The 65,352-nt window shown below is 34.8% G+C and overlaps 15 protein-coding genes across 17 annotated transcripts; 6 read left to right on the top strand and 9 right to left on the bottom strand.

The window, feature by feature from the left end:
• The first annotated feature begins 2,189 nt into the window (after positions 1 to 2,189).
• Positions 2,190 to 3,517, top strand: LOC9302585 (putative F-box protein At3g17560). The gene has a single exon (XM_021015893.1). The coding sequence runs from the start codon at positions 2,318 to 2,320 to the stop codon at positions 3,452 to 3,454; it is 1,137 nt and encodes a 378-aa protein (XP_020871552.1). The 5' UTR covers positions 2,190 to 2,317; the 3' UTR covers positions 3,455 to 3,517.
• A 2,363-nt stretch (positions 3,518 to 5,880) lies between these two features.
• Positions 5,881 to 7,946, top strand: LOC9300897 (ras-related protein Rab-7a). Its single transcript, XM_002866466.2, has 8 exons — positions 5,881 to 6,189; positions 6,283 to 6,406; positions 6,564 to 6,701; positions 6,800 to 6,871; positions 6,952 to 7,141; positions 7,232 to 7,434; positions 7,511 to 7,623; positions 7,722 to 7,946. The coding sequence occupies exons 1-8, from the start codon at positions 6,155 to 6,157 to the stop codon at positions 7,780 to 7,782; spliced, it is 936 nt and encodes a 311-aa protein (XP_002866512.2). The 5' UTR covers positions 5,881 to 6,154; the 3' UTR covers positions 7,783 to 7,946.
• A 4,981-nt stretch (positions 7,947 to 12,927) lies between these two features.
• Positions 12,928 to 14,282, top strand: LOC9300896 (CASP-like protein 4A2). Its single transcript, XM_002866465.2, has 3 exons — positions 12,928 to 13,640; positions 13,736 to 13,871; positions 13,950 to 14,282. Exons 1-3 carry the CDS (start codon positions 13,078 to 13,080, stop codon positions 14,142 to 14,144), a joined length of 894 nt encoding a protein of 297 aa, XP_002866511.1. The 5' UTR covers positions 12,928 to 13,077; the 3' UTR covers positions 14,145 to 14,282.
• On the bottom strand, positions 14,201 to 17,956 carry LOC9300895 (peroxisomal membrane protein PEX14). The gene is made up of 12 exons (XM_021032311.1): positions 17,681 to 17,956; positions 17,163 to 17,404; positions 17,037 to 17,076; positions 16,765 to 16,943; positions 16,214 to 16,403; positions 15,999 to 16,088; positions 15,745 to 15,818; positions 15,412 to 15,457; positions 15,248 to 15,318; positions 15,084 to 15,128; positions 14,917 to 14,985; positions 14,201 to 14,789 (listed from the first exon to the last, which is right to left on the bottom strand). Exons 1-12 carry the CDS (start codon positions 17,751 to 17,753, stop codon positions 14,361 to 14,363), a joined length of 1,548 nt encoding a protein of 515 aa, XP_020887970.1. The 5' UTR covers positions 17,754 to 17,956; the 3' UTR covers positions 14,201 to 14,360.
• Positions 17,957 to 20,144: 2,188 nt separating this feature from the next.
• On the bottom strand, positions 20,145 to 21,331 carry LOC9302583 (E3 ubiquitin-protein ligase SINA-like 11). Its single transcript, XM_002864773.2, has 2 exons — positions 21,066 to 21,331; positions 20,145 to 20,974 (listed from the first exon to the last, which is right to left on the bottom strand). The coding sequence occupies exons 1-2, from the start codon at positions 21,234 to 21,236 to the stop codon at positions 20,294 to 20,296; spliced, it is 852 nt and encodes a 283-aa protein (XP_002864819.1). The 5' UTR covers positions 21,237 to 21,331; the 3' UTR covers positions 20,145 to 20,293.
• A 1,013-nt stretch (positions 21,332 to 22,344) lies between these two features.
• On the top strand, positions 22,345 to 25,782 carry LOC9300894 (1-deoxy-D-xylulose 5-phosphate reductoisomerase, chloroplastic). Its single transcript, XM_002866464.2, has 12 exons — positions 22,345 to 22,609; positions 22,798 to 22,988; positions 23,208 to 23,294; positions 23,528 to 23,653; positions 23,740 to 23,802; positions 23,893 to 24,042; positions 24,170 to 24,237; positions 24,325 to 24,436; positions 24,523 to 24,627; positions 24,710 to 24,831; positions 25,157 to 25,303; positions 25,388 to 25,782. The coding sequence occupies exons 1-12, from the start codon at positions 22,519 to 22,521 to the stop codon at positions 25,554 to 25,556; spliced, it is 1,431 nt and encodes a 476-aa protein (XP_002866510.1). The 5' UTR covers positions 22,345 to 22,518; the 3' UTR covers positions 25,557 to 25,782.
• Positions 25,485 to 27,148, bottom strand: LOC110224297 (J protein JJJ2). The gene has a single exon (XM_021010336.1). The coding sequence runs from the start codon at positions 26,979 to 26,981 to the stop codon at positions 25,779 to 25,781; it is 1,203 nt and encodes a 400-aa protein (XP_020865995.1). The 5' UTR covers positions 26,982 to 27,148; the 3' UTR covers positions 25,485 to 25,778.
• Positions 27,149 to 30,447: 3,299 nt separating this feature from the next.
• LOC9302582 lies at positions 30,448 to 31,620 on the bottom strand. The gene has a single exon (XM_021015935.1). The coding sequence runs from the start codon at positions 31,517 to 31,519 to the stop codon at positions 30,719 to 30,721; it is 801 nt and encodes a 266-aa protein (XP_020871594.1). The 5' UTR covers positions 31,520 to 31,620; the 3' UTR covers positions 30,448 to 30,718.
• A 1,985-nt stretch (positions 31,621 to 33,605) lies between these two features.
• LOC9302581 (YLP motif-containing protein 1) lies at positions 33,606 to 38,516 on the top strand. 2 transcript variants are annotated; one of them, XM_021030828.1, is made up of 12 exons: positions 33,613 to 34,484; positions 34,566 to 34,686; positions 34,870 to 34,982; positions 35,079 to 35,177; positions 35,280 to 35,349; positions 35,759 to 35,814; positions 37,052 to 37,102; positions 37,263 to 37,367; positions 37,551 to 37,595; positions 37,731 to 37,818; positions 37,915 to 38,108; positions 38,224 to 38,516. In XM_021030828.1, the coding sequence occupies exons 1-12, from the start codon at positions 33,753 to 33,755 to the stop codon at positions 38,449 to 38,451; spliced, it is 1,902 nt and encodes a 633-aa protein (XP_020886487.1). In that variant the 5' UTR covers positions 33,613 to 33,752; the 3' UTR covers positions 38,452 to 38,516. The 2 variants fall into 2 exon arrangements, 1 of the variants encoding a protein (XP_020886487.1); XR_002333199.1 differs by lacking the exon at positions 35,759 to 35,814 and having other exon boundaries at positions 33,606 to 34,484.
• A 441-nt stretch (positions 38,517 to 38,957) lies between these two features.
• Positions 38,958 to 39,803, top strand: LOC9300893 (protein PXR1). The gene has a single exon (XM_002866462.2). It carries the CDS (start codon positions 39,225 to 39,227, stop codon positions 39,600 to 39,602), a length of 378 nt encoding a protein of 125 aa, XP_002866508.1. The 5' UTR covers positions 38,958 to 39,224; the 3' UTR covers positions 39,603 to 39,803.
• Positions 39,804 to 40,792: 989 nt separating this feature from the next.
• Positions 40,793 to 42,638, bottom strand: LOC9300892 (hypersensitive-induced response protein 1). 2 transcript variants are annotated; one of them, XM_021030837.1, is made up of 6 exons: positions 42,531 to 42,638; positions 42,037 to 42,244; positions 41,826 to 41,946; positions 41,643 to 41,734; positions 41,462 to 41,558; positions 40,793 to 41,369 (listed from the first exon to the last, which is right to left on the bottom strand). In XM_021030837.1, the coding sequence occupies exons 2-6, from the start codon at positions 42,223 to 42,225 to the stop codon at positions 41,005 to 41,007; spliced, it is 864 nt and encodes a 287-aa protein (XP_020886496.1). In that variant the 5' UTR covers positions 42,226 to 42,244; positions 42,531 to 42,638; the 3' UTR covers positions 40,793 to 41,004. The 2 variants fall into 2 exon arrangements, with proteins under 2 accessions (XP_020886496.1, XP_020886501.1); XM_021030842.1 differs by lacking the exon at positions 42,531 to 42,638 and adding an exon at positions 42,358 to 42,499.
• A 1,453-nt stretch (positions 42,639 to 44,091) lies between these two features.
• Positions 44,092 to 46,874, bottom strand: LOC9300891 (protein NRT1/ PTR FAMILY 4.7). Its single transcript, XM_002864770.2, has 4 exons — positions 46,752 to 46,874; positions 46,526 to 46,631; positions 46,070 to 46,287; positions 44,092 to 45,721 (listed from the first exon to the last, which is right to left on the bottom strand). Exons 1-4 carry the CDS (start codon positions 46,773 to 46,775, stop codon positions 44,372 to 44,374), a joined length of 1,698 nt encoding a protein of 565 aa, XP_002864816.1. The 5' UTR covers positions 46,776 to 46,874; the 3' UTR covers positions 44,092 to 44,371.
• Positions 46,875 to 49,660: 2,786 nt separating this feature from the next.
• LOC9300890 lies at positions 49,661 to 52,592 on the bottom strand. Its single transcript, XM_021016146.1, has 5 exons — positions 51,894 to 52,592; positions 50,772 to 50,905; positions 50,173 to 50,320; positions 49,966 to 50,072; positions 49,661 to 49,852 (listed from the first exon to the last, which is right to left on the bottom strand). Exons 1-5 carry the CDS (start codon positions 52,192 to 52,194, stop codon positions 49,811 to 49,813), a joined length of 732 nt encoding a protein of 243 aa, XP_020871805.1. The 5' UTR covers positions 52,195 to 52,592; the 3' UTR covers positions 49,661 to 49,810.
• Positions 52,593 to 53,613: 1,021 nt separating this feature from the next.
• LOC9300889 (LRR receptor-like serine/threonine-protein kinase FEI 1) lies at positions 53,614 to 57,025 on the bottom strand. The gene is made up of 13 exons (XM_002864768.2): positions 56,750 to 57,025; positions 56,502 to 56,637; positions 56,342 to 56,413; positions 56,187 to 56,258; positions 56,004 to 56,075; positions 55,832 to 55,903; positions 55,670 to 55,741; positions 55,443 to 55,549; positions 55,172 to 55,348; positions 54,746 to 55,078; positions 54,407 to 54,661; positions 54,157 to 54,290; positions 53,614 to 54,066 (listed from the first exon to the last, which is right to left on the bottom strand). Exons 1-13 carry the CDS (start codon positions 56,829 to 56,831, stop codon positions 53,836 to 53,838), a joined length of 1,815 nt encoding a protein of 604 aa, XP_002864814.1. The 5' UTR covers positions 56,832 to 57,025; the 3' UTR covers positions 53,614 to 53,835.
• Positions 57,026 to 57,995: 970 nt separating this feature from the next.
• Positions 57,996 to 60,365, bottom strand: LOC9302580 (tubulin beta-2 chain). Its single transcript, XM_021016145.1, has 3 exons — positions 59,761 to 60,365; positions 59,401 to 59,670; positions 57,996 to 58,881 (listed from the first exon to the last, which is right to left on the bottom strand). Exons 1-3 carry the CDS (start codon positions 60,152 to 60,154, stop codon positions 58,193 to 58,195), a joined length of 1,353 nt encoding a protein of 450 aa, XP_020871804.1. The 5' UTR covers positions 60,155 to 60,365; the 3' UTR covers positions 57,996 to 58,192.
• Positions 60,366 to 65,352: the final 4,987 nt, after the last annotated feature.

The raw sequence follows: 65,352 nt of genomic DNA, 5'->3' as shown, positions 1-65,352 counted from the left end.
TAATTAGTTGAGAAAATATATATTTTTTAGATTTTATTGATTAATTTTGTTTTTAATTTTGTCAAAAATAAGGAAAGATCTTATTGAAGATTTCCGGGTCAAAATTAAATAAAATTTGACCCGATTAGGAATCCCAAAAAGTGTTGCAAAAATGTATCTATATATACATTTTTGGATGACTTTTAGCAAATAAATCCTGGAGTTGGAATGTATTTACGGATGAATGCCATTGGCATTAATTATTTAAATTTGAAAAATATTAATTAAAGATATTACCAACACGATTTCGAGAATCATAAATTCATATCTTCCTTAATTTTCTGAGTCATTAATGTGATAATCTTTAGGAAATATTTCTCTGTAAAAAAAAAAATCCACATTAATGAAGGCATTAAAATCGACACTAACAATTAAATTATTTAGATATTCAATTATTTTAAGATTCTTATATCTTATTTGATATTTTTTTTTATATCTCATTCTTTAATTACTGCGTTTAGAATTTATTGGTTGTTACCTATTTTTTGGTGAAATTTATTGGTTGTTACTTAATAAGTAATTATGGTGCGTTTATTTTAGTTAATATCTAATTTAAAGGATTTGTTTTCTTTTATTATTAATAAACGAATAACATGTATAGAAATAAAAGATTTTTCTTGCGACTCCATAATAAAAATATTAAACTCTTATTTTCTACATTTCTTACACATAATATCCTCTTATTCAATAACAAAAAATATATATTGCAATTTTTAAAAATATTTATAATATTTAAATTATATAAAAAGTTTGTAATATTAATATTATTTCAACTCTATACAAATTTAATTTATATGTATATATATCTTATGGGAACCATTTAAAAGAAATTTTTAAATTGACTTGAATTATATAGCTTTTAAATAAAAGTATTATTAAAAAGAAAAATAACTAAATGATGTTTAATTTCACAGGACGGGTAATATGATGGGACGGGTTTGGGTTGATATTTATAAAAGATAGTATACCACGGGTGAAATCCTAAAATTAACAATCAAAATAATCTATCAAACAAATTACATTTTGATTTTTTTAAGAAAATATAGCCCCGCGGTGTACCGCGGGTTAAAATCTAGTAGTAGATTAATACCAGTAATTAATGAATTAAAAAAAAAGTTAAATATGATTTTAAAAGTATATCTTCTCCAAATAGAAATACAAAAATCAAATCGTTAAAGTTTTAAGTCGATCAGATATTTAGAAGATAAATATAAAATTTTGGAAAATATATAATAAAATAAGACAAGTCAAATTTAGGTGGCATGAAAAAAGGAATCTCGGAATATATATATTAATTTTAGAAAAGGAAATTAAAATATTATTTACCAAAAAGATCTTTTTAGTAGTTATCCGAAAACTATTAAATACTTGCCTTAAAAATAGGGTTATTTTGAAAACCACCCTGTTTTTAAGTTATACTTTGAAAAATACATTTTTTTATTTTTGATGAAAACTACAATCTTTTTATATATAAAATGACAATTTGGTATTAATTTAAATTTAAAGCTATATTTTTAATAAATAAACTAAATTCGAAATTTAGGGAAAGAAAAAAAAAACTAAATTCAAGATAATTTTAATTAAAGTTATATATATGTTTTAACACTAATATGTTTTATCAATTTTATATATTAAAATTTAACAAGATAATATCTAAAAATATTATAAAATCTATCACTTAATATTTGTCATGTTATATAAAGTAAAATAATCTCCAAGACTCCAACACTCCAAACACATTTTCAACTCAACATTTCACAAAACTTTGCTTCAATTCAATGATTCTCTTTAAAAAAATTTGTTATTCTTTATTGTTAAAAAAAATAATACATGACTTAACAAAAATCATGACTTAATATCAGTAGAATGTTGTTATGCATTATTTTTTAAGAAATAGTTATGATAGTAAATTTCTGAATTGTTAGTTATACAAAACTTTGTAAAAATTAAATATTTAATTCTTATCAATAAATTTATTTTCTAGTTAAAATATAGATATTTTGATTAATTTTTATTAAGTTTAAGTAAATTTTAGTAATTTTACATATTTAATTTAGTTTTTAAACGAAAATTAAAAAAAGGTAATTTTCAAAAGTGTAAGCAAAAAGAGGGTATTTTTCCAAATTTACTCTTAAAAATATGTCTCATATATTATAATAGCGTTAACTTATTTCTTATTGGAATGTACGTACTTACATGCATAATATAATAGCTTTAACTTATTTTTTCATATAAGAGCTTTAATTTATTACAGTTTAATTAGTTAAAACCCTAACTGATGATGAGAGAAACAAGGATGATGTCCGATCTGCCACAGGATTTGATAGAAGAGATACTATATAGGGTTCCGGTGGCATCTCTGAGAAGATTACGAGCTACTTGCAAACGATGGTACCATCAAGCTTTATTCAAAGATCCGAGATTCATCAAACAATACTATGATAAAACAGCAAGACAGTATCATGCTCTCATGCTGGTTGAATTTAGAGTATGTCCAATGAGCACCGTTCTCGATAGACTTAGGAGAAACATAATCGTGTCTTTAGATGGGCATCGCCTAATATCTCCCCATTGCAATGAAGCAGTCGATTTATCTAAAGCCTTTCACTGCGATGGCATATTGGTATGCCCTTTTAAGAAGAACATGATTGTGGTTTGGAATCCGTTTTCTGGGCAAACCAGATGGATACAACTGCAAAATAAACACTACATCGGAGCCTATGCTCTCGGATACGACAAGAATAAATTGTGTCGTAGCTACAAAATCTTGAGGTTTGAGTGTATATACGAAAAGTTGGCTCCGGACAGCGTGGAAATTTATGAGTTTACCTCTAATTCATGGAGGAATCTTGATGCGATCATTCCCGATCAGGCCTACTTAAAAAGTGATGGCCATGCGTGTGCGTCTTTAAGTGGAAATACTTATTGGGTGTCGTGGATTAAAAAAGGAGACAACGACGACTACTCACTACTCAGTTTTGATTTTTCAACAGAAAGGTTTCAACGTTTGTGTGCTCCCTTTCATCATCAACCATGCCGTGTTGATACTATGGCTCTCTCGGTTGTTAGAGAAGAACATCTTTCCTTGTTTTATCAGAGTAGACAGACACTAAAAGTGGAAATATGGATGACCGATGAGATTCATACAACATTTGTGTCGTGGAGCAAGTTCTTAACATTAGATTTAGTTTCTCCTTCTTTTTCGAATTCCATGAGCTTCTATATTGTTGACGAGGAGAAGAAAGTTGTTGTGTGTTGTGTGGAAGACGGATTTTTCGACTCCAAATTGGTATGGATTGTTAGAGAAGGAGAAGAATATATACCAGACTTGCCAGTTTATTATGGCAGACAATCAGTAGGTTTTAGATCTATTTGTCATATGCCAAAATTGTTTGGTTATGTTCCAAAAAATTAGCATTGTGGGTTTCTTTTGCTTGCTTTGTCAAGTCCTTGGATTGGATGAATGAAACGATATCAGTTTTTTTTTTTTTTAATATCTTTAGTACTAGTGGCTTTATATAAGGATATATACTTTCTTAGAGTTTTGGAATAATTATATGCTCTTTTCATTTAAAACAAAGGCCCCGAATGTTTCTTTGCATTTGCCTAACTTTGAATTCTTATGACATGGAAACATAAACGAAAACGTTGATTCAGCGCCAGAGATGGCTTATACAAACAACACGGGTTTATCCGACCCAAAAAAAAAAAAACAACACGGGTTTACTTACGTCCCTGGTTCAGATTGCCCAGTTTCGATCGTCTAACTAGTGAAACGGTTTGAAAAAGGAATTCATAACAAAAAGAAAAACCTTATGAAATGAATCTGAATATCTTTTTTATTTTTATTCATTTGTGTTTTAACTTTTAAGTAAGTCGCATATATATTCCATACTATTATTTTGGAAGTACATTAAGGAAACTAACATCATATTTTTATAAAATATTACGTAGAAATGCTATTGAAAAAAAAAAAATTAAAGACCAAATTAAATTAGTTCATTAAAGATAAACAACACTTTCTAATATTATATATATAGACTGACAAAAAAAAAATTCAGTTACTAGCTACTATAATATATCAACACTTTCTTCTAAAATCTATACTAGTATAATTGCAGCACTTTTTGTGACGGGTGAGTAAAAAAGCTTTCGGGTATATCGAATATCCGACCCATTTTAAAAATTCCTTCACAAAAAATTTGTTGGGTCGGTTATATTTAACTCAACTCATACACCGGATATTCCATATTTAATAATTTAGATTTTTAGAAGATTTGATTAAGATTTATAATTATGATTCTCCTATCATCTTTGTTTGATTTGTTTTTAACTGTTTTGAATCATCATATAATACATAAAGTAAAAAAAAAATCAATTTTTTTTCTGCATATACTGTGATTCGAAATTTTAAAAACGGACATATATTATCCAATTGACGAAAATATGTGTTCAACGTTCTACATCGATTAAAATATTTAGACAATGATTCAGAATCATATCATAAATAAGAACATTAATAAAATAAATGAGTTTTTTGGCGGGATGGGTTTGGCGGGACGGGTTTTTGAATCAACAATAATAAAAAGATTAAAATATCATTAATCCACCGCTTCAATACGGATTTAATCCTTATTTTTTTTTAATACAAATCACAGGACGGGTTAAGAAATTACGGAACGGGTTATATTTCGGAAATGATTTATATGGCGGACGAATTTGAATCAATATTTATATACCGCTTTAATACGGGTTAAATCCTCAGTTTATTAATAATTATCTTGTGGACTCGTGGTATACCGTTTCTTAATAACAATTGTAAACTATAATATAAATAAATATGTTATAAGGAGATACAATTTACAAAATATTTTTATACTAACTTTAAAATTAAATCATCCCGCGGTGTACCGCGGGTTAAAATCTAGTATATAATATATAAAATTTTGTAGTAACTAAAATTTAACCCGTGTTATATAGCATGGATTATGATCTAGTATGAGATATAAATTGTCACATGGCACCGGTTAATTTGTTTTCACTAGTCTTTTTACATGTATGTTTCGTAATTAAGTTAGATCATTCGGTTGTATGGTCCTTTAATTTTTTTGATACTGGTAAAGATTGTTCAAGCCTTTGAGTTTACCCAGAGCCGTAGCAACGATTATGAGGGCCGCCCGCAACAAAAAAAAAGGATCGCTCTAGAAAAGTGTATACTTATAAAAAAATTTAACTATAAAAAAAAACAAAAAACAAAAAAAAACCTTCTCTCACGCTTCGTGTGATTTGAACTCATGACCTAAGATATGTGGTGTATGACATAATACCACTAGGCTACCAAAACACATTGGTATTTGAGGGCCTAAAATATTAATAACTTCTCGGAGGGCCGCAGTTCCTGCTTCTCTTGCTTCTATCCAGCTACTGCTCTGAGTTTACCCCAACTTCATTTTTTTTTTTTTGCTAAAAATTTGTTTGGCGTCCATCAAACATATTAGTAGGCAGGGGTGTTTATATTTTTTAAAATGAAACGTGTTACTAAGGCTTAGCACCCGAAAACCAGATTTCGACCTAAGTACTCGAATGCCCATGCTTACAAAATAAGTTTCTTTCACCAACCAACATTTATACCGGAACACAAAAAAAATAAAAAAGAGAGAAAAAAGGCCAAAAAATGCAAACACATATTTAAATATATAGGAAACAAGTGGTTTTACAAAATAAGTTTTTTTCACCAACCAACATTTATTTTTGCCCAAAACTCCACAGCTCATTTATTGTGCTGTTCCTTTAAAGAATTAATCACAGTGTGTGATCGTACGCATTAAAGACAAGTGTGGGTACTAAGAACTGTGTCAAATGAAAAATTCACTAAGAAAAAAAAGTGTTAACACCACACCAATAATAAAAGGAAAAGAAGGAAGCTCTAGGCACGCACGGTTCCCCATTCACCTTCTTTCATCTTCTTTTAGATCTAGAGATTTGTTTCTTTCTAGTTTGTTTGTAAGATCTTTCTAGTTTCTAGTTTTTTCGTAAGATCTTTCGAGTCCTTAAACAGCTTCTCAAGATAAATCCTCATCGTCTCAGCCTAGTTCAAACGCCGGAATCCACTACAATGAATCTACTGGCTTTCGTCATCGGTGATAAAGGGTAATTTATCCCCTCTTTCTATTATTTTTTCTTTGACATTGTAGTTTTTTCATACATTTCGTCTTATTTGAATTGTTTGTTTGATTTGGTTAGGGTTGGTAAATCATCATTGGTAACGAAGTTTGCCGATGATAATAGCCCAAGGGCTACGTATGACAGGATTTCTTTGGAGCATAAGATAGAAATTGACATTGATGGTCGAAAATGGATGTTGAAGGTAACGAAGTTGTATATGTTTTTGACTCTCAAATTTCTTTCAAGCTTTGATGACTTTTTATGTTATTTTGTTTTTGGAATGTGTTTTTTTTTTACTATTATGCTTGTTTCACCAAATATGTATTAAAATAAGAATAAAATAGTTTCTTTTCATGTAGATAATAAGAGGTAACAAGACTTGGAACTGTAATAATAAATATTATTATCAAGTGGCTTGTTGTGTTCTCGTCTATGATGTCTACAACAGGACATCGTTTGACAATCTCACAAAGCATATTGACGACTTCGTTGCCTTGGTATGAAGCCTCTCATACCATAACATTCTATAATTTTTTAATATTGGTTATCAAAGTGATCTTTTTACTATATATATATATATATTTGCCATTCTTAGGCTCATCCAAAAGCGTATAAATTTAAGTTTGTTGTCTTGGGGAACAAGATTGACATGAGACGTGAACGAGCAGTAAGTTGTCTATCTTCTTTCTTTTGAAATAACTAGATTAATTTAAAGTTTGCCTAACGTAAAGTTTTTGTTCATATAAGGTTCATAAAGAAGAAGCATTGCAATGGTGTTATCATAACAGAGATGCTCTTTACTTCGAAACATCTGCCATAGAAGGAGATAACGTGGCCGCCGCCTTTGATCAAATAGCAAGGTGTGCCACCGATTACATCCCTCATTTAGTAGGCGGACAACTCTACAATTTGCAGGACATTGTTGATCAACATAACGGTAAGTTAATTTAGTTGTGATTGCTTTTGTTGAGTGGTTAACAAGTGTTTTGGCTAGTATTACATTCATTTTTGTTGGTGATTTTTACAGATTTGATTGGATTGTTCTATGAATCCCGAGGACGATGGTTAGAGGCATCTGATGTTTATTTGATTGAAGATCACATAAATATTTTATTACAATATCTGACAGAACTCCCTTACTCACCGACGCCGGGGCTTTTCCTTACGAGGACAGGTTACACTGACGTTTCTAGAACCGTGTGGATGGACTCAGTGTTTACTCAATTGCATGTAAGTTGTTGTATAGTATCAAATTTCTTATATATTAGTTATTTGTTATTAATGTTTTATATCTTCTTGAAAGCAGCCTGTAGATTCTGATGATGAAAGAGCTCCTGTGAAAATAAGCTATGCATGTTGTCGCATGGATGGAAAGACGATGTGTCGGTACATATACTTTCTCCCACTACTTAAAGACCTGTAAGTTTTTTATCACAACTTATGGTAAATATATATATCATGTGGTTTTAGACTTTTAGTGATAATATATTCACCTATTTATATAATTGTTGTGATAGGTGTCTCGTCCACTACATGTTCCGTCAAGTCGTCAATGACAATGACAATGACAATGAATGAAGAAAGAAGTGCATGGTGGAATCCTGCATGGTGATATTTGGGTTTGGAGAGAGAATTTAAGTTAATTGGTCAAGATATTTGAGGTTGTTCGGTTGATACTTTAATTTTATTTTAAAAAAAGATTGATGATTTGATGAGATATTATTATTATTATTATTAAAGTATTATTATGTGTGATATTTTGAAATCTGTTCGTTCTCAATTAAAGTATTATAGATTACCTCACAATGAAATCAAAAGAGTTACTTCACGACAAAAATAAACAAAACTTGTCAACATTTCAAGGACCAAAACATTTGTGAAATGGTCGATTGCCTAGAAAAAGAGCCTTATTTAAGCAGGGTGGTTCATTGATGGAGAATAACTATATAAAAAATTAAAAAATAACATGCGACTCAAATCATCCAAAATACTAATTAAGTCCCCGAATGTTTTTGACATAGTAACATAGAAATAATGAACGAAAAATCATCCAAAATACTAAGTCCACTACATCTTCTATGTTACTTTATATTATTTCTTCCTTGTTTGCCAACTAAACAAATTAACATTTTGAATTTTTAGGAGACCAAAATAATAAAGCTTTTTTCACCGCAGCAAAGTTGAGAGAAATAAGAAATAACATCAAGGAGATCCATTGTGAAGATGGTCGCGTCGTTGACACTCTGGAACACATTAAGCTTGAAGCCGAGAGGTACTTCAAAAATTTTCTCTCGTTAAAGCCTGCAGATTATGTTGAATGGACACAAGAGGAGTTGGAATCCATCTTGTCTTTTAAATGCGATGAGAATGATAAGAAGCTACTGGTAGATGAAGTTTCAAAGGAGGAAATTAAACGGGTTTTATTTGCAATGCCAGCAAACAAATCGCCGGGTCCGGATGGTTTTAATAGTGAGTTCTTTAAGGAGTCGTGGTTGACAGTGGGTGATGATTTTGTGGTAGCAATCCAATCTTTTTTCAAGACAGGTTTCTTACCTAAAGGAATCAACTCCACCATATTAGCCTTAATCCCAAAAAAGAAAGAGGCCAAGGTGATGAAGGACTATAGACCTATATCTTGTTGCAATGTTCTTTATAAGGTCATTTCAAAGATTCTTGCTAATCGGCTAAAGCTCATCCTCCCGAAATTCATCTCGCAAAATCAATCCGCCTTCGTCAAAGACAGGTTGCTTATGGAAAATCTCCTTCTCGCTACCGAAATTATCAAAGATTATCACAAAGACTATGTCTCTCCCCGGTGTGCAATGAAAATAGATATCTCGAAAGCGTTCGATTCGGTGCAGTGGAGTTTTCTACTTAACACTTTACGAGCTCATGATTTCCCGGAGAAATATATTCAATGGATACAGACATGTATCTCTACTGCGTCCTTCTCGGTGCAAGTCAATGGCGAGCTTGCAGGTTATTTTGGCAGTGAACGAGGACTCCGCCAAGGCTGTTCGCTAAGCCCTTATCTGTTCGTCATTTGTATGAATGTCCTGTCCCAAAAGTTAAACAAGGCAGCTAGTGATAAACAACTTGGTTTCCACCCGAATTGTAAGCATCTGAACCTCACGCATCTATGCTTTGCAAACGACTTGATGGTATTTGTTGATGGAGAAAAGAAGTCTATTCAAGGAGCTCTCAAAGTTTTTGATGATTTCGCTACTCACTCAGGTTTGAAAATCAGTCTCGAAAAATCAACAATATACATGGCAGGTGTTCCTTTAGAAAAAAGAGAGGAAATTCTGCAACAATTCCCCTTTGAGTATGGATCGCTACCGGTTAGATATCTGGGGCTGCCACTGCTAACAAGACGAATGACATCTGCGGACTATCTCCCGCTTATAGAAAAGATTCGCTCACACATAAGCTCTTGGACGGCCAGAACGCTTTCCTTCGCAGGGAGGCTACAGTTGCTCAGGTCAGTGATATTCAGCCTTACAAATTTCTGGATGGCAGCTTTTAGGCTACCAAAAGCTTGTATCCGAGAGATCGATAGGCTGTGTTCTGCGTTTTTGAGGTCTGAACCATCTTTGAACACTAAAAAAGCAAAAGTAGCATGGTCAGATGTTTGCGTCCCCAAGAGTGAGGGTGGTTTAGGTCTGCGATCGCTTGATGAAGCAAATAAAGTGTGTGTCTTAAAGTTGATTTGGAGAATTCTATCGGCTAAGGGTTCGTTGTGGGTGGATTGGGTTCACCGATATCTCATCCGTAGTGGCTCCTTCTGGTCAGAGAAACAAAGCTCCACATATGGTTCATGGATTTGGAAAAAGATCCTCAAATATCGGGAGACAGCAAAACACTTTCATCGGGTAGAGGTAAAAAGTGGTGATTCTACTTCTTCTTGGTTTGATCGGTGGAGTTCTTTGGGTCGTCTCCATGAAACACTAGGGGAGAGAGGTTGTGTGGACTTGGGAATTCCGATTCATAGTACAGTGGGAGAAGTGTTGAGCAGGACCAGAAGACGAAAGCATCGTCAACCTCTTCTAAATCTGGTTGAAGAGGAAGTGAGGAAACAAAGACAGAACCGAAAACAGGGAGAACACGATGTAGTGTTATGGAAAGGGAAGAATGACATCTATAAGAAAAAGTTCACAACAAAGGAGACGTGGTCGCAGATACGGAGTGCTAAACCATTGATGAATGGTTATAAGAAAATCTGGTTCTCAAAGGCAACCCCTAAGTATGCGTTTCAAACGTGGCTGGTAGTGAAAAATAGAATTGCAACAGGTGATAGAATGCTGCAATGGAATCAGAACGTCGACCCGAGCTGCATACACTGCAAACACCCCATAGAGACATGTGATCATTTATTTTTCGTATGCCCTTATTCTGCTGCAGTGTGGGAAAAACTAGTGAAAGGAATTCTAGTCGACAAATTCTCGCAAAACTGGAGGGATGTGATGACACTACTAGCCAATAGAGACTTGGACAAGGTGCAAAGGTTTCTTGTTGGTTATACTTTTCAGAACACGATACACTCTCTCTGGGGAGAGAGGAACAATAGAAGACACGGGGAACAACCTTCCACGACGGAGAAGCTAGTTAAATTGATCAACAAGAATCTTCGTAATCGGATGAGCACGATTACAAGAGGAGGAGATTTTTCACTCGCTAGTGGTATCCAAACATGGTTTGCAACAAGACAATGACAACGGATAGACTCTCACTAGTAGTTATAAAAGTTTTGCATTAACAATGTAGAAACGTTTATTTTTCTTTGAATATAATTTAACATTAAATTCAAAAAAAAAAAAAAAAAAAACATTTTGAATTTTTTTTCAATGCATCTTTTCTTACAGAGACAGACAAAGGAAACCAAAAACATTTCGATATAATTCCATCAGCGAGTTTTTCATTTTCCAAAGAAAACCTATATTGAAAGGGCTCATATTACTTTCTTTTACCAAGAACTACAATAATAAAGGTTACAACACTTACGGTTGTGTGTAGGTAGGTGGATTCTTGTTCTATTATACAATCACAACTAACGTAAATCCTACAAGTCTCATCAATGTTGGAATCTGAAACTCTTGTCAGGAAAAAAATTATTTCAAGGGATTTTTTTCCTAAATTTTTAAAAAAGTTGGAACATCTCCGAAGCCCCGCAGGATTAAGTTTGAGAACATCGGTTCCTTTGATGAGCAATTCAGCCTTCTCTTCCATGAATTTTTCAAGATTCTCTAAATATCGATTTCACGTCACGATCACCATGACAAGCCAATGAAATTAAGGGTTCGACTCCTCAGAACAGAAGACAGAATTACACGGAGTTAGTAGTACCCCTTTTATGTGTCTTGATTGGTTTTGTAACATTTGCAATGGCTCGCTTTTAGAAACGTCTTTGAATTTTGATGTATAAACTAAAAAAGGAACCATAAGATATCTGAACATTGATATATAAAAGATGGACCATAAGAGTCTGTACACTTTTTAGTAGAATTAAACAATTAACATACACTTTTCTTAGTTGGTAGTCTTCCGAATTTCGAATAAACCCAAACTAATTATAATCAAATAATTCTCTTAACAACCGTAATTTAGTGCTACGCATCCACAAATCTCAGACGCGCAAACAACCACAATTTCTCTCTTCTAAAACTCTTATCTTTTAAGTACTCACAAAGTTATTTTTTGTTGATGTTCATCGTGGTTATTCTTTCGTGAGATTTTCTGTATAATTTATTTATTGACATTGTATCATTCATTTAATTACTCAAAAACCTATATCCCCGATAAAACAAAATGATCGAGAACGGGTTTCGTAATTAATCAAAACGAAAAGTAAATTTATATAAGAAGAAAACAAAGAAAGTGTAGTGACGATGGATTAATTTGAAAAATAGGAGTGGGTGGGTTGCTTTGTGCTTTAAACAAAGAACAAAAGGCAAAAAAATGCTTTTGATATTTTTACTTTTTTCTTTTTATTTAACTATTTTTAATCTGAAGATAGAAGACATTTGATTCAAAAAGGAATGCTCAAAAAACTACAAAAGATTTGACAAGATTGAATTCAAATACATAATTGATAGAGATCAATGCTGCTTTACTTTAGCTTCGTCTTGGTGTATATTCCCGTATTCTTTATGTGTTTTTCTTAGACTACCTTTTACTTTTGTGCTTATGTTTTTCGTTTGTAAAATATGGAAAATACAAGTTAACATAAAAAAACAAAAATTGAAAAAATATATGTAGATTATAATGATAAATCGGAATACCTAAACAAAATTTGTGATTAATGAAAATCTACGGCATCACCTTATAGTTTATCACTTCGATAATCATTTCTCAGAACAAAATGTATCCTATGCGTTTATTTTAGTAAGCTGATATACATCTTTAGTAATATGGAATCTTTATGAATGGTAAAAAGAGCAAATAAAATCAACTAACACATGCACAAAAATAAATAAATCATAAAACATCTTATGATTGCGTCATAAATTAACGCGGTGCAAAATCATTGGTTGATAACATATTGGTGCACAAGAACATGCGTCACACTGAATCATCTGATTGCGTTTTAAACTAACGTGCTGCAACATCATTGGTTAAAAACATATAGGTGCAGGTACACAGAGACATGCGTCACACTGGATCATTTTGGGGTTTTAATTCTCCACGAAGAAATGTTAAAGTGGGGTCTCTTCTATTGCCGGGAAAAACAAATGAGAGAAGAAGAAATTAAAGTTTCTTTTTCTCCTTCACTTTCTCACACTACCCATAACAAACAAACACACACACACACACACAAAAGCTCTGCAAAAAATTCAAATTCCGGGAAGCAGACGCCGGAGAAATCGAATCAAATAGATGAAGATGAAGCGGACTGTGTCATCCAACTCAGAAGCATATAGTTACAACGAATCACCACACTCTCCTCTTCGATTTCATTCTCCGTTATCAGATGCCGGAGATTTACCGGAGAGTCGTTACGTTTCTCCTGAAGGATCTCCGTTTAAAATCGAGAATCCTAAGTCGATCGTAGCTGGTAATAAGCTCACGCAGTTTTCGCCTCTTCCCTCCCCGATTCCGCCTCCTCCTCCTCAGATTCCGCCGCCGCGACGTCAGAGGAACGCGAGAGTTCCGATGAATTCATCTTTGGATAAGTCTCCGTCGTCTATGGTGGTGCAGAATAGCTGGGTGAGAGAAGACGGTCAACAAAATACGACGAGGAAAGCTGGAGCTCCGATGAACGGAGAAGAATCGGCGACGACGGCGGTGAACAGAGCGAGAAGAGACGATTTAGTGAGTGTGACAGCGCTAGGGTTTAGAATTACCGAAGTAATTTTGTGTGTGATTTCGTTTTCAATCATGGCGGCTGATAAAACTCAAGGATGGAGCGGCGACTCCTATGATCGCTACAAAGAGTACAGGTCTCTCTTCTTCAGTCTTCACCACAACTTTTTGGTTTTAGAATTGAAATCTTAATCAGACCATTCAAATCATCACCAACACAAATCTCTTGCAGGTATTGTTTGGCTGTGAACGTTATAGCATTCGTTTACTCTGCATTTGAAGCTTGTGACGCTGCTTGCTACATGGCCAAAGAGAGTTATATGATGAACTGTGGATTTCATGACTTATTCGTTTTCTCCATGGATCAAGTGAGTGTTCCTTTAAAACGTTTAGCGATTTGTGTAATCAAACATATTGATGAATTCTGATGAGCTTTTTTTTTGTAGCTTCTTGCGTATCTTCTAATGTCGGCTTCTTCATGTGCTGCGACTCGAGTCGATGATTGGGTATCTAATTGGGGTAAAGATGAGTTTACTCAAATGGCAACAGCTTCCATCGCGGTTTCCTTTTTAGCGTTTGGAGCGTTTGCGGTCAGCGCATTGATTTCTTCTTACAGGCTCTTCACTCATGCTTCCTCCTAGTTGTGTTGACTCTATATCTATGTACAGTCTCTCTTATAGCTTAGAATGGTAATGTGTGATTCAAGTTTCGATATATTAAAATAAGACAAGCAATCAAATGACTGAATTTACTTGTGTAGCAAGATATATATTATTTAATGAAGGTAGGTTGTGATATATCCCAAGACCTAAATGCATGTTTTCTTACAAGCAAACCTCATAAAGTATCAAGAAACACTAATTATTGTTTGTAGTCCCTTCTTGGCTGATATGTTGCTGTTCTGTTTCTTCTTGTATCTCTGTGATCTGAATTCCTCCTGATCCATCACCACCAGATTCAGAGAACTTAGTGATCTTCTGTAACTCATCGCTCACACCTGACTGGTCATCACTAGCAGCTGCTTCTTGGTCTACCTTAGCTCGTGGCTTAGGACGGCGAATGGCCTCTGCTGCTTCTGCCATGGCAACTGGAGGTGGTTGTGGAGGTACCCATGACCGTTGCCTCTGGAAAGCTGCTGGTTCCACTGTACTTGTTTCATTTTGGTTACCAGTGAAACGCGCCGCTGTTGTTGTCTCATAGCCGAAATCCGTGGATCTAGGGTTTTTCTGTTGCCACCATTGACCATTAGAACTCTCGTCTTGTCGCGCTTGACCATAGTCCCATGGCTGATAATAAGAGAGAACACGAGTTTAATGCAGTCTTAATAATAAGTTCAGTTCCACATATTTGACCAAGAAACCTTACAAATAATGTACTTTTAGATTAACATTCAGGGACAGTTACAGTTTGTACCTTAGATTTGGGAGCAATGCGTGGATCTGATAGTGGTTGGTTCGGATTAGGCGGCATGTCGTTAATCTCCTGTAGATTTTAGTAAAAGTGCCATAAGTGTTTGTCAAAACAAAACTGTATGGTTAGTTTAAAAATGGTGCGAGAACAGATTTTAGTTTTCAACTTACCCGAATGTTCGAAGGCTTCTCTCCTCTCTGGATCATAGACATTATCTGCAGCATAACCAATTTTAAACTAAATATTACAAAGATTATTAGGAATTCAAACGGTGAGAGATTCATTATAAATCCATGATTCTGCAGAGAACTAAGGAGATAACAGAACACATTACATCCATGTAAGACTTTGGGTGAGGAGGTACAGACGAATCAGCTGGTGGCGCAGGAGGAGATGCAGATCGTGCTGTAATATCCATTTAGTTAGAAAGAATTATCTAACCAAAAACAATAAACCGTAATGCAGATTGAGCCAGATAGAGAGAGTAAGAGATAGAACCTGAACGTGTGTCATAATCAATGTTGCTGCCATTTGTATAGGGTTTCTGCATCACATATCAACGTTCCTAATGTTAACAAAAGAATTATGATACTTAAATTCTATTAGTTAATTACCAAGTTCAAGTTGATGAGGTTTGCCATGGGGTTTATATCAGACTATTTAGAGTCTCAGTTGTGAGACTCATCCAGGAGTAGAAGAAGCTTAGAGATTTATCAGTGATTAGGGAAGAAGTAAAACTGTTCTCTTTGGGCTGCTTTTGGGGTTTGTTTATGTTTTTAAACCCCTAATCTATGAATCAAAGCTTAATCAAACCAAAACCTTAAAACTTACCCTTGCTGCAGTGACTGAACCATTATAAACCTCCTGATCAGCTGAATAAATCTTTGGAATGTTGTTGGATTGTCCTGAAAGTAAGAAAGAGAAATAGAATAATACTCTTTAAATCAAGAAGCTTTAACAATAAGATCAACCAAAAATTAGGTAACTAGACCTCCATGACTCCTGATAAGAGTTGTTCAAACCTAATTGTATGAATATGAGTACCAAGATCAAATCTTCCTTTTTCAGTAAAGGTTAACACTTACCTTCGAGCTTACGGATATTATTGCTCAAGGACTTCATTTCTTGTACTTGGACACCTAACAGGTGCGTTAAGTCCTCAAAATATTTCCTCTCTGACAAGAAGCAATGACAGATTTGAATTTAGAGGAAAAGATGGAACAAGCAAGAAAAGTCCAGAAACGATCACAGAAAAAGAGAGAAACTCAGTCTACAATATAAGCTGCAGAAATATATCTACCTTCATTCTTTGTAATCATCATTTCCTGACTAACCCTGGCTACATCAGAAGCAGCCGCAGAAGCAGCTTTGGCTGCAGCTACTGCTTCTTCAGCTAAGCTAGGTTTAGCATCAGCTTTCTTCAGGGGGTCAGTTTCTTCTTCCAACATAATTCTTTGCACCCAGGATTTAAATCTGGGTATGAGAGATTTCTGAAACAAGAACAAATCTCACTTTAACAAGATCTTGATTTTGTTGAAGGAGATTCATACTATAAAGTTGCATAGCGTTAAAACACATCTAGCGATCAGTAAAAGCCAGAAAGTAGTAACAATTTTCTAACCGCCTAACAAACTTTGTTTTCATCAAAGTTCTTGGCAACTATATTCTGGTAGTCGAGTTGAAACAGAGAGTGTGAGAGTCATTACTTAAGCTAAAAACAATGAATTCCTATCTAGTCTTCTTCCATTTCATTAATGGCCTAACCATTAGCCAATTATTCGATGTACTTAGAAAATTCATAACATAACAAACTTAGCACACTGCGTATAAGTGGAGACAGGTTGACGATACCTTTATAAAAACAGCTGTTCCGGCACCAGAAGCTGCTAGTACTCCAACAGCAAGAATAGCATGGTACCAGCGAAACCGAGAGAGAAAAGCTGCCTGCGGAGTCACAACGAGTGGAGCAGGAGCAGCTACTACAGGCTGCATAGCTTGTGGCTGAACAGTTGACACTGCTTGCTGTCCATCTGCTTGCGTAAAAACATAACAATTCATACAATTACCTTTCAGTCTAGTAATAAAAAAAAACAAACAAACAAATACATGTCTTGCTTATTTACCTTGACTTGTAACAGTTGTCTGCGAACTTGGAGGTGGATCCTATGATTAAGAATTTTCACAGCAAGGTAAGCCATTGAAGAGGAATGAAAAAAGCTCCAAACCAAAGAAGTAAGGAGGAAGCTTACAGGAACACGGCGGAATGCTTCGTCAATCTCTTCTTTAGTGAGTCCTTTCCTCTCAAGAAAAGATCTTCTATGTATAACAGGAGAGCCTCTAACCCTCGGGTGCGAAAGGAATTTGATAGCATTCTGAATTTGATCCTCTCGAATTGGTTCAGAATTCTTAAACACAGATGTTGGAGGATCCTGTTTAACAGTTTCCCGAGCTATGGTAGCTTGTTGAACCTCATTAGCATGCTTTGTAGCCTCTGTAATAACACATTTATCAACAAGAACATTAGTATAAATCCTACTATGTATTACTCTAAACGAATATATCCAATATTTCATCAATTATATATCACATAGGAATCAATATTTTTCAAGATTTAAAACTTTGGTATTGGTGTAATTGAACATTCATCACCAATAGTTGAATCAAAATCAGTAACTATCCAAACGTAATAGTTCATCACCAGGCTAAATATTGAGAATTTGTTCATGGAATCAACCAAGAAATAATGATTAGAAGCTGTAATTTGAACCTGGAATCTGGGAATTGTCATCGGCAGGAGCGGGAAAATCGGAAGGAGGTTGCGTTTGCTGATGAGTTGCCATAGCAGCTCACCAACCTTGGAAGAATCCAAGCGGCGAAAGAGACTATAAATCTCGAAGATGAGAGAATAAGTCGTTTGTGAGATGACGACGAGAAAACGATGAGGATGAGAGTAAATCAGGTTTTGCTCAAATCGAGGTTTTTAACTTGGAAATTCCAGGGTCCTTTTTTTTTTTCTTTTTCTTTTTTGGGTCTAATCTTTTTGGTTTGGTGAGTGGTATGTATGTGTGGTGGTCACACGAAGAGGAGATAACGGCGTTGTCTGGTTTTTATTTTTTTTCTTGGTCTATTATATTATTGGGCCTAGAATGTGTATGGACGATGATACCCAATGAGCCCATTTGTATTACAAAATTTATGCCAAATTCTAAGATTAGGGCTTTATGCCAAATTCTTGTTAGAAGATCATCAGGTTTGTCCTCCACTCTTCGCTCTTCCCATGGATTGATCATTGATCATTATTATATGTGTAGCATTCTGGAATACAAATGGGCTCATTTGGTATCGTATTGATTGATTTTGGGGTTATTGGTGCATCAATTTATAAAGATTTGAAAATCCAAACAAAAATTATTTGTTTTTAGTTCTATGATTTATAAATACTACTTAAAATCTTCTGTTATTCATTTAGTCATTTGTTTTTGGATTTCAAAATCCAAATTATGTTTTAAATGGATTTGAAAGAGAAAATAGAAGAATTCAAATCAATGGATAAATACATGTTATTTCAAAATTTATATGTCTTAATTTCATAATTAATTAAGATTTTCAAAAGATTTACAAATTAATAAACCAATAACACCCCTAAACTTAGAAAATCACTGTATACTTAGATCTTATGTGTCTTGATTGATTAGCTTAGGAAAAATTGGAATAAGGGACATTTAAAATTAGAATAGTCTATCTAGACCTTTGTACAAAATTATCACTAAAGATTAGATTACCCTTAGTAAAGGTTAAACCAAATTTAGAGGTTTTGGCAAAATATATGATTCAAAAACTAGATTATATTTTCATTAATTTTTTAATTTTATTTTATTTTCTTGATTGATTAAGTACTTAATTAGTCTTTCTTTTCAGATATAAGGATTTTTGCATTGAATGATTTTAGGTATATTATAATGATGAAGAACATTATGCCAAAGTCAGATATCTCCTAAAGGACAACATGCTTCTCCTACAAGTCTTATGGGAGGCACCATTGCGATTCCCAGTTACTTTGTGCTAACGGGAGAAATGACGAGTACCAAGTTATATGTAGCAATGGTCGTATTTGTTTCTGTCTTTTATGTTGCTGATGTATTATCTTTCAACGGATCAATGATAAAAGGAAAATCTCTATGTCGCTCAATTAAAGATGCAATATGGGCACTTTTTTGTTACTTTTTGGGAGGACTAATTCTATTCATTGGTGGGATTCTTATCGAGAATAGGCTCTACACGGTAATGGGTGCGGACGTGCGGTTATTATAAATGTTTGCTCTTTCACTATGCTCTTATATATGTTCTACATAAGCAAGTTAGTGAACTTATATTTTCGTTGATTGATTTTTTTTATTTTGTCAACTGTTGATTTATTTTCTTTAAAATTAAAATAATTATTTTTAGTTATAATATTAAAATTAATAATTTAGTTTAGAATAATTAAATTTAAATTATATAATTTATAGTCGTAATTATTTTAAAAATATATAGTGTATTTAAATATATATATATATATATATAATATTACTATGAAAAAATATATAAAAAATATTTTTGAATTATAAAATTGGTAATGAATATTAAACTAATAACTATCCAAAATATATACTAAATCAATCCAAAATCTAGATAAGTTTTATTATAGAACTAAAATTTATAATTTTTGATCATAGTTATAAGTTTTAATTTCATCATTATCTAAGATTTGCAGAAAATAAAAAATACTTTTGAGTATATTAATTTAAAATTTTAAATAAAAAATTGTAAAAGCTAGCTAATTTATCAGTTATTTATTTTTGTTTTCTGAATTTTTAATTATTAATTAAGAACAAAAATGTCATTTTGAAGAAATAATAAGGTATATCTCAATTTTTAAAAAAGCATTAGAGTAAATTAACGTAACATTTGTCTTCAGACTTAACCATGTTAAGAAGTAAGGATGAAGCTTACAGAAACACGGCTAAATGCATCGTCAATCTCTTCTTTAGTAATAAGACCGTTCCTTTCAAGAAAAGATCTTCTATGTATAAGAGCCCCTAACTCTAGGGTGCGAAAGGAATTTGATCCATAGCTCGCTGGACCTCATTAGCAGGCTTTGTAGCCTCTGTAATAACACATTTATCAACAAGAACATTAGTATAAATCCTACTATATATTACTCAAAATGATTTCCAACTGTACAAAACCGGAACCGGAACCAAACCAGAAATCTTTTGGATTATAGCTCAAAACAACAACGAACATCAATAAATTCAAGAGTGGAGTACTACAAAAGTACAAAGGTTCTTAAACAGAATTTCTTTTTAACAAAAAAAAACCCAAACCAAACTAGCTTTAGTTACTTTTGCATTAACTTCTTGATGCCAAGCTTCAACTCCAACATTTCACCACGCAATAAACAGTTAGGGACAAACATGAAACTCTCATCAGGGATTTGAGAATTTACTTCAAGAAGCCTCTTCACTTCTGGTGATTCGTAAGTAACATTGTGTCCATCTATACTATACGAAAGACAATACGAGAACTTCTTTAATTCTGAAGCAGATGGTGCAATGCGTCTAACAGTAACATAAACACCATGTCGCTCCCTGAAACACTGGACCACAAACAATAGTTTCTGAAGAGATTCCCAGAGAACTAAAACCTTTTCATTGATGTTTATCCGGACATCAACAGAGGAATATCCCCATATGGAGGAACATATCGTACTATTGTAAAGATGGCTACGCATAAAGTGACCGTAGATGATGTTGTATGAGCCAGTGTAATTGCATTCGAGGTTGGGGCAAGAGCATTGAGAGTAGTTGCATTCCTTTTCATGACTTGACACTTTCCCATAAGAGAAACTCTCTGTGCAGCCAAACTCAGTATTTGGACATGGAACAAAGGCTGATTCAAGAACCTTCTCCATTGAGAAGCATCGCTTGTTACCAATGGGTAAATCACACCCAGGACCAGGGCACCTGTTACTACTCACTTTGGCAAAGCAAAAACTGCAAACTAGATGTCCATCATCACACTGAAATGCAAAACCAAACGAGTTAGCTAGTCAAAGCCTAACAAAGGAACACATGAAACAAAATCAAATGCATGCAAGTTCAAAAGATAACCTGAAAGGTAGGAATAGTGAGCGGCTCGAAGCAAATCGGACAGTCAAGAACATCTAGATCCAACAACTTAGCCGATCGTGTTTCATTCTTCTCCATACGTTGCTTCTTTTGCCGGTGCGAAATTTTTTCTTTTGATAATTGAATATGCGAGTGAGAGTTGCTACCCTCCATATCGATAAGGTTGACCTGAAAATGGAATTGGAATTGGAATTATGTGTTTTTGTTGCCAATAGTTAAAAGCATTATAATTCAGGCTCCGATTTCCGAAGTTTAAAGAAAAAGTGGCATGCATGCATATTATTATATACATTGAATTGGAATCCGAAACCAACACTTGTTTTGCCATGTGTCAATTAACGTAACACTTGTCGTCAGACAAGCCCTTAGCATTAATGAATTACTGACTCATTTACCAGTATCTCTGTATCCACCAACCACTATTTAAATATAGTAAATTCTCTTTTCTTTTTTATGGGGTAATTTTTCTTCCTTTCCAAAGAAAGAAAACTGAGCACCGTTCAAACAAGAATAATCTTATTAGAAAATAATAGTCTACAAGAAGACTTTAAATATTTAACCAGTCGAACATTTTTTTTTTTTTTTGGTTTTGACCAATCGAACATAGGACGGAGAGATACAGAAAATTCTATACGTAAAAAAATTCAGTTGAGAAAAATTACATGGCTTTTGAATTTTAAATTTACAAATTCAAACATTAAGAAACATATAAAAAAAAATGATAGTGAAAAAAGTGAAATATATTGCTACACATAAGAAAATTCTATACGTAAGAAAATTTCAATTAAATTATAACAAACTGTTTTATACATGTCAACATCTAAACAAAATATAATATACATGTCAAGAATCAAGATATAAACTAAATTTGACATGTGGATTGTAATTTTGTTACAACATATAACATGTTAGTCAAGCATATATAATTTAGTATAATAAGATATCATATCAAACATTCATAAAGGGTTGTCAATTTAGACATTTTATCAATTACCACACTTTAATTGTGGGTTTTTAATTTTTTATAATACCATAAACTTTTTCTTTTATTTTTAAGAGAAAAATCCTAAAAAAAAATCCCTTGTAATGCATTGACAACCTATGTATATAACAGTAATTACTAACTAATGATATTCTCCTTTTTAATACTACAAAAATCAAATAGAAAATGGGAACATAATAAGACCGGATTATTTACCACTTAGAAACTTGTCGTTACCTTAATAATGGTCGCTCTTACTAAAAGTCGAATATATTCAACGATATCTTAAAAAAAAGGTAAAAAAATCTGATGGAACCATTCAAATTACGATCCTACCAATCCATATTCGTTTCTTATCATCGTCCTCTCACTGTTTATCTGATTGATTCTTCTTCTCTGATAATCGACTAGTAGTGCGGTTCTCTTGGAAAATATTCGATTTTTAAAAGACTGATGATGACATTAAACTCACTATCTCCAGCTGAATCCAAAGCTTTTTCTTTCTTGGATACCTCCAGGTTCAATCCAATCCCTCAAATCTCAGGTTTCTTCTCCTCTTTTCTCGTCCTTGGTCAACTCTCTTTTCGATTAAAGTTGCAAACTTTCATTAGTTTTCTTAGGCTCTTGTGAATTTCTCCATCTGGGTATCTGTAAATTTCTTCAATTCGAAATTTTTTTGGGTTGCTTTAACTTCTAGAGTTTAAAATTTTACATCTTTGGAGATTTTCACAGGTGGGTTTAGTTTGAGGAGGAGGAATCAAGGGAGAGATTTTGGAAAAGGTGTCAAGTGTTCAGTGAAAGTGGAGCAGCAGCAACCTCCTCCAGCATGGCCTGGGAGAGCTGTTCCTGAGGCGCCTCGTCAATCTTGGGATGGACCTAAACCCATCTCTATCGTTGGATCTACTGGTTCTATTGGCACTCAGGTTTTATATCTGTTTCTTGTTTCCTTACTCTTTGCCAGATGAGTTTAGTTCCATGAAGTTAGATTAAGGCATTATTGTGCAGTTCTTGAGTAGGATCAGACTTTATATTTGTGTTATGAATGACTAGGATCAAAGAAGAATGAGTTTTTTTCTTACTGTCTGCATTGTTACTGAGTTATTGTTGCATCATTTTTATTGAGAAGAACTTCCATTTTGCAGACATTGGATATTGTGGCTGAGAATCCTGACAAATTTAGAGTTGTGGCTCTAGCTGCTGGTTCGAATGTTACTCTACTTGCTGATCAGGTATATTGGCTTCGTGTGTTAATCTATAGTGTTTTGTCTCTCCAATTTGTCATTCAGACCACTTGGAATTCAATTTAATTCTCAATTCAGTTGTAGTATCATAAGCAGGATATTATAAACTAGTTATGTATCAGATCAAACCAGAGAATCAGGTTCTGGCTTAGGTTTTTACTTCTGTGATATGAAGAAATCTCTGTATTATGGTTCTGTGACAGTCTTTTGAATTGTGGCAGGTAAGGAGATTTAAGCCTGCGTTGGTTGCTGTTAGAAACGAGTCATTGATCAATGAGCTTAAAGAGGCTTTAGCGGATCTGGACTATAAACCCGAGATAATTCCAGGGGAGCAAGGAGTGATTGAGGTTAGTACATTTGTTAGTTTTGATTCTAGTGTAGATTTTCACAAAATTTCTATCCTCATCGGGTTTTTACCTATGTTCATCAACAGGTTGCCCGACACCCTGAAGCTGTAACTGTTGTTACCGGAATAGTAGGTTGTGCGGGACTTAAGGTATATACTCTAGTTTTTGTTACTAAAACTGTATTGAGAGAATATGAAAAAGAAAGTTAAAGATGATAAAATTTGTTGTTTGTTTTGCAGCCTACGGTTGCTGCAATTGAAGCAGGAAAAGACATTGCTCTTGCAAACAAAGAGACATTAATCGCAGGTGGTCCTTTCGTGCTTCCGCTTGCCAACAAACATAATGTTAAGATTCTTCCGGCAGATTCAGAACATTCTGCCATATTTCAGGTATCATATAAATCAAGTAGAATTGAAGTACCTCAACTTTCATATTGAGTTAAGTATTGGTCTTAATGCAATTTCTACCTCTGGCAATTTGAGTGAAATTTCTTCTTTTATGTTCTCTACTCTCTAGTGTATTCAAGGTTTGCCTGAAGGTGCTCTACGCAAGATAATCTTGACTGCATCTGGTGGAGCTTTTAGGTTAGTTTCGGTATTCTTCTCTCTGCATAGATTTTTTCCTCAACTCTCATTTGGTTAATGGAAAATATTCACTGAATTATGAAATAGGGATTGGCCTGTTGAAAAGCTCAAGGAAGTTAAGGTAGCGGATGCGTTGAAGCATCCAAACTGGAACATGGGAAAGAAAATCACTGTGGACTCAGCTACGCTTTTCAATAAGGTTAAGATTATTTTCTCCTCAAGTTAAACTCTGATTTTAAAAGTACCTTTGATCAAGGTAGATGAGTTCTTGATTTCTTGAAACAGGGTCTTGAGGTCATCGAAGCTCATTATTTATTTGGAGCTGAGTATGACGATATAGAGATTGTCATTCATCCTCAAAGTATCATACACTCCATGATCGAAACACAGGTCTGAAAAATAAATAACTGAATTATTTGTCTTTCGGTTTTAAAAAAAAATCTGTATAACATAGATTTATTTTGTTCCACAGGATTCATCTGTGCTTGCTCAATTGGGTTGGCCTGATATGCGTTTACCGATCCTCTACACCATGTCATGGCCCGATAGAGTTCCTTGTTCTGAAGTAACTTGGCCAAGACTAGACCTTTGCAAGTAAGCAAACCGCATTTATATATTCTCTGTTTATCAAATGTGAAGCTAAACTTAGTTGAAGATTTAATCACCACCAAGAAAATTCTCCAATCTTGTTTTCGGTTTGGTTTTAGTTTGTTTAGATAAGATAAAAATGAAACCGAATCTTCATTTTGGTTTTGCAATTGGTCTTCATTTTGGTTTTGCAATCGGTCTTCATTTTGGTTTTGCAATTGTTATTTTGCTACTGTTTTGGTTTGGATCAGTTCAACCGGATTAGACACCCCTATCTATCAGCATTCAGCACCTAAAACCAAAAGTTGATTATAATTGTGGATTTTGGCAGACTCGGTTCATTGACTTTCAAGAAACCAGACAATGTGAAATACCCATCCATGGATCTTGCTTATGCTGCTGGACGAGCTGGAGGCACAATGACTGGAGTTCTCAGCGCCGCCAATGAGAAAGCCGTTGAAATGTTCATTGATGAAAAGTAAGAATTTGTTTTCTCTTTGGGCATCTCAATGAAATTCTTGAAACGAATCACAATTGTTTATATTCTCACTTTTGTTTTCAGGATAAGCTATTTAGATATCTTCAAGGTTGTGGAATTAACATGCGATAAACATCGAAACGAGTTGATAACATCACCGTCTCTTGAAGAGATTGTTCACTATGACTTGTGGGCGCGTGAATATGCCGCGAATGTGCAGCTTTCTTCTGGTGCGAGGCCAGTCCATGCCTGACGAATTGGTTGTTGGAAGAAACATTAGTGAAAAAGCGATTGAGAAAATGTGGAAAGAAGATTAGTGTAGAGAATGGGTATTACTTGATAGCGTTTTTGGCAGGGATTATGGATTGTGTAGCTAATTTATCTGTGATCCAAACAAGCCAAACCGATAATTTGAAACCATTTTTACCAATAAAACGTTTAATTGTTTCACATTATATGATATAATTACATTCATCTAAGGGTTCTTGAAAAGCCTCTGAGCTTCATGAGTAGAGTTTGCATCTCTGGTTGTCGTCGTCATTGGTTTCTTGAAAAGCCTCTGAGCTTCATAAGTAGAGTTTGCATCTCTTGTTGTCGTCGTCATTGGGTTCTTGAAAAGCCTCTGAGCTTCATGAGTAGAGTTTGCATCTCTGGTTGTCGTCGTCATTGGTTTCTTGAAAAGCCTCTGAGCTTCATAAGTAGAGTTTGCATCTCTTGTTGTCGTCGTCATTGGGTTCTTGAAAAGCCTCTGAGCTTCATGAGTAGAGTTTGCATCTCTTGTTGTCGTCGTCATTGGGTTCTTGAAAAGCCTCTGAGCTTCATGAGTAGAGTTTGCATCTCTTGTTGTCGTCGTCATTGGGTTCTTGAAAAGCCTCTGAGCTTCATGAGTAGAGTTTGCATCTCCTGTTGTTGTCGTCATTGGTTTCTTGAAAAGCCTTTGAGCTTCATAAGTAGAGTTTGCATCATCATCACGTGAGCTACGTTTGCTAGTTGCTTGAGAATTGGCACTCAATTGTTCTTCTTGTTGGGGAGAAACTGAGAATCTGACGAATATCCTCCCATTGATCACCTCTGTTGACATATTGGTCGTAACCGAATCCTGACCACAGTTTGGACAAGGGAAGGTCTTGTTAAGATGATTCTTCCTCGAAAACTGACAATATCTCGTTGTGCATCTATTGCACACTGTTGAAAAGGTCACGTCCACCGGTTTCGAAGAAGAAGAAGGAGAAGCAGGCTCTGCAGGCTTATTACACGAAGCTGGTTCGCTCTTTTTCTGTTCTGGTTTCCTCTTATGATCATATGCAATTCTCTTAGCTTTATCAGATAGTAGTGACCAAGCATCTAAAACCAGCTTAAACGCACCTTCTGCGCCATTAAACCTGTTCTTGTCCGGGTGAAGCAAAAGAGCTAAGTTCTTGTAATGTTTCTTCACTGTCTCGTCATCAGCTAAAGGATCTACACCAAGGATTCCATACCAATCAGATTCTCCTCCTTCTTTGTTTGATGCAGAGATATAAACATTGATCATCATCAAAACTTGTTTCAAACCATCGAGCGTTGGATACAAATTCTGAGCCTTGTTAATGAATTTCTTTGCACCATTGTAATCGTTCTCAGAAAGTTTCTTCTCTGCAATATACATTGCTCTTTTAGCTTCTTCCTTATTACATTCCATCGTTGAGAGACTTGAAACGTCTTATCTTAGAGATGACTCGAGAAACTGAAGAAGCTACGAGGGGAGATAATGTTTTTTGTTGCTCAGGCGATGGGTTTTACTTAATTGGTGGTGATTTCCTTTTTCTTTACCCATTTACTTTTTGATTACTAATTTCTCTTTCCTTTTTTTTTTTGGTTTCCATTATTTGAAACATTCAAGAAAGATTTGCATCAATAAATAACCTATCTTTTCAAAAATAATTCTCTTGTTCCAAAAACTATATAAATAACTCAATAACCACCACCACTACTTCATTTTAGATTAGTACTAGATAAGGATCCGTGCGTTGCACGGATTACCGGTCGAAATTATCATTTTAAATTTTTATTTTTGTAAGTTTAACTAAAATTATATAAAAATATGTTTTAATTTTAGAAAATGTAGTATTTTAATTATTTTTTAAATATAGATTAATTATGCATAATGTGCAATATATAATACTATATGTAGTTTTGTTTATTATATGTTACAGTGTGATATTTAATAAATGCTCCTATGTGTATTATTGAAGTTTAATAAATTATCTACATCCATCGGAACAATGTATAACACTTTCTAATTTCAATGTGAGCAAGATGAAAACAAAATTGTGACAACATGAGACAGTATATATCCACATCATGTAAGTTTACTTGATAATATTAGAAATTCTCAAAAGAAAAAAGACAAATTCAGAAGGAATTAGAGAATATGGATTAAATAACCTACTAAAAAAAATCAAGAAAATGATATTAACTAAACAATGTCTATTTGCTATATGGTTTTTGTCAATTTTTGGCCTATATTACTCATGAGTTCTTCGTTGTCTCTTTTTTCTTTCCTCTCGCCGGCGAGAAGTCTCAAATCTCTCTTTTTCACTCATTAGATTTCTCTTAGTTTTGCTTGATTTCCTTTTTCTTTTTATTTCTCTCCATCTCGTTGGATTTATTCACCACCATATTTTTTTTTTCTTTTTCCATATCACTATTTCTTTTTTTCGTCGGACATCACCACTGAGTCTCACTACTCTGACCCACCAGGCCACCACCAGAACTGAATTTTACACCTACCACAATCATCATCACCATCAATAGTAAATCTCGCTAACTCTGATCCATCATCTTCATCAATATTTACCGCCACCACTACCAAGCTTGAACCACCGTCATCAACACCAACACCACCATTACCACATCTTCCCCTCTTTCCCCAACTGCTCTTATTTCTCCACCTTCTTTATCTTCTCCGACATCGGATCTACCTTTTTCGACAACAAATATATTTTATGTCCATCGTCGTTCATAATTCTTAATTTATCTATATATCTATTTGTTTATCTATAGAGGTGAGTATTTAGAATAATTTTTCTTCTACGATTAATAATTGATTATAATTTTTTTTTAATTATCATATTATACAATAAGATTGTATAATTTCATAAATTTTTTTTAATAATATTTTTCTTTTAGAATTAGTAGCTTTAAATTAGAATTAGTAAATAATTTTTTAATTTCTATTTTTATTTAATAAGATACATATAGTTTCCTTATAATTATCTTCTTTACTTTAATTTTTTTTTATAAGATATATATGTATAGTTGCCTTAAAATTTTTTTTTTTTAAATTTATATTTTTATTTCTTAAGATACATCTAGTTTCCTTATATTTATCTTCTTTAGATTTTTAGAATTTTTTTATATAAGATAGATATATGTATAATTTCCTTATAAATTTTTTTTGGTTTTATAAGTTGATAAATTTTATATGTGCATATAGTTTCCTAATATATTTTTAAAAATAAATAAAAGGAAATTTTTGTTTTCACGTGTCAAAATCTGAGATCGATAGATTTGCCATGTGTCACGATCCTATGAGTTATTAACTTTGAAAACCATACTTTATATAAGATAACAGTTTTATATTTTTTCATAGTATAAAAATGTAAAATGTGAAGTAGAAATTAAGAGGGGTAAAAAAAAAAAAAAACCGCATCACTCACCTTATTTTTCATAATACTAATCTAAAAAATGTACCGCCAAATATGAGGAGCTATAAAGTTTATTTTTGAGTATGTGAACTCGATAGCCAAATACTACAATCCATGAAACAAAATATTTTCTGTTTCTAATACCTGCATTAAAACTTGAATCATAAATCAATTTAGTTACGAGTCGTATTCATATTAGAGTAGGGATAAAGACAGAAATGCACTCTTTTTAACCTACTCCCACCGCTAATCATTAGGAATAATTTTAACTTGTAAGTCATATATGAAACACCTTCACATTCGATTAATAATTTGTTTGGCAAAAGCTATTTGGAACAATAGAAGTGTTGATTTGTCGACTCATTATTTTGCAGTAATGATGTTTTTTTAATAAATGTACTAGGAAACCAATTGGTCGGTTTATGATCAAAAAAAGCTTCTAAGTTATCATAAATCGTAGCTTGCAAGTAATTATTTTCATAATTTAACCTTATCATTTGTGTTATCAGTTTATCTGAGGCGGTACTTGGTTTCCTAAAAGACACATGTACAACTTGTAGGTAGTACTTTAGATTGTATTTAGATTATAAATTAAGCTATAAGGGTTGTTAACTGAAAAAAAAAATATATGCTTAATGTTAGTATTAGTTTGGCTGATAAGACGTTTATTTTTGTTGGTTTGTATCTATTGGTTCAAATCCCATGATATAACATATAAACGATTACGGAACAGTTGAAAGAGATAAGAAGAAAAACATAAAACAGTAAAAATTTGCACCATCTTGCTTTCATCGCATTTCAGTTTGTCGTTTTATCGATTGGTCACAATATAAATGGTATATACCTTACCACAACGAAATTATCAATCACACCCATTCTAATATGTACATCTCCAATTTGGTAATCCAACTCATTTAAATTTGTTGCGGATTCCACTAAACATATTTTAAATATAGACAAGACACCAAATATGAAGTTTTAATTAGAAGATGAATGAATCGACGACTACTGTTAAATTAATCTAATCTTTTTAAATACACTTTATATTATGTAGTTGGGATGACTCGAGTCTCTCAATCAATAGTGTGAACGCATCTCTCTTTATAGAAATTTCGAACAAGACGATATCAAGGCAAACCAAACATTCCTACAATATCCACCTAAAACTTATATATCCAAATTAACAAATCCATCTCTATATTTAAAAAGGTATATGAGACTATCCACACGTTAATGGACCACAACACTTTTTGAGTGTCTAAAACAAAGAAACATACAACACTTATCCAAATTTTGAATTTATTATACACACACACATACATTTAACTAACTTAAACTTTAATTGATCACATAATGGATATAACGTGTGTACACTTGAATTTTCCTAAATCATATTGTTAGGTGAAACAATTCAACATTATGATGAGAAGAATAAAAATTGAACAAGTTTATGACAAATAAACGAATAAAACCACTATTAGTCTCCTCCATTCCAATAATCAAACCACCAAAACAACTTATACATTATCTATTTAAACCGACAATTTTAAAAAATATTCGAAAATAAAATTATTTACTTTCTCGCCAACACTCAAGATTTTCTCGGAAACTAATAAAAGAAAAAGGTTGAGAGAGAAAATAAATAAAAGTAAAAAAGAAAAAAAAAAGTAGGAAAAAGAAAGAAACCGAAGCCCACCCAAAGTCCGCGTCTGGGAGAGCCACGTCACCATCAAAAAGGACGTAAATGACGACTTAGCCCATTCACATTTTTTAATATTCCAATCATGTCCTTTCTATACGGCACATACGTCTGTCGTTTTGTCTCTTCCCTTTCCCTTTCTTCTTCCTCGCCGCCATTTCCTTCCTCCTTGGACGGCGGTTCCTGATCGGACACAGTCTCGTCGTCCTTCTTAACCGGCGCCGGAAACACGAGCTTATCGTTTCCTTCGCTGCTGCTTCTAACGTACAGAAGATTCCGGAGCTTCCAACGTTTCGAGAATCCAGCTGAATGGCTTTTGATTTTGCTTCGTGACGGAGAAGACGAGAGACCTTGAAGATCATCATCTCCGGAATTCGATTGTTTTGGTTTCCATACACAGTACGTCTCCGGCGGAACTCCGGTTAGATCCTCTTCAGCTTCCGAAAAAGAATTCGAAGTCGGATCTCGATCCTCGCTCATCAGTTTTCTCAACGCCGGTCTATGACGACGAGGGAGGAGAGTAGTACTCGGTTGAGATTCTACAGGAGCATTTCCGATTCCGCCACCGTACGGATTCAACGGACGGATCTGACCGTTACAGAAAATCTCGTCGGCGGTAGCGAGAGGTTGAGAACACGTGTTGCTTAGACAATCGAAAGCGAAATCGGAATCATTATCGTCGTCGCGGTGGTGAGAGTCGGGTTGTGTCTGCTCCTGATCTCTGAATTCTTCGACGACTCGGGAGGCGATTGCGGCGAGGTCTACGGCGGAGGAGAAGCTGCCAAAACTCGGAGAGTTAGAGGAAAAGGAGAGTAACCGACTCGTCTGCATTTGAGAGAAAGTTGTTTCTTGCCTCTCAGTTTTCTCTTTTCTGAAACTGAAACGTTTGAGAGAGAGAGAGAGAGATTGTACGCTTCGAAAATTGGAGGTCCCGTGGAATATTTATATGGGAAAAATAAAAAATACAGTATTTGTATTTTCTTCATTCACGGAGAAAAAACAAATTGAAATGATTACATTAGTGGGGATTAATTGTTATTTAATCAGGAGCCAAAATCTAACTTAATTTAATTAATTATCATGATTCTAACAAGGAGCGTAAAGAACATAAACCACTAACGACGTCAACTGAAATTAAATAAACCACAAACGTTTAAACTTAAGTACTTAACCACTTGTTGAGCAAAATAAATGAAGATAAGTCTACATTTTTTAAAATCGGATTCGGAGTGTAAATGGTAACATGGAAAAAATATTCAGCCAGATTCAGCAATTCCGCAGTTACCATTTGCATAAAACTAAATTCAGCCAGATTCAACAGTTTTTCCAACATCAACAGATACATAATATGTTCATTTCAGATAAAAATTTGGATTATATATAGCGATTCACAACTCGAATTAAAATATTTTTGGCTATTAAAAATTACACATCAAATTTATATTTTAAAATAAGTTAGATCATACAAATACGATATATGAATAATTCATACACATAAAACCATTACCAGAATAGACAAGAGAGACATATTTATGTTCAGATATCTATAGATAATTTTAGATAATTTTAATAAATTTTAGATACTTAAATATAATTTTCCAAATTTTTGCAAAAATAACTCATACTTATGCTAAAATAATATTTAAAATATCAAATTAAAAAAAATTGTTAATCATCCTAATCATATTAAGGATTTAAACTACTAGAGAATAATGAAAAATCAATAAGATAATCTATACTATATTATCATGTTTATTTTTAAATTAATTTTTCAATAAAACTTTGACAAAGCTTTCTATTAATTAATTATATCTTTTTAATAGTTCAAAAATTAGATTTGGAAGAACAACTCAATTATGATAAATAGATATTAATTCTAGTATTTATTTATTGGTATAAGATTTAATTAGACAATTAGATAATTTTATCTATTTCATTTAGATATTTTTCTTTAGTTATTCTATTAATATTCGTAATTATTTGACGATATTTCAGTTAAAGTCTTAATTATTTCGACAGATTCTGCTGAAAAGCACAAAAAAATTTATCTAGATTCAGCGGTTACCATTTGAAAATATAAAAATTCAGCCAGATTCAGCTAAAAATCACTAAAAATTCAGTCAGATTCAGCCGGATCCAGCCAGATTCCTCAGTTACCATTTAGACTCTCGGTCTTGGTATTTATTTAAAATGAAAGTATAACATGAAAAATGTTACTTATCTTCTACGGTGTCACGTTTAATCAGACAATCACATCACGAGGTGATAAAACTTATCCATTTCTTCTGTATAAATTGAATATTCAAATGTTAATGATGTCACAAAAATGACGTATGTAAACCGTAAACGTAGGTTAGGAAAATGTGGAAAGGATTAAACGACATATGTAGTATTAGAGCACCCACAATGGTGCATGTGGATGGATGGGTGTTAACAATATATTTATTATAATTTTTTTAAGAGAGAGAGAGATTTGGTTAGTGGATAAAGAGAAAGAAGAGAGAAAGAGATAGATGAAACATAAAATATTAAAATAATACTCACACCCAAGTGTTATCTCACATCCATGTGTTACACTATTCTATTATTTTCCTTTTAAATAATACTCATACCCCACCAAAACATACACCACTGTGTATGGTCTTAGCCGTTAATTCCATGGAACTGATGTTCAAGTTTTATTTTTGTGTTTACTGACCATAATAATTATCGGACCTTAAAAATAAAAGTCTAAATGTCCTTAAACTTTTAGTTGGGCCTTTGGTTCACATTATGGGACTTAGTGTAACTAGGCCTCCACCGAATTCTCCTTTGGTTCACACTTCACATTATGGGACTTTAGTATAAATGGGCCTCCACCAGAATTAGGTGATTATTCATACCACTGTTTGATAATTAGCGACTATTAGTCAGATCAAACTCAAGCACAGTTCGAAGTTTTCAGCTTCTCTCAGAAACATTAGTTTTCTTTTATGTTGATCGATTTCATCACATAAACCCTAATTTAGATTTCAGGGTTCATCTGAACAGTCTTGCATATCTCGAAGCTCCAAAATCATCAACAATGGATAATAATTTCGACAACTATCATCACCACCATCATCAACAATGGCGTCCAGCACCAACACAGCCAAACGTATGCCCGATTTGTACAGTGCCTCACTTCCCCTTTTGTCCACCGTGTCCTCCTCCATCTTCTTTCCCTCACAACCCGAACTTCCCTCCTCCTCCTCCTCCTCACCTCAATTCACCTCGTCCTGGTTTCGATTCGTTCACCGGACCACCGGTTCCACCACCGCAAATTCACTATCCGCCCTGGCAACCTCACCACAGAAATCAATGGCGACCGGTTTCTTCTGACTATCGTAGCGCCGTTGATGTTGATAGGGAAGCTGATCGGAGCTATAAGCGAGCTCGGATTGATGCGATCGGTGGTGGTTCTCCCGGTTACGGTGTTTCATGGGAGAATGAACGGAGGTTGAAGATGGTTCGCGATCATGGTTATGGTTTAACTGCGCCGTCTCCCGGAGTGAATTTAGAGATCAATCATCAGTATGGGAGTGAATTTAGGAATGGAGGTCAGTTTAATGGTGCAGCTCCTCCGCCTCATCATCCGCCGCTGTACGGAGGCTATTTTAGCGGTCCTAACGGTCAGCCTCCTCTTCCGGTTTCTCCACCACCGCCTTTGCCTCCTTCTCATCCGCCGTCTCATCCTTCTTCACTGTTTCCTGTCACTACTAATTCGTCACCAACGATCCCTCCATCATCATCATTACCTCAAATGCCTAATGCTTCTGTAATGTTGCTTTCGTGGTTTCCTTCTTTCCTTCGAAATATCTTGTTTTGCTGTACTGATAAATCTCTTATTGTTTGGTAGCCATCTTCTGCACAATTAGCACCTACTCGGTCTAAAGTGATTGATGTGTCCCATTTATTGAAGCCTCCTCATCGTTCTACTCGTCCAGATCACTTTGTAGTTATCCTTCGAGGGCTACCAGGTTCTTTTCTGAGCCTCTCTTTGCTTTTTGCGTCGAGTTGTTACATGATTTCAGTTCTTAGCGTAGCCTCTGGGAGGAAACAATATAATCTCCACTTGTTTTTGCATTTGAATGACCTTGAAAGGTGTTTGTATTTAAGTTCATGTGTTACTGAGTAATAACTCCATTAGTATATATATTCAGGCAGTGGGAAGAGTTATTTAGCCAAGTTGTTGCGTGACATCGAGGTAGAAAATGGTGGTAGTGCTCCGCGAATCCATTCTATGGATGATTACTTCATGACTGAAGTTGAGAAGGTTAATTAATCCTCATAATTCTTAAACAGTTCTTAAAAGTCTTTACTCGGGACCATCAAAGGACTCTAAAATTGTGTTGTTTTGTCAATTTAAAAGGTTGAGGAGAGTGATTCAACTTCTTCAAGCTCTGGTAGAAGCAAAAGACCTAATGTGAAGACGGTCATGGAATACTGCTATGAACCTGAGATGGAAGAGGTGTCTTTTCAACATATAGCTTGATATAAATGAAATAGGAATATAATAAACCACAGCGATATATTTCTTTTGTTAAGTTTCTAGCCACTCTTAAATTCTCAGGCTTATCGTTCAAGCATGCTGAAAGCTTTTAAGAGGACACTTGAAGATGGAGCCTTCAGCTTTGTAATCGGTAATGATTTTCTCATAACTGCCTACTAGAATGTAGGACACATATAACAGCTTTGAAATTTTATTTCCTTGCTATCTGTGATCTGATGACATTATCTCTTTTGGTTTCTTGATGTTGAAATGATGGATACTACTTTTCTTTTTGAGCAAACATTTCACCTGATATAGTTTCTCTAGTTTCTTAGTTTAAAAAAATTAATATCCTCCCAGCAGCCCTCTTATCTGCTCAAGGTATAGGGAGTAGTAAATATTGCAACATGTAAGATCTTTGTTTAGAGATTCTATTCATCTAGTTTAGCTGGGAACTAGGTGGTGCAGTGTCCAAGCACTACTTTCATTTTCTCTAACCACGGATGCAGTTTGTTTTCTGGAATTGACCGTTTCTTGCTGGTATATGTCACTCATCTTAGTGGATGACCGCAATCTGCGGGTAGCTGATTTTACTCAGTTTTGGGCAACAGCAAAGGTATATCCTCACTTCTTCCTGTATTACCTTGTGGAGTTTGGATGTTGTTTGCGGATTCTATGGAAGACTCATAATGATTTGTGAAGTCAACTAGCATCTTTAGTGCTTAGGTATCCTTGGTTTTTCAAATGTCTAGATAATTTCATCTGCACTAAATGTTAGTGAAGTCTAAAATTGTTTATTACACAATATATTTTAGTAAGTTGACAGTTCTGACAATGTTTTAGTTAGTTATCTCAACCTCCTCAAGTATTAGCATAATGCTCCGTCCAAATTTATAGTGACCTTGCATTTCCCTAGATTGAGAGTACGAGTCTTCTTTCCTCAGCATCTTCATAATCTTTTCTTGAAAACTAGTTTTCCAAAGTTACTCCTGTACATTAGTTATTGTCTTGCTTCACTCCTGTATATTAGTGAATATATGGTCTTTCAAAGATATGTCTATTCTCTCTCCCCCTTTACAACCTTCTTGGTTGTGTATTTATCATCAAAGAGGACATTGGCGTGGGGCAACTTGCAAGTTCTTATAAGTCCTTTCTCCTTTATATTGCTAATTCCCTCTTTTATAAGATGAGTCATTAGTCTTGTTAATGACTGTATGTACTATTTATAGTGGTATTTTACATGCAAGTTGTAGTTGTTATTAATTTTTCTGCTTGCTTCATGTTGCTTTCTAAACATCGTGTGAGGTTGCCATTCTTTTTAAATTTTTGTAACCTTGCAGTCACTGACCAATATAATTTGTAATATGTCCTTTCCTATTTATTTATAAACAAGTAGTGGTAGCTTTGGGCAATCACTACTCCTCATCCCCTTTTGTTGCTTGCCACCGTGCTTGTTGATTTTCTTGTTTATCTATGATTCTGTGAAAATGAAAGTTGAAGAATTTTAGATGGCTTCTTGACCAGCTTAAAACTAATACAATATAAATAAAAAGCTTTGAATTCGAGAATTCACCTTTTCCCCTTTTGCTGAATTTCAGTTTGATTCAATTTTCTTTTGCCTCGATTTTGCTCAGTGAGCAGTTTCTTCATTCTATTTACCTGAAATGTAGATGCCGACGATCTCTTTTCTGTGTATGATTGTATGCTTGTTGTAAATGATGAACCTTGAATTGTTACTTATTGTAACATTTGAAACCAGTTCAACTGAAACATGTCTGTTGTCCAGTATTGAAAATGAAAGATTTATCTTAATCGTTCTTGGAAGTTTCCTTGACTCTCTGTTTCTTTTGCAGAGATCTGGATATGAAGCTTACATATTCGAAGCAACATACAAGGACCCGACTGTGAGTTCTCTGCATACTATTTACTCTTTGATAACTTAGATTTTGTATCTCAATTGTAGTTTTCATTTTTAGCCTAGATAAATAGGAGCACACTAAGATCATTATCATATTTATACAGAATGTCATTCACTTGATGTTCTAAGCGTGTGCAAAATTACAGGGCTGTGCTGCAAGAAACGTACATGGCATCACACTAGATCAAGTACAGCAGATGGCAGAACAATGGGAAGAAGCTCCTTCATTGTACATGCAGCTGGATATCAAGGTTCTTATGCCATTCTTTTTCTTTCCAACATTCTTGCTTTTTGTAAATGGGAAGAAGACCCCTTCATGTACGATTTGGCGTTGACCTAAAGGAAACTGATCTTAAGATGAGCTTCATGCAGTATAATCTCGTTTTGTTGCATTTTTACAACATCTTAAATGTTATCTTCGTTTTCTGTGATAGTCTTTTACGCGGTGGGATGACCTGAAGGAGAATGGAATCCAGGAGGTAAGAGAAAAATCTTTTTGTACCTCTCTGTCCTTGAGTAAACAAGGGTTAAAAAATTCCTTGTTTTGACCATTGTTTCAATCTTGGCCTTCATTATTTGATCCAACCTCGTAATTTCTCATAAAATTGCTCTAGGTGGATATGGACATGGAAGATGATTTCGGACTGCCAGAAAGAAAATCTGATAACAGTACCCAGTCAGAAGAAAAGGGTGCGACAGAGGGTAGATTTCAATGCTTTCTTTATACTGTCTTCTTTTTTTACTTAGACAAACCGAAAACACTTAGCTGAGTCTTTCGTTCTGTTGGAATCACCTCAGGCTCTTACAAAAGTGAGAGTAAATGGCATGCAGAATCTGGCTCCCGTACAGAAGAAGTGAAAGAACTAAGCAGAAGTAAATGGTCAAATGTAGAAGAAGATGAAACAGAGAACTCTCAGAGCGTGAGACGAAACCCCAAATCTCTTCCCAAATCAAGCCAGCGGAAAGGCAAATCTGTTTGGTGGGGAGATAAGGTATAAACATACACATATTTGCTTGTTCAGTACGTCTCTAGAAGTTCTATTAGCTTTGAAATCATGTTTATCTTCTGGAAAATATCTGATGCATGCTTTTTATTTCTGTGGATAGGGTGGAGATGCAGGTTTTTCAATTGGTGCTGCCAGGAATATGAACATGCCATCCTTAGTTATAGGTCCAGGATCAGGATACAACTTGAAATCGAATCCTCTATCGGAAGAAGAGAGTCGTGCACTTGCTGATGCAATTGGGAAAGCAAAGGTAAGAGGAATTTTCCAGGATCAGCTTAGAGCAGAGCGTGAGTCTTTCAAAGCTGTTTTTGACAAGAGACATGTATGAATCGTTACAAAGGATAAGTAAGTGTATGATTTTCTCTGGGTAATCAAAATTTATTTTGCCTGATCCATGAGAATCATCATCAGTTCCATTTTTCATTCACATATCGACCAACAAAATTGAGAATCTTGGGAAAATATGATAATCCACTGTTCTGTGTTTTTTATAATTGGGATTATGATTTCCTCCAATATTTATTTGTGTATGCATGTACAATATTGATACTATTACGAGAAAATAAACATTTATTTTTAAGATAGATTATAAATTATAATGATTTTTATATTTGTGTGTGTATAATATTGATTTTATTATTGGTACAAATTTTCTTACAAGTTGATCTGTATAATTCAAAACCACCAAGTATACGGAACAGTTTTAGTGAAAGAGAAAGTAACAAACAACATGAAGCATAGGCTTAATTAATCGCTGCATAAGTTTTAGTTGATAATCTTTTCGTACCATTGGTGATTTGTGAAAACCTTCCTCTATATATGCGACAAAACTACTTAAGGGCTCTATGGATGAGCTTAAAAGATTGATCATTCCACAAAACTAAAATCCTAAAGATAGAAAAGGAAGCAACATACGAAACTCCATAATTCTCGTTATAGAAGTAATATCTACGGATGTGATCATTTTATGTCTAATTTTAGCTGAAGATCCTTTGTAATAAAAGGGTAATTCTTAGTTCCACAAGAAATTTGTAAGAAAGTTTTCTAGATTTAAGCACTATCTAAGAAAGACAAAATCAAACCCAAATCTCATAAAGAATAATGGGAGAAACAGAAGAGAAAGTGAAGAACCATGGTGATAACAAAGAAGAGGAACACAACAAGGCTGAGAAAACTGAGAAGAAGGAGAAGAAGAAAGATAAAGATAAGAAGGATAAGAACGAGGACGATAAAAATGGTGGAGGAGAAGAAGGAGAAGATCAAGAGAAGAAGAGCAAGAAGAAAGATAAGAAGGCGAAGAAAGAAAAGAACCCTGAAGATAAGAAAGATCCAGAGAAATTGAAGATGAAGCTTCAGAAGATTGAAGAAAAGATTCAAGCTATGGTCTTAAAGAAAGATGAGATTGTGAAGCTTATTCATGAGGCTGAACAAGCTAAGCCTAGTACTGCTGCAGTAGATGCACCACCACCAACTAACTAATTCAAATACAAATTATATGCTACCTTAAGTTAACTAATATATATGCCAATTACAAATGCTGATGAATGTTATTTTCAGCGTATCTTGGCATAGGGTTTTTGTTTTGTTTTGTTTGATTTCAATCAGAGTTTGCTTGTAAAATATGTGTTGTAAGTTGTACAAAAACTATCTGTTTTTAATATAATACTTTTCAGCTTAATACATATTGGTAATGCTGATGTATAAACCACATTGAAAGAACTATAGAGTTCATGTTTATGATTTAATAATTTAAGACCACAACAATGCATTCAAATGGGTCAACTGATATTGAAATCTAATGAACCTTACCTATAAGATTAGTAGATTACATCATTCCTTTTTATTAGAAAAAAACAAAGTCAATGGTTTGATTATCTTTTTGATTATTGGATCCGTTAACACAAATATCTAGACTTGCCAAATCCGATTGATATATTTGTCATTACGTGTTTGGTTGGTTGGATTTATATATGATGTAGGCATCAGAATCTATATTGGTTGGTGTAAAAAGAATTCTGCTGCAACTACCACTAAACTACACCATTATGGTTTAAAAAGGACTAGATAAATAAAAAAGTTGAGACTTGTGAAGACTTGTGAGAGACGTATAACACATTAGTAGCATTTAAAGATGATGTAAATTACATACTAAAAAATGTCTGCAGAAGACTGGTATTGGGTTGAAATATTGAAGAAAACTGAGGGGCAAGATGGTAATTAGTTCTTCAACCATGAAAGTGGAAACAATAACACTCTGCAACTGCAATGTCTAATAACCAAAAAAGCTGAATTATCTTCTTCTAGCAACTAGGATCATTTGTTATTAAGTATAGAAAGAAACATCGTTGCCAAGTTCATACATCACCATCCTACTTATGACTATTAAATTCTCATTATTTCATATTAGATAAAGTTTACCATGTGAAAGTTTTATCTTTTTGAGATGAATTATTGATCACAAATATATAAAGGCCCTGCAAAATTTATGACAATGTCAATGTCTTCTTGCCTTTAAAGGAAATGGCACTAATTTCATGTAGGTGAAGGAAGTTTCCTGCGAAATTTCTTCACCCTACGTAATCATTAGTTACGTTGAATGTGAAATAAAAACATTCTTAAGAACTAATAATCTTTAATCTTTCATTTCACTATTAATTTGACACAAAAGATGTCACCAAATATTTGTCTTTGCATTTAATCTTCTGATTTAGTGTTCACGAGTTTGATTATACCACCATAATTCATGTACTACAATACTAAATAGAAATAAAAAAGGAAAAAAAAAGAAAAAAAGAGTTCGAACATAATCCAAAAGAAAGAAGAGATGATAATCACATCACACCATAGTCAAAGAGAAGAGAACATAATCAGTCAATCCACTTCAAGAAAGGTTTGCGGACGAGCCTTGAAGAAGGCCATCTCTGATCTGAGTAGCAACATCGCGAACAGCTCCTGGTCCATGCGGTATGAACACAGCAGAAGACTTGGAGCTAGCACCAATCTCCTTCATTGTGTCAAAGTACTGTGTAACAAGCACCATGTCCATCACATCTTTAGCAGTTGTCCCAGGCACATTCACAGCGAAACCCAAAACACTGTCGCGTAATCCATCTACAATCGCTTGTCTCTGACGGGCGATACCCAGACCCGAGAGGTACTTGGACTCAGCTTCACCTTCAGCTCGCTTAATCTGCAGAATTTTCTCAGCCTCTGCCTTCTCGTTTGCAGCCAATCTCATCCTTGCAGCTATAAACAAGAAGCAGAAACTCAGATTTGAGGATTTACAAGTAGAAGAATAAGTAAAGAGTATATAAATGATGGGAAGTAATGTTAGTTACCAGCGTTGATTTCGTTCATGGCCCGTTTAACATGTTCATCAGGCTCGATATCAACAATGAGAGTTTGCACAATCTCATAACCGTAAGCCGACATTGCCTACAAGAGTGACAGAGATACAAAATTTGAACACTCATAACTTCACAATCAGAAAGAGACCAAAACACACAAAGAATAGTATACCTTCTCGAGCTCCTCTTCAACAGCTTTTGCAATATCATTCTTCTGCTCAAAGACATCATCAAGAAGCAACTTTGGGACACTTGCTCTAATGACTGGAACAAAAAAACTCAGAATGATCAATATTCTGAACACAATCACTTAGTATCTAAAACATGTTTTTTTTTTTTTAACAATGAGACTTACCATCAAACACATAAGCTTGAATCTGACTCCTTGTGTTGCTGAGTTTGTAGTAGGCATCATTGGCCTTATTAGCTAGGGCACGGTACTGAATCGATGCAACAACATTAACAAACACATTGTCCTGGAAAAACACAAACAAAAAAAAAAGAAAGATTAGTACTACACAGAAGCTAATCAAAGCACAATTTTGATAAAGAGAAGAATCTTAAACCTTAGTCTTGGTCTCGCAACGGACGTCTAGTTGCTGAACCCTTAGAGAGAGGTAACCAGCAACTTGACTACCAAGACACCATGGAAGAAAATGGCAACCAGGCTCAAGAACTTCTTCGAATTTCCCGAATGTTTCTTTTATCGCTACCGTTGATTGATCCACTTGAACACAACATAACAAATTTCCCATCTTTTCTTCTCTTCACAACCTAATCCATCAGAAACCAAAAAAAAAATCAAATTTTTTATTGAAAATTCTGAAGATCATGAGCATAAGAACAAATACTGAACTCAAAGCTTGTAAATTTAACATGAAACCCACCGGAAAAATTGAGAAAAGGTCGCTCTTTTTTTTCTCTCTCGATCTAATCTCACGTACCCAGAAAATACAAAATCAGCCCCGAAATTTGGAATTCTAGAACAAAACTGTGCCTCTGAACACAGAATTTTCACGTAATCAAAAGAAGAAGAAGAAGATGATAGATAGGGTTTTACCGAAATTTCTCCGTTCTCCGATTAGATTTGCTTAAGAGCTAAGTTGATATTTCAGTGGGTAGAGACGGTTTTATTTATATACAGGAAAGAAAGACCTCAATAGTTTTCAACTATTTCGAATTGTTACCCTTTTCTATTTATAAATTTACACAATATACCCAATAGAAATTAAACGCGTATAAAAACCCAGGAACTTTTGACGAGATAATATAAATTCATTATTCTTTTGTTCTTATCTAGATTCAGAAATTATTATCTGCTTATACCAAAAAAGGAAAAGAAAAAAAAAAAAACTGTTTTCTGTTATATCTGTGATAAATATAAACATATAGGGTCTTAATTTAGAGAATTTTAAAAAGAAAAGGATGAGTTGTTGAGCCGGTTCGATTGATATAAGTCGAAGAATATTCCACAAATACATCGGAAAAGAATCTCATTACAAAAATAAACTTTATTACAATCTTCGTAAAGAAAAAGAGCAAAAGGAAGAAGCTTCATTACAAGTTACAATCTGTCAATCTTTTACGTTACGTGAAAATAGGGACTACTTGCCACTATAAAATCTTATGAGATTAATTTGTTTTGGACATATCAAAATTAGAGATTGATTAGAAAAAATGAGAGTACACATTAGCCTTTGAATATTTGAGATATTTTCATTACTGAAATAAATGTGGAGATTCATCAGCTTTAGAAAAGATGAAAGATGATAAACACTAAAAGAGTGGATTATTCTCATATTTGAGATAAGGACTCCTTTTTAAGCATATTTTAAAGGCAAATAAATCAGTGGTTAAAAGTAAAACAGCGATGTGATTTTTTTTTTTTTGTCATCTAATTTTATATAAATAGAAATAAGTTCCAAAGAGCACATGTTACACAAAAAAACAATCCAACAAAAGCACATTTACATAAAAAGGCCTAAACAAGACTTCACAAGACTTCACCCAGTCAAGGAGAGGATAGAACTCTCTCACCCTCAAAAACGCCTTGTAACCACGAAGGATAACCCGCTGCAACATAAGACTGCAACCTCAAATCACCTGTGACGCTTTGAGCAATGATATTAGCTCCTCTATTTACCTCTACCACTTCTACTACTACCTTCCAATTTAAAATCCCATCCAGCACCAGTAAAACTTCTTGCGAATGGTACCTATAGGAAGGCCATGCTTTAGGTCTGTTCACCATACCAACAAAAGAAGGATCCTGAAAAGCAAAAACCACCTTCGAGCACACTTTCAGCAGCCCACAAAAAACACTTAAGCTTGGCATCAATCACATCCACACAGTTCGAAAAAGGTCTTCTACTATGCATACTGACATTCCCCTCATGATCTCTAATTACCCAAGCACCACCTGCCAACCGGCTTCTCTTAGCCCAAGAAAAACCAATGTTGCACTTTAACCATCCTCTAGAAGGAGCCCTCCAACCTAGACTGCCCTTAGACACAGAACTCTCCACCTAAACAGCGATGTGATTTACTTAAATCTTTTTCTTTTCTCTTTTTTGTTAAGGAGCCATTGTGTGATTCACAGATGTACAATATTATTTATTTGATAAACGCAGCAAATACAAACATTAATTTCCAACATTACAATTACATTTCATGGAATATTGGCTATAAATGAAAATAACAATGTCTTTATAATCATATTAAATGACATATCCGTGAAATTTGAGCGTGTAGCCATAGTCGTAAAAACAAATCTAGCATCATAGTAACTTCTTCTCCAAGAAACCAAACCCTAGACATATTTAATCGATTATTATTAATAGACGACAAATTACCCTACAATAAGTTCTAGACAATACAACTATCGATATATATGCTTAGGATCTACCCTTGGTTCGACCGGTACACATAACGACTAGCCCAAAAGAGGTAATGCAAGAAATTAATCCCACTAAGCACACACATGAGCCAGTAGAATCTCTCGAGGTGGTACTGATTTAGATTCTTCCCTAGAAGCCATGGATTGTGATGGTTTAAGCCTGTTACGAAATTAACAGCCGAGACGAGAACAGAGCTCAAGTAATATCCCATCGCAAGAGACGCCCATGAGAGCGAGGTTGCAAGGGAACGCATCGAAGAAGGAGCTTCGGTGAAGAAAAACTCCATCATACCGGCTAGAGTGAATAGATCTGCTGATCCAAGAAACACATATTGAATGGCCACCCAAAGAAACGTTATAGGAAGCGGCGAAGAAGAATAAGAAGATGAGTTGTTGTTTGAGCAGCAAGTAACAACGACGTGCTTGCGTTTTGTTTCCACTAAGGCTGCCACCGCCATTGCTACTATGGAAAGGACTAGCCCTGTTCCGATGCGTTGAAGATGGGTTATGCCGGTTTCGGTTTTTGTTGTTTTTCTAGCTAGAGGGAGGAGGAGGTGGTTGTAAGTTGGAGCTAAGATCATCATGAAGACGACCGGGAAGACTGGTAATGCCGCCGGTGGGACAGTAAATGACCCGAGCTTCGTATTCATCGTCGAAGCTTGTTGGACGGAAAACGTCGAGAGCTGAGCTAGACAACAATTAAGCATAATGGTAGACATAAAAATAGGTAAGATCTTGATGACTATCTTCACATCTTTGGCTTGATCTTCAGTGCAACGGAGTGGACGTGGAATCGATTCACGCTCTCTCACAACTTCACCTAGGAAAGATCCAAGAAATTCATCATCTCTGTTGCAGTTTTGCTTGGTTACGTTGTCATTACAATCACTTCTTGTATGACAAGTGACAACGTTTCTTGAAGTTCTTCTTTTCTTATACTTAGCGTAGAAAGCAGCCGTTAAGACCTTGAATAGAGTCGTGATTGGACTTCCACTGGGAACCTTGAGGTGATAAAAGCGAGATCCGGCCAAGAAAACCGGCACCGAGATCAAGATCGCGGCCGTGGAGACACCGAAACCATAAGACCAGCCTTTGTTGTCTTCGAGCCAGACCACGACCGTGACGGCTATCAAGGCACCGCACGAGAGGCTAAATATGAAGTAGTTGAAGAAGAAGGATCTTTGTCTCCTCCCACTCGGTGTTTCTTCGTCGAACTGTTCCGCTCCGTGCGGTGGCAACGAGCCTTTTATTCCTCCGACACCGAGAGCAACTGAGTATAGACCCACAAATAGAACAACACGAGACCATGGCTCGGTAGAGTGCTCGTGGGCTTGGACCGTTAGTACCACTAAGCCCTGTGTGTTCCACAAAATAGTGTGGTTTAAAAGGTTAGATATTCATACTAGAGCTTCTATGTAAATGTTTAAATCTCGTATCATGTAAATTAAAAATACGTAGATCATTTAATGTTACACATTTTAGAAAAAAAAAAGGAAAAGTTAGAGTTTTTATTTATTTATTTAAATATTAAAAAATATATTGCTAAAAATAGAAGGAATTTTTTTCTGTTTTTTCTATTAACTTTCATCCTCTGAAGTCCATTTCCAATGACCTGGTTTTAGGTAAGGTTTTATTTTTATTTTTAATTAAACTCTAGCTTATACGGATTTTGTTTTTAAAAAATAGTCAACTGAAATGCATACCAAGAATTCTATGGCGGCGCTGACTAGATAGATATGGAAAGTAGTGAAGAAGGCGTCTGCCAAAAAACCTCCGAGAAGGGCCAAGAAAAACGCCGTTCCCATAAAAGCGGTCACGGCATTTGCGGCTCCCGACGGCGAAAATCCCATCTTTGTTGACAAATACAGCACTAGGTTGCTCGCGTTTGCTAAAAACGCAAGGTTCTCCAACACTTCCACAACTAAAAATGTACAGTATGTCATATCAATTAATACTCCATTTTTAACAAATAATGTTTTGAGTGAATATAAACTTGCTGGTGTAAGATTCTTAACTATTAGATTAAGTTGAAACTATCACTGATATGAAAAAGAATCTAGAATATCTTGTAAAAATAAAAATAATAACTCTTCTACATCTACTTCTTGATTTGTAGTATGTAATAGTTGTGATTAAAGATGAGTTTTAGAATGACTCACCCAAGACGAACGAGGCAGCAAGCATACCGCCATGGCGGCTACGCAACGCCGGTCTATTTCGCCAGTCTACATAACCATTCCACGTGCTTAACCTGTTTGCTTCATCCTACATATATTTACACAAAATGTTGTCAAATTATCATATAATCATTTCTAACTCTTAGCTTATACTAGTCTGAACTTTTAGTTGGATTTAGAAAATTTGGAGGATAGAGTTAAAACTCACCATTTGTTCAAACGTCTGAGACATGATAATCAAGAAACAGCTGTTTGGAGAATGAAAGTGAAGTATATGATTAATGGCAATAGTGTGTAGACATTTATAGAGAGGGGGAGAGAGAGTGGACGTGAGGGGAAAAAATTGGTGTGTGGTTATTACAAACAAGCGAAAACTCTAGAGACTAAACGTACAACTTCGAAAACAAAGAAATGACTGTCTTTGATGTTGACTCTTTTTTTGTATTTCCTCGTTAACAAGGCACCGTGCATAACTGCATATCCTAGAAGTTTAACTTAGCCAAATTTTGCTACTTTTGGTTTATGAAATTTCTATATATAATGTACTTAACTGAATAAAGACGCAACTACTTAACTCATAATCAATCAACTATGTTAGAATATTTCAGAATCTAGACTTTTATTTTTGATGTTACTTTTGTAAACTCTTCTCCTCCTAATTGGGCAACTAATCATGGAGTTGTTTTTAACGAATGTGTGGTTGACAAAAAAGAAAGAAAGAATATTCAATAATCCAGAATATAAATGGAGATGAATCTTGTATATAGTATATTGATCAACCGATTGGTTTTTGAATTAGAAGTTCAAAATTCCTAAAAACAATAAAATCATTCATTTTAGAATGTTGTCCACGTAAATAAACCATTATTGTATAAACAAGAGTCTAGCGAACATGCGTTTGTTAAGTGGGCACTATGGAATTGGAAAATGTGCTTTTGGTAAGCAATTGTCTAAAACCAAAATGATCTTGTCAAACATGATCTTTTTTTTTCCGTCAAAAATTATCTTAAAACATTAGTTGTTGAAGAAAAATTCTATCGTCGTTAGTTTAAGACAAAATAGCTACATGTTTCTTTAAACTGACCTTTTTACTATTGCACAGGTCCACATTAGTAACAAGATTATGGGGAGTCTATGATGAAATCAACATTTCATGAAATTGAGTCAACTAACAAGATAAATACCACGGTCCACACAATTTAAGATAGTCTGGTTATAAATTCAATCGCTAAACCAGATTATATGTCCCACAGTGTAGCCTTTGTTGGTCTTTCACGAGCGATAAACAAATATTTTGTGGAATATCGTCGTATCTCTTCGAAAAAATTGAAAAGTTTTTGTAAGTAATTGGAGAATTCAAAATGTAAAACCGGTTAATTCTTAATCGTTTTGATAGTGAATGATCGTGTTGTAAAAGAGGCGGTGAGAACGACCCTACCCATCTCTCAAATCTTATTGGCTCATACGCTAAATAGAAAGTTGTCTTTATTATTATAAATACTGAAAGAACAATTGATATGAATATTTCATTTGCAAGTTGTCTACAACAATTAACTCTTGTGATAACGATATTCTTGTTTCATTGTCACGCGCAAGTAATCTTAACCTAAACTATTTATGGACCGCATCATTGGTAACTTTGTATATGAGGAACCGAATCGATAAGAAATCAACCAAAAGGAATCTTGTTTTCAACTTTTCGTGTTAGAGCTTGGTAACAAATTAAAATCATGTTTCCCAGTAGTGTATTCTCCAACGTTTTTGGAAAAATAGCTTTAGCAGCCGGTTTAACCGATCGGAGACTAACCAACCAAACCGGTTCATTCATGCATTATTGATATGTGCATATATAAGACAAGCTTTTATGCTTTGGTAAATGATTCCCCCATGAGATTGGGTGTATCATTTTTGGGCCACCACCACCACTGCAACAACCACACTCCATTCTTTCTAAACGCTTTCTGTGGATGATAAAATTTGTCAGGAGCAAATTTTATCAATCGGTACGATAATACAATAGTAACCATCTTCTACAATCATCCAATTTGGGTGGTGGCCTAGCTCTTCCCGTAATTTACGAAATGCCCTACCTTTTTTAACCTATTAAATGATATCATCTAGACGTTACTACAACGCTCCAAACCGGAATATTTCGGTTTTGTCCCGGTTTTCGTTGAGGACACCGTAGCTGGTTCGTGTTTGGGCAACATGTCGCTGGAGCTTGTATTAGAATCATAAGATATGCATAAATTGGATCGATTTTATCTAGATAGAAATACTAGAAAGGCCACATTGAAATATTTAAGAATATATATATGGATGGAGTCAGCTTTCGCATTTCAACTTTCCACTAACTCCATTTTCTTTCATTCGGTCTTAAAGATTTGAAGCTAAAGACTAACACATACATCAATCAACCGGAATCTGCATTTTGTAATCAACCGAATCCGGTTAAAAGGGTTGTGGATCATAGATTCCAGGTTTTTATTGAGTTATTTGATGTGATTAGTTTACATAAGCTTTAACGGATCAGTATAACAATTTAGCAGTAAAACGTTGAGGCAGTATTTTATAATTTTCTTATTAGTTATTTCAAATAAATTCATATATATATATATATATATATACCGTAGGTTAATTGCATTCATATGGTGAATGTGAAATCAACTGCGTACTTTGTGAATACAGAAAATGTAAATAAAATAGTTTAAACAATTATAATTAATTATCAAAAATAAATAAAAATAAGTGTTATATATTTTCCCGAACAAATTAGGTTTCATATATCTTTATTTGGAAACTCAACCTCACCACGACAACCGTCCAAACATGTGCCAAACAATCCATCTTTAACACACCTGATATTTTCATAAGTGGTATATTTGTCAATTTTTTTTCTTTTTATAATACAATTAATAACTCTCTAATACGATTCGTATTATAAATATGTTACGTAGTTCTGGAAATTTATGGAGCGAACTATTGTCAAATTTATGGAGTGCACCTTCTCCTGGTGTATGAGTATGAGGCATTAATTATGTAAGAAGAAGAAAAATGATACTACTTAATAAGCAAACTGAGAAGAGCATGAAACAAATTAAGAGAAGTATATATATATATTTTGAATGAACGTAATTATATATTTATATTTATATAGTCATTTACATCATACGTTCAAGTGAATACATGAATCAAATATCTTCACAAGATTTCCATCAATATGGGTGTATGTATATCATTCGATCGTACGTGTTGCTTGATGATTCATCAAAATTTCATGTTTTCCTTCAAGTAACATACGATCGATTGCTGCAAAGAAAACAAATTGAATCATATATATTAGTACTTAATCACGTTAAACCTTATATTCACCATTAAACATTATCTTAATTTTATTGTTCTTGAGAAATTACAAAACTTACGAGAAGGCATAGGATGACACAAGCAGCTGCACCTGGGAACAGTGCATACCAGAAATTCAAGTGATGGAACTTTGCTCCATCTATGAACATTAATGGTAAGCTCGCCGCTGTAATTTAATCAGATGAAATAATGAAAAAGAGTTCAAACCATTTAATCAAGAAAACAATTTCTGATTTCGGAAACAAATTAAAGAAATAAATATTTACCAGGAGGGTGATTGGCACGAGTAATGACCATAAAAGCGATGGAAGCGGCGAGGGCGACACTCCGGGCGAGCCAACCTGGGCCGAAGAAGGAGAAAGCTACCACTCCAATCGCAGCACAACCTATTTGAGCCAAAAACATATTGTATTTCTGAAAATATAAGAAACACAAAACACACTCCTCAATTAATTAGTTAGATCACTGATATAATGACCAATTAGTATTTTTAGTTTCTATATTAACATGCTGTGATGGCTCAAATAGGTTGTGACTATTGATCCAAATACATGAAAGTAACAATCAACAATAAAATAGTACCTCTTTATTCCATAGAAAAGTGGAAAGCACAAGAACAAAATTAGAAGATAACCTTCAACTAGTTTATGGATGTAAGAGTTAGTGGGAAAATATTTCATTTAACTACTACTACTTTTACTTTTCACTTTTTAATTTCTCTATGTTTGTTATACACCATTCAAATCCTAACAACTCACTTTTGGTATTTGCATTTTGTGTCTCTTATAGAAAAGACAATGAAGCGTTTGCGTTCAACCGCAAATATAATAGACCGCTATTATATGGAAAAGCGGTAAAATTTTACCCGAGCAGCAGGAGCAGAAGGAGTGATGAAAAGAATGGCGGAGACAGCACCAAGTGGTGCAACTGACATTGAAATCCCTTTTGGATATAGCATTTGATCCATTCTTCCCAATATTGCCATTGCCGCAAACGCTCCTACTCAAACACAAGACTTAATTAAGAAACCAAAACAAATGGTATTAAACTCACTTTTTGGTTAAGGGTCTAACCAAAAGTTATTAATAAGATACAAAACCTTTAACAAAATTTAATTCCAAAAATATTACATCATGACAACATGGTCCGGTGAAATTCAGATCAAGTTGAAACTATAGATGGGTAATTAACGAATTTATAGCTGACACACACATGAATATAGTTTCATATTAATTGGATGAAGTCAGCTATAAACCTTGAATAATTAATAAATAATATAAGCTCTCTGTCAGCATAGGGTTTGACTAAACGCAAACTAAGATTCTCTCACGAAGAAAAAAATAGAAACAAATGAGTTTGACTACATGCATATTTCCCATCATTTAGGTAATTTGCAAACATAGTCAAATACAACATGCCACGATTCAAATATTTTACTTTAACTAACAATTACTTAATCTTTGGATATATTTATGCCATAAAACTTTTTCCAGATGATATATATTTTTAATAAAATTATTTAGAATTCTTCGTTCTTACACTAAGTTTAACATTTATCCTGAAAATCACACCTTTTAGTCAAATACTAGTTCAAGGTATGAGTTGGTCAAACTCGAACGGTTTGGTTCATATGAATGACCATTTGGCCTTAGAAGAGACACATTCTCTCTTTCTGACTCTCTCCATATTTTGTCGATATTCATCATTTATTCAGTCAGAAATTAATATTATATAATTGTCCATTAATTTTCTAATTTTATATTCTTTTTGTGCACCTCTCTTCCTTTTTTTTCCATCTTTAATTTTTTTTTTACCCTAATCACTTGTAGTTCTTCTGATTGAGAAACCAAAGTGCATCAAAATTTTGAAGATCGAGAAGACATTAGTAAAAGAATTATGATCTCAAAATATTTGCCAAAAAAAAAATACTAATAAAATCGTGATCTTGAATTAGTAATTAGTAATTAGTAAATAATAAATGACTAACCAGCTGCAGGCCAAATGACGTCACTCATCAACAGAGCCGTAGCCGCCGCCGTCCTATCTGGCTTCCACGAGTCCCACGACGGCGCCGTCAAGTTTCCCGCCGATGACGCCACCGTACTTACTCTCCGGCGGTGGCTTAAAGACGCCGGAGTTCTCATTTGCCTCAAGGATTCATTATACGTAAAGATCCCGAGAAAATGCCGGCTCGAAACGTTGGCGAGCATTGGAGATGATTTCGAAGCCGTCGTCGAGGTGATGTTCCGGCGAAGAAGAGGTAGTGGTTTCACCGGAACAGAAGCCATGAGAAATGGTCCTTTGAGGTGGAGAATAAAGATAAGACCGCTCGAAAGTGGGATTTTTGATCAAAATATCTTAGCAAAGGCTAAAAATACCGATTCTCTCTGTTTTCTTAGCCAATAGGAGAGAGACAAACGATACATGTATGCATGTATTTATTTATGCGTTGATTAGCATATAAAATATATTCAAGCAATAAAAATAGGTTTTTTAATGATCTTGAAATTATTTTATCAACACAAGTATTTAAATTTTTTGTTATCAATATATTTGTTCAAGTTAAAATATTATATGTTTGTTAAAATTACGGAATTGTAAAATTTTCATCATTTGTTGCTAGTTGCCTTTTAGTAGTTTTTTATATTCATATAAATTAGTAGTATCAATACACCATACATACAATGTACACTACAACTATGTAACTCATTAATTCAGAATTAGATTTTCCTTAGTAGTAATAGTTCTTTTAATCTCCATAATCTGTAGTTATTGACTCACTATGTCACAAAGAATCGAATCTTTCAAGAGCTACGGATCTTCTAACGATATCATTGCTCTTATGTAAAATTATATAATCAATTACTATACTATAGTGTATCGTATAGGGTAAGGCTTAATAAGTATGTACAAAATTATGGTTGTATTAAACTATAAATTTGAATAATAATTTTATAGATATATACGTACGTGTAGCAAACTAGCAAAGCACATAGGGCAAAAAAGCGTTGGCCTTTTAAGAGGTGGATGGGGCTTGAATATGGTCGAAGTCTCTTCTACCAAACGAAAGGTCATTTGATTATTCAGAAGATAATATAAAAAAATTCCAGAAGAAAAATCAAGAAATTATCAACTCTAAGTCTTTAACACAGATTGTTTGTAACTAAATCTCAGCATTATCTCAGATAGCAAAAAAAAACAACAACATGGTTTTTATTGATATCAGTTTCCAAATTAGAAGATTTACAGAGAAATACCGTTTCCATAAATAATAGATAATTATTCAGAAAGATAAATGAAAGTGTGTAGAGAATACGAAGAACCGGATAGAATACAAATGTTTAGAGTAGCACCGTGGAATCCTTAATTTATTAGTGAAACCAATGAATAGTGGTTTTGTTGGTATATTTGGCATTAGTCTTATAGAATTGCAACATCGAAATTGTGATATCAGATAAATTTTGTTATTATATTTGGCATTCATTTTCCGGAATAGCATAACCATAGAAAAAATAATCATTACGAAAACAGAATCCCGTCAACAGTCTTGTTTAGTGCATACCAAACCAACAAAATTCTGCACTTGTTCATGATTCTCGTAGCAACGTTTGGCCATGGAGAGTCTTCTGCTTTTCAGGTTTGTAGACATAGGAAGCTGGTGAGAGCACCAGCTTTAATAGAGCTAAGCAACGTAAGAAGGAAGCCTGAAGACATTAACACAGCTCTTTGCCTTGCATCGAAAATTTCATTACAAAAACATAAAGTGCACAAGAACAAGGCACACTCAATAATCTTTACTCCACCTTCCATTTCTAATTTACAAACAAATCCTCTCGATCCCAAATCACAACATTCATAACGCAGCAACAACAACGAAAAACCGCCGCTGGCCTAGTGATTTCTTGGTTACCTTTAGTCGTGCATAAGCCCTAACAGTAATCGGAATGAGAATCATCGTAGTAATCGATACCAGAAGAAGGTGACATGACTTCTTGCTCAAGCAACTGAGCCACCTGGTTCATAGCCGGCCTGTCCTCTGGGTTAGCATCCGTACATCTGGCCGCTATCTCGAGCAATGCCTCAACAGAGTCTTCGTCAACATCGGTGCATCTCTTGTCTATTACATCCTCTAATCTATTCTCCTTCAACACAGTGTTCATCTGAGAGAGAACATTATTTTAGAAACCGAATCTTGGGAAGTAAAAAACAGAACGATTCTTCTCGGGAAAAAATTTGAGGAGTTTTCTTACCCATCCGACAACATTCAAGCCTCTTTTGACGAATATCGGGTCTGTTGGTCTCTTTCCTGTAACGAGCTCAAGGAGAAGAACTCCAAAGCTGTAGACATCAGATTTCTCGGTTGCTCTCCCATTTTGCAGATACTCTGTTTCCAAGATTCATCAGATATTTAGAAATTATTGTCCAAGAATCATCCGAAAGTCAGTAAATTTAGTGATTTATTCTCCAAGATTCAAAAAAGTAGTTAGCAAAGAACAGAACCTGGAGCAAGATAGCCAAAGGTGCCAGCTACCACGGTGGTAACATGAGCATCTTCGTCCACAAGAAGCTTTGCAAGACCAAAGTCCGAGACTCGAGGTTCTAGTTTATCATTGAGTAGAATATTGCTCGATTTTATGTCACGGTGAACTATTTTGGGACTACAATCATGGTGCAAGTACGCTAGACCCCTCGCGGAACCTAGCGCTATTCTCAACCGAGCATTCCAATTCAACAAACCGTCTTCTTGAGCTCGTTCTTGAGAGATAAAGAAACCGGAACAAGATCAATATGACGCATCGCAAACCAAAATGAAGATAAAATATGCATAACTGCATTTACCGTGGAGAAGATCGTCTAAGCTTCCTAAGGTTAGATAATCATAGATGAGAAGTCTTGAAGACGGTAAGCGGCAGTATCCACGTAGGTTCACTAGATTGATGTGTTTGACACTACCCAAAATCTCTACTTCTCGCTCAAAAACTCGGTCTGATCCTTCTCGACTCCTATCTATCTTCTTAACCGCAAAGGTTCCAAGATCATTCATTACCATTCGATAAACAGTGCCAAATCCTCCCGAACCCACAATGTCTTCCTCGTCAAGAGACTCTAGCTTCTCGATCAGCTCAGTCGAGGAGTATGGAAGATCGCCATGGAAAGTAATAAGCTTTTTACCTTTTAATAGTCAAATGAAGAAACCAAATTTAGAAAAATGATAAGCATGAGGAAAAGAAAACTACTTTTTCTCTTTTATGCAAATTTTTTTACTTGTTTCGGATGGATCCTTTTGTTTCTTGACTTCAGTGTACTTTTTTACTGTTCTTTCCTTCTTTGAGAGCATCCAAATCCAGAGGAATACAAAGATCACAATGAATGCAAGAGCCATTGTAGACATTGCTCCAATCAAAATTCCTTTAATTAACCGCGATGACCGCTTTGGAGGATCTGTGTGGAATTTTATAAGAGAAACCAAGAATCAGAAAGTTTAGCCAAAGGAAGCCTCAAGAATCGATGATTGAGGTAACTAATAGGATCTTGCCTGATTCATCATCAGTTTCTGCATGAGGAAGAACAACAGGGAAACCCATTGATGATCTACATGGCTTGCGAATTTGCCGGCCACAAAGATCCAAATTACCGGTAAATCTAACCATAAAGACACAAAACAATAATCAGAAATTACATCTTAGTCTACCATAAGCAAGAAATTTTTTTAAAATTCTTGATGATGTTAAAACAACCAGTTATATAGAAGAGAAATCTCACGTTTCGACCCCAAATCTGCTGAGAACTCCAATATCCGGGATCTCACCAGAGAAAAAGTTGGTTGACAAGTTCCTGAATCAAACATAGAGTTCAAGAGCAGATACATTAAACTGATAAATCTTGCACAGCTACATCTAAACATGAGATTCCGTTTGTACTTACAAGGAGCGTAATCGCGTCAATCGACTAATTGAAGAAGGAATAGGACCCTTCAGTGTATTGCTTGATAGATCCCTGAAAAAAGTCCCAAACATCACAAGTTCTTGAAAATGATCAAATAGGAAAAGAACAAAAAGCTGAGAAACTAAAACAGTAGAACAAATTTGAATCTTACAATATCGTAAGAAATGTAAGGTTGCCGAGGTTCGGTGGAATCCCTCCTTGAAGAAAATTTGCTCTCAAATACCTGAAAACATGTTTAAACAGATACACCAATGTTCATGGCTCAATACTAACCATAGGTTTGATATTCCCAATTATTAAAAGGTTACTGCTTAATTGCAAAAATCTGACTTACATGGCTCTGAGCTCAGTGCAATTGGTGATTTCATTAGGGATTATCCCGTGTAAGCTGTTCTGATGAAGTGCCCTACATAACTCCCACCAAATTTTGAATCAAACAAACTACTTAAAAAGACAAAATTTAGCATAAAAACCAAATCTACTACTCACAGTCTCTGCAATCTACTAAGCTTTCCAATGCTAGGAGATATTATCCCTCCTAGTTGCATGTATGGTAAGTTTCTGCATAATCCCACAAAAGAAAACATAATCAAGTAAAGGAAAGAACCGAAAGATTGAGACTTCAATAAAGAAGAAGAGCATTTTTTACATAGAGACGACTCTCTGGTCTTGAGGATTACAGGAGACACCAGTCCAAGAACAAGGAGACTCATCTGAATCTTTCCAGTTCTCTAAAGAGTTCCTCGTATCATTGAATCCACTCTTCAATTCCAAAAGAGCAAATCCTACAAACATCAACAACTTCGTGAGCTAGTTGAAAAACCTGATGATCAAATCTCAGATTTCTCAGCAACCAAAAAAGTAAAGGACTTATGAGAAAAGTGGGATTTGACTAACCATCAGGAGTGAGAGCGGAGGAGCACGAAACGAAAAGGGTAGCTGCAGAAATTACTGAGAAAACCCAAATTGAGATACCCATTTCACTGATTCCAAAAGAGAAACTTCTTAAGGTTCAAACACGAAAAGATGAGATTTTTTAACCCCAAAAGAGTGCCCTAATTCGAGAATGGAGAGAGATTTGTAGTGATTGGGTGTGAGGAAGAGGAAGAAGACTCATGATGAAAAATCTTTACTTTTTGTTTTTCCTAAAAAGAATTCTTTAATTTATCTCCTTTTTGTTTTATTATTTTGGTTTTTGTTTTTCCCTCTTCTTTTCGAGCTAAGTGAAAGGAGAGATTTTTCAAAATCTGTACCCTTGGAGAGTTGTGCAGAGGAGAGAGAGAGACTGAGACCCGTTGTGCGGAGACATAATTCAAAAATCTTTGTGCCAATCAAAAACACTCGCGAGTACAGTTTTAAAACTTACTCGCTAAATTTTAACTCAGACAGTACACGTGGCAGTTATGGAAAGCGAGTAATTTGTAGATTGTACTTGAGGAGCGAGTGAAAGTTATCTAAAACTCTGTCGTTTTTGTATTTACTTTGTCTGAGAGATCTGTAAAATAATGTGTAATCTGACATAATTTTCAAGAGTATTAACATTAATGTCGTTCGTCCCTATTTTTTCCGAACGTAATAATTTCATAGCAACATTTTTTTTGAGGGAAAAAAAAAAAAAAAAATTACATCAAAATTAAATTTCTTATCTGCTTTTTTTTTTTCCTCTCGAAGACTGTAACTTAATTGCCACAATAATGGGCCGAGCTTATAAAACAAATGAAGAAATCCAAAGCCCAAAGGTTAGTCAATCTTTAAGCTAGGCAGGTGTGGGGAATTTGGTTTGGGCCTTTAGGCAGTTTAAACAACCGAGTTTTAGAACCGATGGTTTTAAGTTTTAACACTCTAATTTCAAATTAGGAATGGAAACGCTCAAAATTCAAATGAATAAAACCAGAGGCGCTATTGTTAATGTTTCGTTATGACAAAGAAGCCATCACTTAGTATTTTCAGAACAGTGATAAATTTGAGTTGGGGTCAGATATGGAAATGGGGGCAGATGCCTGTACTTAGGTCACAACTCACAAATCCTTACCTTAATCTACTTCTAGATCCCTACCTTACTCACAAGACCTAGAAGAAGAAGGCCAAAGCTTTAAGAGAGTGCAGCTTTCTGAAAATCTTAATAGAAACGTCAGAGGCAATATAGCTTAAAAGTAGATTCAAACTAAAGACCATAACGAGATTAAGAACAAAAGTACATAAACATCACCAGATATGTCAAATACAAGCAGAGAAAAAACCTGCAACTGGTAGTTGAGGTTTTCCTTTTTTTTTTAAAAAGAAAACAGTAGCAAACGACTAAATTGTTTTTTTTTAAAGCAGTTTATAACTAAATTACTCTCAGTACTCTTCCTCCTGTTGGTATTCAGCTTCTTCCTCATCCTCGTAGTCACCTTCTTCATCTGCCGTTGCATCCTGGTATTGCTGGTACTCTGAAACAAGATCGTTCATGTTGCTCTCTGCCTCTGTGAACTCCATCTCGTCCATTCCCTCACCTGTGTACCAATGCAAGAAAGCCTTCCTCCTGAACATAGCTGTGAACTGCTCACTCACACGCCTGAACATCTCTTGGATCGATGTTGAGTTACCAATGAAAGTGGAAGCCATCTTCAGACCAGTAGGTGGGATGTCACAGACTGTTGATTTCACATTGTTGGGGATCCACTCGACAAAGTAGGACGAGTTCTTGTTCTGCACATTCAGCATCTGTTCGTCTACCTCCTTTGTGCTCATCTTGCCACGGAACATGGCAGAGGCTGTGAGGTAACGTCCGTGTCTTGGGTCTGCAGCACACATCATGTTCTTGGAGTCCCACATTTGCTGGGTGAGTTCAGGGACTGTGAGGGAACGGTACTGCTGAGAACCTCTTGAGGTGAGAGGAGCAAAACCCACCATGAAGAAGTGAAGACGAGGGAAAGGGATGAGATTCACAGCAAGCTTACGGAGATCAGAGTTGAGCTGACCAGGGAACCTCAGACAGCAAGTCACACCAGACATAGTGGCAGAAATCAAGTGGTTCAAATCACCAACTGCAAATAGAGAATAAACCAAGTATGTGTAAGCTATAGACATATACAAACAGTATGATGAGCACAGCATCAAAGCAGACAGTTAACTCTCAGAAATCAAAGGATCATCAATGAATTATCCATCATGTAACAATAAGTACCAGATATAACTTAACCAGAAAGTATTGTTCCAATCAGAGCAGCTTAAGGACCTACTGGGGTGATGAGATCAAAATAGGTAAACAGAAACAATATCACACAAAACAAGAGGCTAAAGGCATGTACAAAACGACGAGAAACAGTAACAACACAATAAGTTATACACAGAGACTTGCAAATCAGAATTCAGATACAAAACTATGACATAATCAAGACCAAACCAATGGAAACAGTAAGAATACAATAAGTCATGCACAGATACTTGCAGATCTGAATTTGATACCAATTATTGACATAAACACAATCTAGACAAAGCATTTTAAGCACACAACAACTAATCTTAAGATTTGTAAATAGCACAACTGGATAATGAAATCTTACAGCTGGGGGTAGTGAGTTTGAGAGTCCTGAAGCAAATATCGTACAAGGCCTCGTTATCAAGAACCATGCACTCATCAGCATTCTCAACAAGCTGATGAACAGACAAAGTAGCGTTGTAAGGCTCAACCACAGTATCAGAAACCTTTGGTGAAGGGAACACTGAGAATGTGAGCATCATTCGATCTGGGTACTCTTCACGGATCTTAGAAATCAAAAGTGTTCCCATTCCAGATCCAGTTCCTCCACCCAACGAATGGCAAACCTGGAACCCTACAGAGCAAATCTCACTGTTCAAAACACTAGTAAAGCATAATAAACCCTAAAATCAAACAGATCTAGAGGAAGACGAAGAAGATTTACCTTGGAGACAGTCACAGTTCTCAGCCTCCTTACGAACAACATCGAGAACGGAATCGATTAGCTCAGCTCCCTCGGTGTAGTGACCCTTGGCCCAGTTGTTACCAGCACCGGATTGACCAAAGACGAAGTTATCAGGTCGAAAGGTCTGACCGTACGGTCCAGATCTGAGACTATCCATAGTCCCAGGCTCCAAATCCATGAGCACAGCACGAGGAACGAATCTACCGCAACTGGCTTCATTGTAGTAAACGTTGATGCGCTCAAGTTGCAGATCTGAGTCTCCGGTGTACCTTCCGGTTGGATCGATGCCGTGCTCGGCGCAAACCACTTCCCAGAACTTGGCACCGATCTGGTTACCGCATTGACCACCCTGGATGTGAAGAATCTCACGCATCTTTGGTTGAATGAGTGAACGATTTAGGGTTTTCTCGAGGCTCGGAAATCGAAATCGGGAGAGAAGAGAGAGCTTTAGGGTTTTTTTGAGAAATGAAAAAAGTGTGAGTGAGTGAGTTTTTATTATTGCTCTCTCTGTTTGTTTTTTTGTTTTTTACCCCAATTATCTCTAAGAGGCGCCGATTTTGTTTTTTTCCCAAATTCAAAATTTAAAAATGGTCCGTTTCTTTCTCTAGTGTACAGTTTCCAAATTTTAAAATTACTTGTTTTTTTCTTCGAATATTTTCAGTTGAGTTTTATTTGACTGGGATATTAAAATACAAATTGCTAAAAAAGAATGTTTCATTTTGTTTTTGTTTTTTTAAGAGTTTCTTTGTAATATTGTGCACATGTTTGTGGCAGGCTTTGGGCCCATAATACATTAAGGGTTTGCAGAAAATGAAATAATGGAAGAGCACATGTTGTTTTGCTTGTTAACAAAGGTAAGAGAACGTGTTTGAAAAAAGACAATTTCACTTTATCCTAAACTATTTTATGTGGAATTGGTAAAGAAAATAAATAGCTTAAGGTTCCAACAGATGCACCAGCTAATAAATTTGGTAAACAAAATAAATAGCTTAGAAACAATCCAATCAAACTAAGGTAACACTGGGCCGTGAGAATAAGCTAATAAACGATCACCTGTTAATGGATTGGATTGTTTTGGTAAGATGTTTGGGTTTCCAATTTTGACTTGTAATTTGGGCCAACTGTTGATACAAGGCCCATTTATAATTATTTCACCAAACATTGGTTGACCTGAATTCAATCATAATTGACCAACAGGAAAGCGAAAGTAACAGAGCATGTAGCCGAATCGGTACCTCGAATTCGTAAACCGAATAAACCGAGTCGGGAAATAATTCGGTTAGATTCTTACTGAGTTTTCATAAAAGAATACATATTGGCATTGGGCTCAAATTGACCATAACCAAACTATTTTTATTATTGTATATAAGATTCTTCTTCAATTTGTGGTGTTTTTTCTTAGTTTCAGTTTACTTTATATTATTTATTTATTATTAGTATATTAAGTATAAAATCAACCAAAATTCCGACCAAATGGGTCTCTAATCCGATGATGATTGGCTTTATTATTATTCGAACCAAAATTTTCGAAATCCGTATTTCCATATACTTTAGGGAAAAAAAACAAAGTTTGTACTATAGTTCAGATTTGATATCAATTATTATTAATAAAAAAATTCCCCACTCAGAAACAATGGGTTCAGAATTTACCATACTTATTCGTAATCCTGTCATCTTCTTTTCTGTTTTATTTTATTCTGCAGATAATCTTAGAATCTAAATAAATGGAAACGCATTATGCATAGGAGAAGTTGATATTATTGTTTATAATACGTTACGATGACTTTGTTTGCCAAATGCCAAGTGATTTCGACTGGACCTTGCTGCTCCTGCTACTACCACTACTACTTCCGTCGTCATTTGTTCTATGATCTTTAATATTCGTTATTATCCGTTTTCAAACATATACACGTATTTACTATTTTTGGTTCTTTGTTCCTACACTTTGCGTTAATCTAAAGTTATTGATAACAACAACGACATGCAATTTAGTATTCCGTTACTTGTACAAATAAAAACGTCTGAACTTTACGTAAAACCATAATTGGTGTTAGAATAGCAAACCTATTAGCATGTTGATATATACTATGTTTTGTGCGTCACATATTTTCAAGTATTTGCTCGATTTAGTTTCTTTTTTCTTCCTTTATGATAACTGTTTTATCTCTATTTAATTAGTTATAAATCAATTTAATAATGAATTTTTACCAGCTAACCCGATTTAATAAACTAGAGATTGTAAACATTATTGTTCCGTTTTTGTTTTACAAACACATGGTACTATGGTAGTGGCATATATTCAAACTTTAAAAACCAAACATCGGAGTTTCTTCTAACAAGTACAAGACATATATACGTTTTTTTGTCACAACAAAACATCAACATGTAAAAAGACCACATTTTTGTTGACAAAAAAACGACCACATTTTCTATTAAAACAAATTCAAAGCTACAGAATAAAGAAACTAACCTAGAAAAACGAGTTCAAAATCAACATATTATATGCTCTCTCTTTTTTTGTTCTTTTTCTTTTTTTGGGCAAAAAAATATTTATATGCGCTCCTTGATGTCATTTGTGCAAGTTATTTTGGACCTCTCAAAGTGCTTACACGTGAAAGTTATACGCATTTCTTAAATGCCTATATTGCTTTCATTGTTATTAACAAAGTTTACTTTTGCATAATCGCTTTGATGGATAATAATTATAGTCGTTTAAGAATTTGTTCTGCTTTTACTTCACCTTTTACCAAAAAAAAAAAAAAAAAAAATTTGTTCTGCTTTAAATTGGACCAACGAAGGCAACGAAGCATAGAGTTGGTTGGTCCAGTACTTTTAATGGAGTAGGCACTATGCAATCTCATTATTATTAAAACTCGACATATGGTTTAATCTTTAGAGAAAACAAATAAACAATAAGTGAAGAGTGATAAAATTCCCTGTTGTCCTTGATTTTTCAGAAGGCCAATATAGAGTAAGAATCAGAACATTTTTAGGAAAATAAAAATATTTAGCGTGCTAAGTTTTTTTTTAATTATAATAATTGAAAAGAGAAAACAAATTAAACGAGCTTTGAGACTGTCAAAAAGGATTCAAGATACTAAAACCATTAAAAGTGAAAGTTGAGAAGATTCCATAAAAGACTGAAGGGAAGCAATATCATCCATCACTTCAAGAATCAAGAACATGTTCGTTTGGTTTCTTTTTGTTTTTACTAAACCAGGCTAGGGCACTTATTACTAATTATAATTAAGATGGGCCGATTGGGATAACATTAAGCAATACCCAAAAATTTTATTCAGGCGACTAAACCACTATATTAAACGGGGATATGCCTTTAGTCAAGTGGTTAAGTCTACTTGACTCCGCCTTTCCCACCGGAGTTCGACTCCACTAAGTCGCGTTACCCCGCATAGTATGGATTGGCTATGGATTGGACATTGTCGATCCAAAGATGTCAAAAAAAAAAAAACAATTATTTCAGTATTACTACTGCTTCTTCTTTTTTTTTTTTGCCAAAGAGTATTACTACTGCTTAAAGATATTCATTTTACTTATATATTTTTATTTTACCACAAGAATTCATCCTTTGATATTTATGTAATGTTTTTCTATGTCGTAGCTCTCACTTTAACTATATGTATGCCACTTCTATTGTTTTAACGATTGAGCAGAACCGTTCTCGCCATTTCCCACCAGCAATTAGGATAATCAATTTATGATATATCTTACCTATATCATTCTGTCAATAATTATTTACCTATATTTCACTTTAAATATATCATTCTGTCAATAGTTATTTACCTCTACAGCAGAACGTGGAACAATTTATTTACCTATATTTCACTTTAAATAGATCATTCTGTCAATAGTTTAGAACTTAGAAGCATAATACATTCATACATATAACATGTTTGTCGTAATAAATTAATAATTCCATCAATAGCAATAGGTGTGTGAACGGAAAATAAATTATTAAAAAAACTGAAAAATTCGCACAAACGAATCTATCGAAAGGCAGTGGATTTTGTATTATTGATAGGGTCTGGCGTTTGATATTATTTTTGCTAACTCGAATATTTTCTAATTAAAAGACTAAAAACATCTCTCAGGCATTGCTGTAAAAGCCGGATTAGGACTGTATCTCCACTTTATCCATATTCATCACCTCTTAACTTTTCCCCGATATGAAGTTTTTTTTTTTTTTGAATGAATGTAAAAATATATTCAACCAAAAAAACTATATGTACAATGAATGCATCTGTTTTTTGAAGAAATTAGATAGAATGGTGTTAATGAGAGAAAGTCCCACATCGGAAGTTGGAGAAATTATCAAGTGATATATAAAGGGTTAGGGTCAATCCACTCATTGCCAATTGGTTTTGAGTTGGAAGCCCATGTTAAAGCCCAAATCTATCATGGTATCAGAGCCACCCGATCGTTGGGCCACCCTGTGGATGTTGTTCCCACATATGTCCACGCTTTAGATGTTCATGCCTGAGCGTGAGGGAGGGTGTTATTGAAGTCCCAAATCGGGCCACCCCGTGGATGTTGTTCCCACATATGCCCACGCTTCAAAGCTAACGATGCCTGAGCGTGAGGGGAGGTGTTAATGAGAGAAAGTCCCACATCGGAAGTTGGAGAAATTATCAAGTGATATATAAAGGGTTAGGGTCAATCCACTCATTGCCAATTGGTTTTGAGTTGGAAGCCCATGTTAAAGCCCAAATCTATCATGGTATCAGAGCCACCCGATCGTTGGGCCACCATGTGGATGTTGTTCCCACATATGCCCACGCTTTAGATGTTCATGCCTGAGCGTGAGGGAGGGTGTTATTGAAGTCCCAAATCGGGCCACCCCGTGGATGTTGTTCCCACATATGCCCACGCTTCAAAGCCAACGATGCCTGAGCGTGAGGGGGGGGGTGTTAATGAGAGAAAGTCCCACATCGGAAGTTGGAGAAATTATCAAGTGATATATAAAGGGTTAGGGTCAATCCACTCATTGCCAATTGGTTTTGAGTTGGAAGCCCATGTTAAAGCCCAAATCTATCAAAGACATTAAAGGCAGAATATAGAGTTTAGAGAAGTGTCAAGGTCTTGTTTATGGAATTGATTGAGTAGAGAACCACAAGCTTAGGCCGTCACCGTATCGATGATCTCCCAAGTCTTTGATAGCGCTGATGCGGTTTCGAACGGTCTTGTCTATGAGTTTGATGAGTCGGGTTATAGGGGACTGAAGTTCTCCATGTCTTCTTGCATTTCTCTCGCGCCATATGTGGTAAAGAGTAGCTTGGAAGACATACCTAAACAAGAAGAGGTTGAGCCGCGGGATGGTTGTGTTGTTGAGCAAAGCAACCAATTGGGTTCAATCCGTGGAGTAATTGACGTGCAGCAGTCGTTGGGCTAGAGCCTTCCAAATTGATGTGTTTTCTAAGCCGTGGATTTATATCATTTTGAACCAATCATATGTCTGTCTGTGAGGTTAAAAACAACCAAAGAGCCAATATATGGTTTGGATTATTTCACAAAGATTTTAAAAACAAACAGTTTTTTACAGGTGGATTGTAATAC

The sequence above is a fragment of the Arabidopsis lyrata genome (genome assembly GCF_000004255.2).
Source record: "Arabidopsis lyrata subsp. lyrata unplaced genomic scaffold ARALYscaffold_8, whole genome shotgun sequence".
NCBI classification, from domain to species: domain Eukaryota; kingdom Viridiplantae; phylum Streptophyta; class Magnoliopsida; order Brassicales; family Brassicaceae; genus Arabidopsis; species Arabidopsis lyrata.
The sequence above is the reverse complement of the archived record's forward strand: the minus strand, read 5'-3'. Positions and strand labels throughout refer to the sequence as shown.

What these genes read in the sequence shown, in the direction of transcription:
- LOC9302585 (XM_021015893.1), top strand. Translation starts at nt 2,318, where the DNA reads ATGATGAGAGAAACAAGGATGATGTCCGATCTGCCACAGGATTTGATA.
- LOC9300897 (XM_002866466.2), top strand. Translation starts at nt 6,155, where the DNA reads ATGAATCTACTGGCTTTCGTCATCGGTGATAAAGG. An exon ending in TTGACGACTTCGTTGCCTTG is followed by an intron (nt 6,702 to 6,799) that starts GTATGAAGCCTC and finishes TGCCATTCTTAG; the next exon opens with GCTCATCCAAAAGCGTATAA. An exon ending in CATTGTTGATCAACATAACG is followed by an intron (nt 7,142 to 7,231) that starts GTAAGTTAATTT and finishes TGATTTTTACAG; the next exon opens with ATTTGATTGGATTGTTCTAT.
- LOC9300896 (XM_002866465.2), top strand. Translation starts at nt 13,078, where the DNA reads ATGAAGATGAAGCGGACTGTGTCATCCAACTCAGAAGCATATAGTTAC. An exon ending in GATCGCTACAAAGAGTACAG is followed by an intron (nt 13,641 to 13,735) that starts GTCTCTCTTCTT and finishes AATCTCTTGCAG; the next exon opens with GTATTGTTTGGCTGTGAACG. An exon ending in TCGTTTTCTCCATGGATCAA is followed by an intron (nt 13,872 to 13,949) that starts GTGAGTGTTCCT and finishes TTTTTTTTGTAG; the next exon opens with CTTCTTGCGTATCTTCTAAT.
- LOC9300895 (XM_021032311.1), bottom strand. Translation starts at nt 17,753, where the DNA reads ATGGCAACTCATCAGCAAACGCAACCTCCTTCCGATTTTCCCGCTCCT. An exon ending in AAGCATTCCGCCGTGTTCCT is followed by an intron (nt 17,077 to 17,162) that starts GTAAGCTTCCTC and finishes TCTTAATCATAG; the next exon opens with GATCCACCTCCAAGTTCGCA. An exon ending in TGATTATGACACACGTTCAG is followed by an intron (nt 15,319 to 15,411) that starts GTTCTATCTCTT and finishes TGGATATTACAG; the next exon opens with CACGATCTGCATCTCCTCCT.
- LOC9302583 (XM_002864773.2), bottom strand. Translation starts at nt 21,236, where the DNA reads ATGGAGGGTAGCAACTCTCACTCGCATATTCAATTATCAAAAGAAAAA. An exon ending in TCACTATTCCTACCTTTCAG is followed by an intron (nt 20,975 to 21,065) that starts GTTATCTTTTGA and finishes TTTGCATTTCAG; the next exon opens with TGTGATGATGGACATCTAGT.
- LOC9300894 (XM_002866464.2), top strand. Translation starts at nt 22,519, where the DNA reads ATGATGACATTAAACTCACTATCTCCAGCTGAATCCAAAGCTTTTTCT. An exon ending in AACATTCTGCCATATTTCAG is followed by an intron (nt 24,043 to 24,169) that starts GTATCATATAAA and finishes TCTACTCTCTAG; the next exon opens with TGTATTCAAGGTTTGCCTGA. An exon ending in ACTCCATGATCGAAACACAG is followed by an intron (nt 24,628 to 24,709) that starts GTCTGAAAAATA and finishes TTTGTTCCACAG; the next exon opens with GATTCATCTGTGCTTGCTCA.
- LOC110224297 (XM_021010336.1), bottom strand. Translation starts at nt 26,981, where the DNA reads ATGGAATGTAATAAGGAAGAAGCTAAAAGAGCAATGTATATTGCAGAG.
- LOC9302582 (XM_021015935.1), bottom strand. Translation starts at nt 31,519, where the DNA reads ATGCAGACGAGTCGGTTACTCTCCTTTTCCTCTAACTCTCCGAGTTTT.
- LOC9302581 (XM_021030828.1), top strand. Translation starts at nt 33,753, where the DNA reads ATGGATAATAATTTCGACAACTATCATCACCACCATCATCAACAATGG. An exon ending in CTCAAATGCCTAATGCTTCT is followed by an intron (nt 34,485 to 34,565) that starts GTAATGTTGCTT and finishes ATTGTTTGGTAG; the next exon opens with CCATCTTCTGCACAATTAGC. An exon ending in CTGTTTGGTGGGGAGATAAG is followed by an intron (nt 38,109 to 38,223) that starts GTATAAACATAC and finishes TTCTGTGGATAG; the next exon opens with GGTGGAGATGCAGGTTTTTC.
- LOC9300893 (XM_002866462.2), top strand. Translation starts at nt 39,225, where the DNA reads ATGGGAGAAACAGAAGAGAAAGTGAAGAACCATGGTGATAACAAAGAA.
- LOC9300892 (XM_021030837.1), bottom strand. Translation starts at nt 42,225, where the DNA reads ATGGGAAATTTGTTATGTTGTGTTCAAGTGGATCAATCAACGGTAGCG. An exon ending in TTGAAGAGGAGCTCGAGAAG is followed by an intron (nt 41,559 to 41,642) that starts GTATACTATTCT and finishes TCACTCTTGTAG; the next exon opens with GCAATGTCGGCTTACGGTTA. An exon ending in CATGAACGAAATCAACGCTG is followed by an intron (nt 41,370 to 41,461) that starts GTAACTAACATT and finishes TCTTGTTTATAG; the next exon opens with CTGCAAGGATGAGATTGGCT.
- LOC9300891 (XM_002864770.2), bottom strand. Translation starts at nt 46,775, where the DNA reads ATGTCTCAGACGTTTGAACAAATG. An exon ending in CTCAGACGTTTGAACAAATG is followed by an intron (nt 46,632 to 46,751) that starts GTGAGTTTTAAC and finishes AAATATATGTAG; the next exon opens with GATGAAGCAAACAGGTTAAG. An exon ending in TGCTGCCTCGTTCGTCTTGG is followed by an intron (nt 46,288 to 46,525) that starts GTGAGTCATTCT and finishes GTACATTTTTAG; the next exon opens with TTGTGGAAGTGTTGGAGAAC.
- LOC9300890 (XM_021016146.1), bottom strand. Translation starts at nt 52,194, where the DNA reads ATGGCTTCTGTTCCGGTGAAACCACTACCTCTTCTTCGCCGGAACATC. An exon ending in CTTCTGCTCCTGCTGCTCGG is followed by an intron (nt 50,321 to 50,771) that starts GTAAAATTTTAC and finishes TTATATTTTCAG; the next exon opens with AAATACAATATGTTTTTGGC. An exon ending in GTGTCATCCTATGCCTTCTC is followed by an intron (nt 49,853 to 49,965) that starts GTAAGTTTTGTA and finishes TTTTCTTTGCAG; the next exon opens with CAATCGATCGTATGTTACTT.
- LOC9300889 (XM_002864768.2), bottom strand. Translation starts at nt 56,831, where the DNA reads ATGGGTATCTCAATTTGGGTTTTCTCAGTAATTTCTGCAGCTACCCTT. An exon ending in CTTAGTAGATTGCAGAGACT is followed by an intron (nt 56,259 to 56,341) that starts GTGAGTAGTAGA and finishes GGAGTTATGTAG; the next exon opens with GGCACTTCATCAGAACAGCT. An exon ending in TGCACTGAGCTCAGAGCCAT is followed by an intron (nt 56,076 to 56,186) that starts GTAAGTCAGATT and finishes ACATGTTTTCAG; the next exon opens with GTATTTGAGAGCAAATTTTC.
- LOC9302580 (XM_021016145.1), bottom strand. Translation starts at nt 60,154, where the DNA reads ATGCGTGAGATTCTTCACATCCAGGGTGGTCAATGCGGTAACCAGATC. An exon ending in GAACTGTGACTGTCTCCAAG is followed by an intron (nt 59,671 to 59,760) that starts GTAAATCTTCTT and finishes TTTGCTCTGTAG; the next exon opens with GGTTCCAGGTTTGCCATTCG. An exon ending in CAAACTCACTACCCCCAGCT is followed by an intron (nt 58,882 to 59,400) that starts GTAAGATTTCAT and finishes CTCTATTTGCAG; the next exon opens with TTGGTGATTTGAACCACTTG.